General features: G+C 48.2%; 1 protein-coding gene and 1 pseudogene across 1 annotated transcript; one reads left to right on the forward strand and one right to left on the reverse strand.

Annotated features, from left to right (window-relative positions):
* Window positions 1–7,189: 7,189 nt before the first annotated feature.
* GPR135 (G protein-coupled receptor 135) lies at window positions 7,190–10,517 on the reverse strand. Its single transcript, XM_051834444.2, has one exon. It carries the CDS (start codon window positions 10,299–10,301, stop codon window positions 8,838–8,840), a length of 1,464 nt encoding a protein of 487 aa, XP_051690404.2. The 5' UTR covers window positions 10,302–10,517; the 3' UTR covers window positions 7,190–8,837.
* Window positions 10,518–32,851: 22,334 nt separating this feature from the next.
* Window positions 32,852–57,995, forward strand: LOC100357298 (protein MAK16 homolog; annotated as a pseudogene).
* The last annotated feature ends 11,585 nt before the right edge of the window (window positions 57,996–69,580 follow it).

Consider the following 69,580-nt stretch of genomic DNA (forward strand, 5'->3'; position numbering starts at 1 on the left):
AGCGATGTGGTATAGCTTGTGGAGGTGTGGGTGAGCTGGAAGTACCTGCAAGCCACAATGAAATGTTATCCCTTTACCTGTCATTCAAAATGCCCCCTTTCCCAAGATGCCTCTGTTCATCTGGGACCTGGGGTAGGAGGGCGTGAAAATACGAAAATTAAGCTCCAAGTGGAATTTATGTAGGTATCATTAAATTCCCAGGTGGCTTCACACATGTAGATGAACTACCCCCTACTTAGTAAAAGAAGCCAGAGATAGGAAGAACACTGTCTCTCCATCTACTGTGGCCAGAGGTGCTATTTGATTCCTCTCTCTCTCTCTCTCTCTCTCTCTCTCTCTCTCTCTTTCCCCTCAACACTCTGGCCCACTCATGATGGGTATCTTTCCACATGGAGCAAACTACACTCAGACATGTATGTGTGTTCACTTTCTCACCTTTTGAATAAATCCTGTTCACACTTTGTGTGCATTACACATATCTTAACTTGCAATGCTTATCTTTGTGTAAGACAAGGACCTGGAAAAAGATTAGAATATACCCATGCCCACAATACCAGGTCTGCCTCGGTTTCCTAGTCTGAACTTTTCAGATGCACAATCTATACATAAATTATAAGAGTGACCTACAAAGCTACAGTGCATTTTAAATGCACTTAAAATACCAAACTATAGTTGTTATTTTAGAAATACTCTTTTCCAGGATATTTAGAATACTAAGCAGAGTGAAAGGTATCCTATTCAATATAAATCTATGTTTTAAGATTTGTTTTATTTGTTTGAAAGGCAGAGTGACAGAGAAAGAGAAAGAGAGATCTTCCATCTGCTAGTTCACTCCTCAAATATCCACAATTGATGGGACTGGGCTAAGCCAAAGCCAGGAGTTTGAAACTCCATCCAGGTCTCCCACATGGGTAAGCAAGCTCCCAAGCACTTGGGCATCTTCTGCTGCTTTTCTGGGCACATTAGCAGGGAGCTGGATCAGTAGTGGAGTAGCTAGAATTCGAGCCAGAGCTCCAACATGGGATGTTGGTATTGCAGGTGGCAGCTTAACCCACTGTGCCATACCTGGCCCCTTTCTTATAATTTTTGACACTGTTAAGGGCATAAGTTGCTCCACAGTCTGATCCAATTGTATGGGTTGTTTCTAAGGGTAGAATTTGTTTGCTCTGACCTCAAGAGAGCTCTTCCCGGCTGTCTTCTCCTCGGCTTCTCTCTGGTAAACTAGCTGCCCCATCATTCAGCTTATATATCTCCTTGAAGTTACCCAACCTCCTCTGAGCCGCGTCACCAAAACCCCATTGTCTCTGAGAATGACCTTGGACTTGAATTTTGCCACACTCTGTTTCAAAAAGAGTTAGTTCCTTTGGGGAGAGTTTCCCAGCTCTTGGTTTAAAAGCCTGCCTCCAGCCCTCAGCAAACCCTCTGCACCACAGCTCTGAGGCTGGGGGGACAGGGACAATGGCCCGATTGCTTTAGAGTGACACCTGGCTTCTGTAGCGGGGTGCTGCTCCTCTCTGACATGTGGGCCTCAGTCCTAGGAAGGAACTGGGTCAGGATAATTAGGGCCCCGGCATTCCCAGCATGCCCCGCCCGAGGCAGCATCTGCCCTGTGAGTGGGAGCTAAGGGAAGCAGAGAATCAGCAGCTTCTTTTTTAAAAAGATTTATTTATTTGAAAGTCAAAGTTACAGAGAGAGAGAAGGAGAGAGAGAAAGACAGAGAGAGGTCTTCCATCCAATGGCCCACTCCCCAATTGGCCATAAAGGCCGGAACTGCACCGATCCGAAGCTAGGAGCCAGGAGCTTCTTCCTGGTCTCCCCACAGGTGCAGGGGCCCAAGTCCTTGGGCCATCCTCTACTGCCCTCCCAGCCCACAGCAGAGAGCAGGATCGGAAGTGGAGCAGCCGGGTCTTGAACAGGTGCCCATATGGGATGCTGGCACTGCAAGGGATCGTTAAAGCCGAGTTCTCTTAGACCGGAGTGAGGGACAGTTATGCAGCAAGCATGGATGCAAGGCCAGAGCCACACTGATGGGGGCCTCGGCGGATAGCAGTGTAGACAGATGACACCTGAGGCCTCCTGCTAACCAACGCATTGGCATTCACTTGGCCCCTGGGACCTAGACATCATCAGCTGTCAGAGTTGGGGATCGGGAAAATACTGAGTTGTCCATCAATGGATTTCTTGCACCACTAAAACTGCGGGCTGGGATTTAGAGCCGTTGCACACGTACAAGCTTGGCTGAAGGCAGAACTGAGCAGAGTGGGAGGAGAGGAAGAGGTTTTGTTGTTTTCCGCCAAGTAGGAGATTAGAGCATGTGTCAGTGTTTCTGGGGAGATTTGGGTCTGTGGGAGAGAGAGCTAGGGGTACCAGGGAACATGAGATTCCTGAGTCCGGAGAGGGGATGAGTTTCTCTATTGTAACTGGAAAGGCAGAGCTGAACACTGGCATAAATCCAACTGGTGTAATTTGTTAGGCTTGGTGGTCGAAATGAGGCTATATACATCCGATGGCTCTTATTCTCACAGAGAAGGAGGTGTCAAAGCCATCTTCTTAGAGGCTAAGACTGGTTAAAAGTGTGAGTGCAGAGTGTGTGATGGGTCCCAGAAGCAGACAAGAGTGAGTTGACAAGGGAAAAGGCTCGGATTGCTAAGCAGTGTAGAAGAGTAGGGGCAGGCTGAGAACTCTAGGGGAAGAGCTACTGATGGGTCTGAATGTATATATATGTATATATGTGTATATATTTTTTCCCTCTAGTTGTGCTCAGCTTCCCTGGAGCAGAAAGGGAGAAGAGTAACTGGGGTCATCCGGATTTAGGATTGTTTCAAGGAACAACTGCTCAAACTCTGTTGCTGTATGGAAAAATAACCTCTCACACTGCTCTCCAAATCAAACAAATCCTTTCTTTTTAATCCTATGGTCTCCAGTCCCCCTCACCACCACCACCACATAGCTGACGTTATCTTCCATGGCTCTTTTCCTTGCTTCCCAGTGTCTTTTACAATGATAGAGGCAGTGCCGTGTAGTGGCTGAGTAGACTCTGGGCACCCAGTCTTCCCAGTACTGTGGGGAGCAACTCGGACTAGACTAAGTTACTGGAATTAAGACTTATTCTATGCATCTGCTCTCCCACAATATGGCGCTGGGAGAGGAGGAAACAGCTTCTACACAGCTGCCTCCAGTTCAACCAATAAACTGTAGGACCTGCTCCTGATTGGAGGAGAGCAGCGTACTCGGCGTGTGGGTAGCAGAGTTGGGATTGGTGGAAGAGGACTATAAAGGAGGAGAGAGACAACATGCACCAGGAACACCTGAGGAACATCTGAGCAGCCCCCGAGAGAGCCGGCCGGCAGTGTGCCACTCCCCCGCGGAAGTGGGGAAAGTGGCAGGGGGAACCGCCCTTCCACAGAGGTGGAAGGGATGGTAGCCAACCCGGGAAGAACCAGCAGCAAACCCGGGGAGGGCCGAGCAGACAAAAGAACAGCGCAGGGTCTTGTGTCGTTCCTCCACGAAGAGGGGGAGCGACATAATGGTGCCGTGACTCGGATAGGAAACTTAGGAGGGAAGAAGCGGGAAGAAGCGGGAAAATACCGGAGAGTGAGACTAGAAGAGCCTAGGGAAAAGCCGGACGGAAAAGGTGCTGGAAGAAGCTATCGAAAGCCTAGGCATAGACTCGGATACGGACTGTGGGAAAGAAGTTAGGATTGGACGTTAGGGTTGAAAGTGAAAGTGAAACCTAGAAGAAACTTAGACTTGGATACGGACTGTGGGGAGAAGCCAGGAGAAATGAGAGGGGAATATTGTTGGAAGAAAAGTTAGGAAACATACCGGGTAGAGAAAAATGTTAGGGAAAATGAAGCTGCGGGGGCAGGCTGAGGCGGAGACGTAAGCTAGCTTGGGATTCTTCAAGTCAGCCCGGGGAGCAAAAGGCGAAAAGCTAAAACTAGAGGCAGACGCGTAAGCCAGGTTGGAATCCGTCAGATTAGCCCGGGGAGCAAAAGACGGGAAGCCAAACCGAAAGGCGCAGACGTGAGCTAGGTTGAATTCGCCAGGTTAGCCTGGGGAACTTAGACTGAATACCGGTGGTGGAAACGTAAGCTAGGCTGTGTGATTCGCGGAAGCTGCCGCGTGCAGAGAGAGCGCGCAGGGCACGAACGGGGACAGCGTACGGGGCGCTAATAGATAGGGAACGCGGGGCTAGTGCGAAGGCCGTGGTGCGGGCGCAAAGGGCGCGGAGACCGCAGAGCGCGCGGAGCCGGGAAGCTGCCGCAGGGCGAGGCGCCGAGAAGCAGCCTCGGGGCGGGCACCGGGAAGCCGCAGGGATAAGAGAAACAGAAGTTTAGAAGTAAAATGAGAGAAATAGGAATGCTGGCAGATAGAAGTAAAATAGGAGAAATAGGAATGCCCGGAGATAGAGAAATAGAGAAAAATAAGGCCTCCCCACAACATGGCAATGAGAGAGCTTGGATTCGGTCTGCCTGATTAGTAAGACGATAAGCACCTGTGGGCGGCTAGCAGCTTACCCGCTACAGGTCACCGAAGACAGGCACGTTATCAACACCAATAAGTCTCCCCACAAGACAGCAATGAGAAGGCTTGGATTCGGTTTGCCTGATTGGTAGGGCTTGTAAGCACCTGCAGGCAGTTCTAGCAGAGCAGAGCATGCGCTGCAGGGCACCGAACACAGGCACGCATCAGCGCCTAAAAACCTCCTCACAGCATGGCGAAGAGAGGACCCGGATTTGGTTTGCCTGATTGGTAGGGCTTGTAAGCACCTGTGGGCAACTCCAGCAAGCAGAGCAGAGTGTGTGCCATGGGGCACCGAAGACAGGCATGTATCAACGCCAAAAAATAAAAAGAAAGGGGGATCTGTGGGGAGCAACTCGGACTAGACTGTTACTGGAATTAAGACTTATTCTATGCATCTGCTCTCCCACAATATGGCGCTGGGAGAGGAGGAAACAGCTTCTACTCAGCTGCCTCCAGTTCAACCAATAAACAGCAGGACCTGCTCCTGATTGGAGGAGAGCAGCGTACTCGGTGTGTGGGTAGCAGAGTTGGGATTGGTGGAAGAGGACTATAAAGGAGGAGAGAGACAACATGCACCAGGAACATCTATCTGAAGGAACACCTGTGCAGCCCCTGAGAGAGCCGGCCGGCGGTGTGCCACTCCCCCACGGAAGTGGGGAAAGTGGCAGGGGGAACCACCCTTCCACGGAGGTGGAAGGGACGGTAGCCAACCTGGGAAGAACCAGCAGCAAACCCGGGGAGGGCCGAGCAGACGAAAGAACAGCGCAGGGTTCTGTGTTGTTCCTCCACGCAGAGGGGGAGCGACACGGTACAAATCCACATTTAGCACTAGTTAGCTGTGTGACCTCAGCCCAACCTCTGCACCTCAGTTTTTCCGTTTGTAAAATAAAGAGAGTAATGAAAATAGGATGCCCTCGCTAGGGCTGCTATGGGGGTCAGCTAGTGTGAACACTGCACAGAGTACTAGTGGTTGCTCCTATAAAATACTCGCACTGAGTAGGCTTTGCAAATTACAGGATACTTAGCCCATCCCAACATTTCAGGTCCTCTCTTTCCCCTTTTCTCACAAAGTCACTATTGCTGCACATTTATGGTAAGCATGAGGGAAAGTCTAAGACTTGAATTATTAGGGAATCATTCTTTACTTTTTATTTGAGACACATTTTTGTCTCAAGTATTTTCATAGGACCAGATTGGCCGCTGACCTTGTCTGTGTATCTTTCATTTCCAAATTTATCTCCCACCTCTTCCGAAATGCTGCACGTCTTCTTCACAGATAGCAATTCTGGCGATGCAGCACAAGCTCCTCCGTTGGGTGATAGGCCCCCTGCAGGCAGGTACCGGCATTTTCACCGGTCACTAGCATTAACGCCCTGGACGCTGCCCATACATGAAGTAGGCAACAAAAATGGCAGAAGAAGAAAAAAAGGGGGGGGGGGAGTAGGAGCAGAAACCGCAACTTCTTGACTTGCGACTCATAGACTATGTGAGGCCATCCTACTGCAGCACAATTCTTAGCTCTTCCACTGGATGATTGCATAGCTTCTAGCTAAAACGCAATCCTGTAAGCAGTGCTTCCCTTGTTATTCCTCTCCTCCTCCTGCTCATCCCAACAAGGCTCTTAGAGCCATTCCCACCGCACAAGCCGCGCCTGTCCTGAAACTTCCTGCATCTGAAGAGGTAGGATAGGATTCCTTTCATTCCTGGACACTTTCACAGCATCACCTTGTCACTCCCAAACTCACGTCTCGCCAGGCAGGTTTAACCACAATAGTCAGGGCTGGACCCAGCCAGAGCCAGGCGCCAGGAACTCCATCTGGGTGACACATGGGTGACAGGACTCAAGGACTTGCTCCACCACCTGCTGTGGCCCAGGGTGCATCTTAGCAGGAAGCTTGATCAGAAGCAGAGGCAGGACTTGATCCCAGGTGCTCCACAGGGGAAACTGGTGTCAGCTGAACACGCTACACCACAGCACCCGCCCGTCTCCTCCTGCCCTTTATTCACAAGTGCAGAATTTCTGTCTTTTGATACTTTTCATAATTGGAAGATCCAAATAGCTCCCTAAATCCTATAAGTGGCATCCCATTTTCTCACAATGCCAAAAAATACACCCTTCTTCGTTTTAGACCTTTAACAGGAAAATATTGCAGATCTCTCTTAAGTGTTAGGTCAGCTGCATTAAGTCTATATGTTTCATAACAATGATTGCTAGACAGGACAGATTATCTCATAGACTTGGTACTATACTGAGAGTGGCAAAAAATTATTGTTATAAGTTTCTGATTGTTGGGGTCGGCACCGTGGTGCAGTAGGTTAATCCTCTGCCTGCGGCATCCCATATGAGTGCCAGTTCTAGTCCCGGCTGCTCCTCTTCCGATCCAGCTCTGTGCTATGGCCTGGGAAGGCAGTAGAGGATGGCCCAAGTCCTTGGGCCCCTGCACCTGCATGGAAGACCTGGAAGAAGCTCCTGGCTCCTGGCTTTGGATCGGTGCAGCTCCAGCCATTGCGGCCATTTGGGAAGTGAACCAATGGAAGGAAGACCTTTCTCTCTGCCTCTCCCTTTGTCTGTAACTCTACCTCTCAAATAAATAAATACAATCTTTAAAAGAAATGTTTCTGATTGTGATGATGCTCTGAGAAGCAGGAAAAATAAAACTTCTTTTGCTCTAACATGAATCATTGTATTTCCATCTTTGATTACAAAATAATGACATATACCCACCTGTCACACAAAGACTTAAATATTAATAAACATCTTCAAATACTTCACAAGAAAAAACGCTGGCTATTTCACAATGAAATTTTCATATGATAGCTGATGTCTTCATAACTAGCTCCAAAAACTTATTAAGGCTGTGAAACACTGAAAAACAAAAGGATAGGGTGCAGGAGGGAACAGAAAGAGGGAGAATACACAAACCATCTTTTAAGTTCTGAGCAGACGATTCTGTTCATAGTGGCATTTGATATTGGAAATTTCACATACACGAATCTTGAATTGTGCTTTTAAATTACTGTAAAAAACTTTTGTTTTGCAACATTTCTGAAGGTACCTTCAGTTTTCCTGAAGTATCTTTCTGGCATTATGCCTGTGTTTTCTGATACCCTATTACATGTAATAACATCACACCAATTCCCCTTTTCTGATAAAGACCACATTGTTTCAGACTTGTCTATAAAGCAAAACCCATCTATTTTCTTTTCTAACAACATATCCATTCTTCCAAATGCAGGAAAGTATGATTCTCTCGGAAAGTTCAGGAGTTACCCAAGAACATGGTCTCTTTTCAAAATATATTTAGAACTCCGCTTCGGAATCACCCGAAAGTTAGAAGTTAGAAGCCTCAGGGGAGCCAGCCGCACTGTTACTTCACGGAGTGCTCTCTGTCTTTTAACACTAAAAGTGGCATCACTCACCTTATTCAATCAACTCAGCTTTAAATGAACATTTTTGGCTGTACCCAACAATAAAACTTACCTCAAAAGGCAGAGGTTTTTTTTTTCCTGCTTTGAATATCACTTTTTCAAAATGCAAAAGCATTCTGACTGGCGTCCCCGAAATCGTCAGAAATAAAAAGTAGCAGCTTAGAGTAACATTAAAGCCTGGAAGCTTCCAGAAGCAGGTAATTGTGGGGGCGGGGAGGGTGGAAAGGCTGCGAATACTTTAAAAAAAAAAAAGCCACATTTCTTTATGCCCACATTTGTATTTGCCCTGCGGATGACTGAATCGTACATAGTAACAGACCACCTTCTCAAAAATCCTAAAAACGGCTTTAAATAGGATTTGAATTTAAAATTTCCCACAAGTATCAGGGGAGTGTGTGGGGGAGACATACATCGGTGTGTGTAAGGGCCTAAGCACCCAAAGCACGTGTCAGAGGTGCGAGTTCTCAATCTGACGTCTGGTTGAATGCTGGTGATTAAGAGGGGGCTTCAACGGCTCTGGGCGTCTCTGTTCTCGCCTGAAACCCTAGGTAAGGTTGCATTCCGCGACTCCTTGTTTGTTTCACAGTGTGATTCCTGCAACAGAAACTTTTCAGTGGTGGTGAATTTTATTTTTGTCATTTTTGGCACTTCGAGCGCACAAGCTTCGTTGTGTGGTTTAAGATGGTTTTAATTTTTGCATTTTACATTCCTTTGGGCACTTTTTAAGAAACGGGCGCCGTCTTCTCCGTCGCTGCGGGGACGCGGTAACCCTCTGCCTCTGTCTCTTTAGTTTTAAAGGCTTTTCTCATGGACGGCCACGATTCTCCCGGGGATCCCGCGTCATGTATCGGAGCGGGTGGCACTTGTCCACCCCGGCCTTGCTAGAAGCTGGTATCCCCGGCTTCCGGCTTCGGCGCTTTGGCCACTGCTGTCACAGGCTCTGGGAGTCCCTCCCGGCAGAAAAGCACAACTGGGTTTTTCCGGGCCCACAGGGCCACGTCCGCTCCAGCCCCGCTGGCCGGGTTGGAAGGGGTCCTTCTGCTGCAAGCCCCCAGCCGCTTGCCGCAGCGGTTCCGGAGGCGCTGGAGGCTCCTGGCCGGCGGCCCGGGGCCCTGGCTGGGCAGCAAAGCGTCCAGGTTCCTAGTCCGGTAGCCCTCCTCGCGGCTGCGCCCCAGCAGCATGGCAATGTTGGGGTTGCGGACGGCATAGATGACAGGGTTGATGGCCCCGTTGGCCCAGGTCAGCCAGACGGCCACCACGTTGAGCAGCGAGGGCGCTTGCGAGGCCTGGGCCTGGCGGGCCGCGGCCAGCAGCACCAGGAAGCAGTAGGGTCCCCAGCAGCAGATGACAAAGACGATCATGAGCAGCACGGTGGTGGCCGTGCGCACCTCGCTGCAGAAGCGCAGCACGCGCGCGTAGGTGGTCACGGGCCGCACGCGCACGTCCGACAGGCGCACGGTCCTGCAGATGTGGTAGTGGCAGAAGCACATGAGCAGGAAGGGCAGCAGGTAGCAGGCCACCACCAGCCCCACGCTGTAGGCCGCGCCCAGCTGCGCGGGGTCCGGGGAGGTGCGGTAGAGGCAGCCGTGGAAGCTCTGCGCCGCCGCCGCCGCCGCCGGCTCCCGGGGCGTCCCGAGCAGCTCCCAGGGCAGCGAGAAGCCCAGCGCCGCCAGCCAGGCGCCCGCCAGCAGCTGCAGCGCGCGGCGCCGGCCGATCTTGTCCCGCGGCGGGCGCACGATGGCGCAGTAGCGGTCCAGCGAGATGAGCGCCACGCTGAACGTGGACACCATGCCGAAGCAGGAGCTGAAGAAGCGGCTGGCGGCGCAGAAGCCGCGCCACTGGCCCCCGGGCGGCGTGAAGAGGTCCAGGAAGGCGGCGGGCAGGCACAGCAGCGCCGTGAGCAGATCCGACAGCGACAGCGACAGGATGAAGGCGTTGGTGACGGTGCGCAGCGGCCGGTGTTTCACGATCACCCCCATCACGGCGCAGTTGCCCAGGCTAGACAGCAGGAAGATGAGCAGCAGCACCAGCGCCTGCACCGCCACCGCCGCGCCGTGCGGCCTCCCCGCCGCCCCCGCCGCCCGCGCCGGGCCCGCAGCCCCGGGCCCGCCGCGCCCGCCGCCACCCGCGGCGCCGGCGCTGCCGCCCCCGCTCCCCTCGCTCTGGTTCCCCAGCGCCGCGGCCGCCGCGGTCGCCACGGTGCTGAAGGCGAGCGCGGCCGCCGTCGCCGCGGAGGGCGTCCCGCCAGGAGAGCCGGCCGCGGAGGGGGCGCCGGGCGGCGGGCTGCCAGCCCAGGCCATGCTCGCTGGTGGGCGGGCCGGCGGCGGCGGCGGCTGCTCCTCCATGGGGCTCCGTGGCGTCCGCGGGTCTGTTCATCCCGCCGCCCCGGGGCAGGCGGCTGCGCGGCCGGAGGGGGAGCCGGGCGAGGCCGGAGCGGTGGTGGGAGCCTGGGACCCGGCGAAGCCCTGGGCGCGCGCGGGTTCGCGGCGTTGCCGAGGGAACCGCGTGTTTACGCAGCGCGCGCGCGGGGCGGGACGCCGGCCCGGTACCCTCCGGAAAGCCGGCACGGCCTGCCGTGTTCCCGCCGGGTCACCTCCCCACCCCCTCTCCCAACCCCAGAGAGTCAGGGCTGGGGGGAACGCAGGGCCCCGGGCAACCCCCTCCAGGAACCGCTGCCTGGCCAGATGTCCAGGGTCGACGAGGTTCACTGTCACTCTGGGCCAGGGGCGGCGGTCCTACAGCAAGGCCCCTGCTAGGAGCGCTCCGCTTTCTGTGGGTGTTCTAGAACCTGAAGTGGAAGTCCACATCCCGAAACCTTAGACTTGAGGGGCAGCAGAATTGGCATGAGAGGTGGTAGGGGTTCTCCAAGTCCACACTTTGAGAACCACTGGTGGACTGCCTTGACTGAGCCCCAGCATTAGCGAGAAGGAGCACCTGAGTGCAGCTGTGTGTCTGGTCTCAGGCACAGGAGGAGCCTGGAGAGGGGAGCGGGCTGTTGGCCTGAGGGCGTTCTGCACCTGCTCTAGGGAATGTGACCGGTTTTGAGCCTAAGGTGCTGTGTGCGCGTGCACCAGGCAGTCGCCACTGCGCCGCCCCCAGATACCTGGTGGGGAGACAGGGAACGTGGGCACGACAGCCCAAGGAAATCGCATCTCGGGTTCCCGGCGTGGCTTCCAAGGGCAAAAGTGTAATTAGACCCTGCAGTAAACCCAGGGCCGTGGGCTAAAGCAACGTGGGCCTCTACCCAGCAGCAGGAGCAGCCCCAGGGGGCCTCTCGGGCCCTAACGCAGAGCTGGGGACCTGAGACTCCGTGGAAAGCCCCCCTCAACCCCCGCGTCCCTTGTGCTGATTTCTGAGGCACGGTCAAGTTTGATAAACAGGGCTCTAAAGAATGCCTGATGACGTTGATGCCTTAAGTCCCAGTGAAATCTTGTACTGGAAATCAAAAGCCTGAAGGGAAGAGAGTTAAAGGTGGTGAACCGACTCGGAGTTCCTGAGCCTCGACGTCACTGACACTTGAGGGCATGAGGCTCTCGTTGCGAGGTTGTTCTGTGCACCCGTGGGATGCTGCCAGAATCCCTAACCTCTACCCGAGAGATGCCAGTGGCACCTCTCCCAGCAGTGACACTGAGACTGTCTCCAGACATTGCCAAATGTCCCCTTCAGATTCAATCCCAGCTGAGAACCACTCCAGATAAAATTATTGATTAATTATCAAAATAGTGATAATTATCAAAAATATTAATTAATTTATTTAGCAAATTACAATCTTCTAACATTGTGCTTAGCTTAGGAAACAAGATCTCAGTCCAAAGAGGCTTACAGCAGTCTTTTTTTTTTTTTTAAGATTTATTTATTTGTTTGAAAGTCAGAGTTATTCAGAGAGGAGAGGCAGAGAGAGACAGAGAGATCTTTTATCCACTGGTTCACTCTCCAAATGGCCACAACGGCCAGAGCTGTGCAGATCCAAAGCCAGGAGCCAGGAGCTTCCTCCAGGTCTCCCACGTGGGTGCAGGGGCGCAAGAACCTGGGCCATCTTCTACTGCTTTCCCAGGCCACAGCAGAGAGCTGGATCGGAAGTGGAGCAGCCGGGACTCGAACCGGTGAAGCTTACAGTCTTAGGCAAGGACAAGGTGATGAGTTGTTAATGAAATTCTATGGTGGTGACTAACTTCCTAGGGCCACTGATGAAAACTTTGCAGGAAGGACATCTCGAGTTCCTTCCTGCCTTTCGCTGCCTCAGCATCTCTCTTCTGCTAGATCCTCCCTTTCCACCTGCCTTTTGATGCTGGAGCCCATCAAGGCCCAGCCTTTCATTCCTCAGGACTTCCTCCCACATCTCACACCCAGGGCTTTGAGGACTGAATATTCTTAACTCCAAATTATATCTCTGGCCCGACGCATATATCCCTGGTACTTGGCATATCCCCTTTGATGTGCAAAAGCACCTCAAGCTCCACATGACCCAAATGGAACTCCCCGTCTCCTTTGCTTCCCTGGAAACCTTGACCTCAGCATCCTGTATCTCAGAACATGGCACCCTCATCCATTCAGCTTCCCATCGAAGCACTGGGGATGCGCTCTTGGTAAATGCCTCTTCTTCACTGACAGCCCACCTGTCCAATCGTGGCCACACCTGCTGAATGTCTTTGCGTGAATAAATATCTTTATTTATTCCACTGCCCCATCTACTGTCTGAGTCTCACCTCTTCTCCTCCTGCTGTCACCTCCTAACAGATGTCACTACTCCACATAGTAGGCAGGATGTTCTTTATTAAAATATTTAAAAATATGGTCATTGCCATTCACTTACTTACCCTTCCCATGGCTGTTCCTATTTAGTTTGGAATGAGGACCCCACACCTTAGTATTTCCTACAAGGCATGGCAAGGTTTGACCTCAGCGTCCACTCTAGTCTCATATGGGACTATTTTGCTTCTTTTTCACTCCACTGTAGTCACATTGGCCTTTTGTGAGTCCTATAAACATCTAATCTTAGGGCGTCAACACTTGGTGCCACTAAGAAAGCTCTAGTTCCTGCCCCTGTCCCCGTTCCTAGTTCCACAGGAAGGTTGGTCCCTCAGGGGAAGTCTTCCATGGCTGACCCTCTACCCTTGGCCCCACAGTGCGCACATTGGATCATGTTTGCCCGTTAGTGTCAGGTTTTCCACTGCTAGCATATAGCCACTGTCTATGAAGTATTACCTGTCTCCCACTGTTCAGCTTTTTATTGCATGGCCAGCCCTTAATGAGGGAGCCTGGCACTAGAAGCAGGCTACCCTAATGCACCCCACAGCTCCTTGCCAGCAAGTACACACCCAACACTCAACAAGACAGGATGGAAGCCCATTCTAACAAATATTTGCCAATGGACAGGATTTAGGTTTTTACAAAAAAACAAGTTGGAAAAAGCTCCATTAAGACGGCCCCTGCCTTGACAGTAGCTAATGTGGAACCACCACACTTGCTGTTTGGAGGTGATGTGTTGAAGACGTAAATACCCCTAGACTGCAAGACCTCAGTGGCTTGGTCTCTCTTTCTACCCATCCCTCCTTTTGCTTGGAGCTTCTATGTCTATTGCTCAAATAAAACTTCCCTTCTTGTCACTGTGGCGTCCAGTCTCATAAATTGTCGTCGACACCAGGACACCAACCAGGGCTCATCTCCCCAGCTCTGCCACAATATTAGCACTCGAGCAAACTACTAGATACACAAGCTGCTGATACATGAAAGATGTGATTTGCATGACTGTAGGAGGCGAGTGTGGAAGTTGGGAGACCAGTTAAGAAAAGGCACTGAATAGAGCCCAGGAGAAAAGATTCTAAGGAGGCTGTGTATGGATTAGGGCTCTTAGGATATAAGCAACACAAACACGACACTGGCTCATGTAACCAAAAAGGACTTACTGGAAGGGTAGGGGAAGTTCGGAGTTCAAAAGGGCAGCCTGTAGTGCCAGCATCCCACATAGATGCCGGTTCAAGTCCCGGCTGCTCCACTTCCAATGCAGCTCTCTGCTGTGGCCTGGGACAGCAGTAGAAAATGGCCCAAGTCCTTGGGCCCTTGCACCTGTGTGGGAGACCTGGAAGAAGCTCTTGGCTCCTGGCTTCAGATCTGCACAGCTCTGGCCATTGCAGCCAATTGGGGAGTGAACCAATGGATGGAAGACCTCTCTCTCTCTCTCTCTCTCTCTCTCTCTCTCTCTCTCTGCCTCTCCTCTGTGTAACTCTGACTTTCAAATACATAAATAAATCTTTTTTTTTTTTTTTAAAAAAAAGAGCAGTCTAGTAGCCAGCCCCAAACAAAAGGAAAGGCAGCCGTGTGGTAGAGAGAGCAGAAATTTTGGAGGGTGGTCTCAGGCACCATCGCTATGTCAGCGTCAATCATTTCTCAGATAGTAGGTCCTGGAGGAGAGATCTGTCCAGCACACAGGTTTCCTGGCAGACCCCGCGTGACTGCACGGTGGGGCTGGACAGTTTCCCAGAGAGGAGAGTGTTGTAGATAAGAGAGGAGGAATGGTGTTGGCCAAGTCCGTAGACTTCCTGCCATGAGAGCAGGTAGTCGTGAACCTCTGGCTCCTGACTCCGTGGATGCTGATGCCCCTCATCAAGTCAGAGAAGTTGGGGAGAGGGCGCGCTCCAGGTGAGGGGTGAGTGCAGCTGTCCCCTAAGCAGTGACTCCCACACTGTGGCCCGGGACCTTAGGATTTAGGGATTTGAGAGGTGTCACCCTCTACAAGAGAAAAAACCATGGACGTGAACGTGACAGCTTTGGGACAGGGTACTGAGTAAGTCAGGAAGAACCCTGGATGGCATGCTAGGAGTAGTAAAAGTTAAGCAGCAGATAAGAGTGGAAGCTGGGCAGATGAGTGAGATAGGTAACTGACCTACTGAGAGATCAGGGTAAGTGTTCTGGTTTTTTTTTGTTTGTTTGTTTGTTTGTTTGTTTGTTTTGAAAGGAGAGTGAGTTAATTGTTCCAAGTTTCTTCTTGGGAAAGTTGCTTGTGTTCTTGAAGGCAATTTTTATCTTCTACCTCCAGGCAGGGAGCTGATGGACTTTTTGTGTGTGAAGTTTCTTCAAAAGTTCATAGATTCCTAGCTATTAGCATTACTAAACACTTAATCCTATCTATATGATCACTTTAATACTTGAAGTGCTATTTTTACCACCCAGCTTAAGGGGATTTGGCATCAAAAGTGGAATTAAATGACAAAGTTTTTTTTTTTAAAGATTTATTTATTTGTTTGAAAGTCAGAGTTACACACAAAAAAAGGAGAGACAGATAAAGAGAGAGGTCTTCCATCTGCTGGTTCACTCTCCAGTTGGCTGCAATGGCCAGAGCTGTGCAGATTCGAAGCCAGGAGCCAGGAGCTTCTTCCAGGTCTCCCACGTGGGTGCAGGGGCCCAAGGACTTGGGCTATCTTCTACTGCTTTCCCAGGCCATAGCAGAGAGCTGGATTGGAAGTGGAACAGCCAGGACTCAAACTGGTGGCGGCTTTACCCGCTATAACACAGCACCGGCCCCAGAAGTTTTTTTCAAATTTGAAATGTATGTATATAAAGTGTTTATGGAAAATGTGTAGCATGAAAAAGCTTCACATGGATTTCAACAATGTTTTGCCCCAAAACAAACTTATTAGTTCTTTTTTTTTTTAAGATTTTATTTATTGGAGACAGTGAGAGGGAGACAGAGAGAAAGGTCTTCCTTCCGTCGGTTCACTCCCCAAATGGCCTCAATGACTGGAGCTGTGCCAACCCGAAGCCAGGAGTCAGGTGCTTCCTCCTGGTCTCCCACGCGGGTGCAGGTGCCCAAGCACTTGGGCCATCCTCCACCGCCTTCCCAGGCCACAGCAGAGAGCTGGATTGAAAGAGGGGCAGCCAGAACTAGAACCGGCGCCCATATGGGATACCGGTGCTGCAGGCTGAAGAACAACTACTGTGCCAGGGTGCCAGCCCCAACTTATTAGTGTTTCAAGTGCTGTCATGTTACAGAGCTAAGAGGTGAAGTTGCCCAGCAGGGGAGACTCTCCTGTAGAGCCTGGCCCAAACAGGCAGTTGCAATGGAGTGCAGCATTAGCATCACCTGGGCGCTTGTTGGAACCGCCCACCCCAATCTGACGAATGGAAATCTGCAATTTTAGACCCCCAGGTGATCACGTATGAGGAACAGGGTCCTGAGGAATGGAATTTGTGGCTTTTAAGAGTTGAAAGGCAGAGGGACCCAATGTTATAGCAAATGACTGAAAAACATTTTAACTGTTTTGTGTAATAGGAACATCAAAACATTAACCTTATAACCTTCCTATAATCACCAAATGAATAAGCTCTGTACAGACTTCCTGGGTGACATGATCAGTTACAACAATTAATTACTTTGATTTCTGTGTGCTTGGAAATAAAGTGCTATATCTGCCTCACACAAGAAGCTACTGAGTTCTTGTTAAACAAAACATTATTTTAATGGTCCGATTTCTGATAAGTGGTACTGACCAATTTTTTTAAATTTAGATATTTATTCATTTTATTTGAAAGGCAGAGAGAGAAAGATCTTCCATCCACTGGTTCATTCCTCAAATGTCCGCAACAGCCAGGGCTGGGCCAGGATTAGAACAGGAGTCTAGAACTGCAGTCTTTCATGGTGGAGGAACCCAAGTGCCTGCGCCATCACCTGCTGCTCCCAGGATGTGCACTGGTAAGAGCTGGACCTGAATGACACAGGATGCCATCCTTCCTAGTGGTAAACTCAGCCATGTGCCCAACGTCTGCCCCTCAAATATTATTTTTGATGGGCTCACAGCTAAGTATTAACTAGTGAGGGTGCCAACAGTGAGCATTTCTTCCATGTGTTAAGTCTACCTCTCATGCAGCTGATGACAGCATAAGACTTACTCTTAAAATATAAATGGTTCATTGGCCAATTTCTACTGTGAACCTATATTTCAATCATGCAAGAAACAATCCTTTTTGTGAACACTGTGGAGTCCCAGCAAACGTCTGACCAGTGGCTGGTCTTCTCAGCATCTGTCGGTGACACTCCAGGACCCGCAGGTGTGGGGCTGAGCATCCCAGCGGTTCAGGAAGCCCACTGCACCCCATGCTTCCAGGGTATTTGTGCTAAGTGTTGAGTACTGATCTGTTTCCTTACAGTACTGCTTACAGAAAGGGCACTGTTTTTCTCAGAACCTGGAAGTTGCGAACACTGAACTTGTAAAGTTCAATGTACAATTCAAAGAGCCTTGAAGATGAGATATTACAGTAATTACCATAGAGTAATATTTTAAAAGTAACTAAGGTTTTATTTGATATATTAACCAGAAAAGTATTCTGAATTGCTGGCATTTTGCATGCTGGATATAAATAATCTTTATCCTGCTGTATGCTTGCAAATAGGAGAATAATGACAATATATCTAGCCAAGGTCTACTATTTTAGAAAGAATGAAAGTTAATGTTTATGTCATTTAGTTACTGGTTTCACATACAAAAGTTCTTTAATAATTTTGTGGAAAATGGAATAAAAAAGATTGGTATAATCTTTTTTTTGATTTGTACAAAAATTTCAAAAGAATGCATAGTTTTTCATAATATGCATTTTAATGAACTGTTTGAAGACTCCTCATATGCTGGCTTCCAGAACTTGTATTTTAACTCCATTTTCCACAAATTTTTCGAAGTACCCTTGTAATTTAGAGAATATGTTACTTACAGATGGCAATTACTTGTAAAGAAAGCCCTTAAATGTCACGGGAGAAGTCACTTGAGAAGAAAGCCATCCCTTAGTGGGTCATCTTCTGTTATGAGGCCTGCGGTCCCCGTGCAGTGGGCATGTCCCAACACTTCCACTATAACAGCTTTAAAGTCACCACCCGTGGCTTGCTGAAGAATGGACAGTGAAAGGAGCCTATTATCAAAATGTTGCATCCACACGTGTCTGCTCTAAAAGTTGTACTTTTGATTTCATCATGTTAAAGAAAACCCAGGAGTTAATCCTATGGGCAAAGGCAGGTTGGAAGGAGAAGGACCCGGCCAGACTTATGCTTTAGTGGGGGCAGACTGGAGAGAAGTGCAGGAGACCAAAAACCCGCTGCGAGATCACCTTAATTCCTCAGTTGAAGGCAGTCATTAGGGTAGTTTTCATGTGTGGGCAGTAAGGAACTGGAGTAAGTTACACAACTACAGAGTTTTCTAGTATGGAAGTTCCTCTAACTGATGCCGTTACCCAAGCTAAGGAATGAGAGAGGAGGAAGACAGAGTGTTTTAGGAAGGCAGAACATCTAATGCGTTGAGTTTGAGATACTTCTGGGCCATTTAGAGATGAATAAAGCCAACAGCTGGGAATAAGACCGTTAGATTCGGAGAGAGAGAGGGGTGGGCGGGGTGGGTGGGGTGGGCATCCCATATTCAGGTCCAGATCTGGGAGTGGGCAGCAGGTGTTGGAGAACTGGAAGTCTAGGAAGTGAACAAAACTGCCCAAAGGCAAACATTGTAGCTGGGAAGGAAGCTAAGGATGAAATGTTAGAGACGGTGAGATACACAGATGCGGAGAGAACGCTGGGCTGGGATGGAGACTGAGGCAGCCCGAAGAGCCAGACAGAGGGAAGCAGGCATGGTGAGGGTGCAAGGGCTCTTCAAAGAGTTCACGGAAAGAGTATCTCATGGAAAAGTCATGCATGGACTTCAAAAATTTCTTACACCAAAACAAACATATTTTATCTAATTCCATTTTCCATAAAGTTTCTGAAGGCCTTCATATTCTGGCAAACATAATTCATAATTATAGAATCAATAACTGCAAGTTATTATCTCATTTTTAAAGAATAACTGAAGGTAATGTCAAATTTGACATTTTCATGAAATCCTTATTAGAAAGCTGCTATAACACAAAGCCTCATGGGGTTTCTGCTTTGGCTGACAGCAATACTGTAGTTCAATACAGTGTTGGTCTAAGAGACTCATGTTCCTGGCCTGGCTCTGCTGCCCACTAGCTAACCTCTGCCACCTTACCTGACCCCTCTGATTCTCCATTAAAAATGCTACTAGCGGCCGGCGCTGCGGCTCACTAGGCTAATCCTCTGCCCAGCGGCGCCAGCACACTGGGTTCTAGTCCTGGTCGGGGCGCCGGATTCTGTCCCGGTTGCCCCTCTTCCAGGCCAGCTCTCTGCTGTGGCCCGGGAGTGCAGTGGAGGATGGCCCAAGTGCTTGGGCCCTGCACCTGCATGGGAGACCAGGAGAAGCACCTGGCTCCTGCCTTTGGATCAGCGTGGTGGGCCAGCCACAGCACACTGGCTGCGGTGGCCAATGGAGGGTGAACCAATGGCAAAGGAAGACCTTTCTCTCTGTCTCTCTCTCTCACTGTCCACTCTGCCTGTAAAAGAAAAAAATGCTACTAGCAGCGTTGATGTAGGATTGTTCTAAGGAGTATGAGATTCAATGTGTATAAAGCACTTAGCTTGGAAACTGACACTCAATGAAGTACATAAAAATGTAGATTATTATTTTATCTTCAATCTCAGGTTTTGCAGAACCATGTGCCCCAAGTTTTTTTTTTATACAGTATATAATGGTTTGGTATATTGTAAGATTATATGATATGGGGATCCCTAACTCAAAGAAAATTCAATATTCAGAGAAAGTAAACCTTAAGGAGCCAGCATGGTGGTGTAGGGGGTAAAGCCACCACCTTCAATGCCAACATCCCATATGGGCACTGATTAGAGTCCTGGCTGCTCCAGTTCCGATCCAGCTCTCTGCTCTGGCCAGAAGATGGCCCAAGTCCCTGGGCCCCTGCACCTACGTGGGAGACCCAGAAGAGACTCCTGGCTCCTGGCTTTGGATTGTCTCAGCTCCAGCCATTATGGCCATTTAAGAAGTGAGCCAGCAGATGGAAGACCTCTCTCTCTCTCTCTCTCTCACTCTCTCTTTCTGCCTCTTCTTCTGCCTCTGTGAAACTCTGCCTTTCAAATAAATAAATAAATAAATAAATCTTTTTAAAAAAGCTGTAAAAGGACAGATTGTTGGCAATGTTAAAGTGTAGATTTCTAAGTGTAAATTATTTAATTCCACAGTAGTTTTCATTTACTATGAGTAGATTTATTTACTATTTTATTTGCTATGAGTACATGCATTGGGTAGCTCTGTTGGCACATTTAAAACATGATTCCATTACAAAAGTTCTACCTTCTACAACTGTTCAGAGCTTTCACATCCTACCATGTAAAATGAAATATTCATATAGGATGAAACAAAATTAAAAAAAAAAAAAAAAGCAAAAACCCAAACCCTAATTTAGTGGTTCTCAAACCTTGTGGTCTCAAGAGCACCTTCTACCTTAAGATGTGAGGACTCGTACGAGTTCTTGTTATGAAGGAACTGCAGGGGCGGGCACTTAGCCAACAGTTAAGACGCTCTGTCCCACACCAGAGAGCCTGTTTGATCTGGCTCCTGGTTCCTTCTTCCTGCTAATGCAGACCCAGGGAGGCAGTGGTAATGGCTCGAGTAATTAGGTTCCTGCCCTGCACGTGGACAACCTGGATTGCATTCCTGGTTCCTGGCTTTAGTCCCAGCCTAGCTGGCTGTCACCTGGGGATTGAACCAGTGCATAGGAGTGCTCTCTCTCTCTCTCTGCCTCTCAAATTAAAAAAAAAAAAAAAAAAAAGGCAAGAATCAAAATCAAGAGAAAATATTTTGCATGCTTTGGAAAAATATGTTCTGTATGAAAAGTATATTTTATCCTAGCTTCTTTCAAGGCCATTTCCGTTAGAATCTCTCCTAAGTGTCCTTTCTGTCTGGTTTTCCTTGCCTAATGCAACAGGAACCTCCTAAACACTAACTCTCCAATTTGCGTGTTCAACTCCCCAGTTTGCCCCGGCAAAGAAAAGGCAGGAAGAGCTCGATGAAGTCGAATGCAAATCTAAATGCAGGCGAGTCCGCAGGGCGCAGGGCGCAGGCCGAGCGCGGCTGGGAGACCCGGTCTGGGTCAAGTTCCCCGCCGCTTGCGCTCAGAGCCGGGGAGCTATGCGCTTGGCCTCTCCGCGCCGCCTCTTTCTCCCCAGCCTGCAACGGGCAGAAGGCCCGGTCTCGGCCTAGGGACGCCCTCCTTCTGGGCGCAGAGTTCCCGCTGGGCACCACCACCCAGAGGCACCCCACGGCCTCTCCACCCACTGCAAAGGGCTGCTCCAGTGCGCGGGCCGCCACCGAGGAGCCCAGGCTGGCGGGGCCGGTGCAGAGCTCCGCTGCCACCAGCTCTGCAGTCCAGGAGCCCAAGGCCATCTTGCCGCTCCGGCCAGCCCCAGAGAGGCCGCTGCAGAGGACAGCAGTTGCCACGGGCAACGTGGACGCCGCGGTTCCTCCGGCGCCCCCTGGCGGTGGGCACCTGTGTATACGCCTTGGTTCACCAAAGATTTCATATGGAAATGTGAATGATGGCAACAGTAAAAACAGGTGTTGGGGGTTGGGGTTGTGGGACAGTGGGATAAGCCACCGCCTGAGAAGCCAGCATCCCACGTGAGAGCAATGCTTAGAGTTCTGGCTGCTTGCTTCTGACCCAGCTGCCTGCTGATATGTCCTTGGGTTCTTGCACCCATGTCAGATACCAGGATGGAGCTCCAGGCTCATGGCTTCAGCCTGCCCCAGCCCCAGCCATTGCAGTCACTTGAGAAATGAACCAGTGGACAGATGGTGTCTCTTTCTCTGTCTCTCCCTTTCTTTCTGTCTCCTTAAAAGAAGTCTTTAAGAGACAATTGCTCAATGCCTTTATGTCCCAGGCAACCTTCTGAACACAGAACCTGCTGGCCTCATCCCTAGACCTCGTCCTCATTCTTGAGGTAGGTGCTATTGTCCAATTTGCCAGTGAGGATCCTGAGCTATGCCCTGAAGCATTGTGCCTCAGAGGGACCGTGGTGCATCAGACAGAGTTCTGGAATCCAAACCTCCTTCACAGGGAGTCTGATCCTGGCCTTGGACACCACCTGCAGGCACCCACCCCTCTTCACCCTTTATTTTCTGCATTTGTCTGATTGGTATCCAAATCTGTTCCTGCTCTTCTATGTGGAAAGAGCAAGAAACCTGTAGACTACATTTCCCAAACACCCTCACCAGCTGGTTTACTGCTGTGTAATATTTCATAGTGATACATACCATAATTTCTTTATCCAGTTATCAGTTGATGGACATCTGGACTGATTCTATCTTTAGCTATTGTGAATTGAGCTGCAATAAACATGGAGGTGCAGATCGCTCTCTCATATACTAATTTCATTTCCTTTGGGTAAATTCCCAGGAGTGGGATGCCTGGGTCATATGGTAGGTCTATATTCAGATTTCTGAGTTATCTCCATACTGTCTTCCACAGTGGTTGTACCAGTGTGCATTCCCACCGACAGTGGATCAAGGTACCTTTTCCCCCAAATCCTTGCCAGCATTTGTTGTTTGTTGCTTTCTGTATGAGAGCCATTCTAACTGGGGTGAGGTAAAACTTCACTGGGGTTTTGATTTGCATTTTACTGAATGCTAATGATCCTGAGCATTTTTTCATCTGTGTGTTGCCATTTTAATTTCCTCTTTTGAAAAATGTTTGTTCAAGTCCTTTGCCCATTTCTTAACTGTATTGTTTTTTAAAAATATTTTATTTATTTATTTGAGAGGTAGAGTCACAGACAGAGGGAGAGACAGAGAGAAAGACTTCCTTCCACTGGTTCACTCCCTAAATGATGTCAACAGTCAGAGCTGCGCCAATCTGAAGCCAGGAGCCAGGAGTTTCTTCCAGGTCTCTCACATGGGTGCAAGGGCCCAAGGACTTGGGCCATCAAGGGCCCAAGGACTTGGGCCATCTTCTACTGCTTTCCCAGGCCACAGCAGGGAGCTGGATTGGAAGAGGAGCAGCTGGGATTAGAACTGGCGCCCATATGGAATCCTGGCACTTCAGGCCAGGGCTTTAACCAGCTGCGCCACAGCGCTGGCCCCTCTTTGTTTTGTTGTTGTTGAGATTCTTGAGCTCTTTACAGATTCTGGATATTAACCCTTTATCACTTCATAGTTCACAAATATTTTTCCCCCAGTCTGTCAGTTGTTTCTTCAGTTTGCTGAGTATTTCTTTTGCAGTGCAAAAGCTTCTCAATTTGATGCTATCCCATTTGTCAATTTTGGCTTTGATTGTCTGTGCTTCTGGGATTTTTTTCAAAAAAGTCTTACCTATGCCAGTGTCTTGCAGGGTCTTCCCAATGTTCTCTTAGTAATATGACGGTATTGGGCCATAGATGTAGGTCTTTGATCCCTTTTGAGTGGATCTTTGTGTGAGGTGGAAGGTAGGGGTCTTGCTTCATACTTCTTCTGCATGTGGAACCCAGTTTTCTCAACATCACTTGTTGAAGAGACTGTCCTTGCTCCAGGGACTTATTTTAGCTCCTTTGTCAAAGATAAGTTGATTGTAGATGCGGGGATTAGTTTCTGGAATTCTTATTCTGTTCCATTGGCCTACCCATCGGTTTTTTTGTTTTGTTTTGTTTCGTTTTGTTTTTTGCCAGTACCAGGCCATTTTGATTATAACTATCTTGTATGTCTTGTATGTCTTTAAATCTGGTATTGTGATGCCTCCAGCTTTGTTTTTGTTGTGTAGGACTGCTTTAGCTATTCTGGGTCTCCTTTGTTTCCATATGAATTTCAGCATCGTTTTTTCTAGATGGGAGAAGAGTGTCTTTGGTATTTTGATTGGAATCACATTGAATCTATAAGTTGCTTTAGTAATATGGACATTTTGATGATATGGATTCTTCCAGTTACATGAACATGGAAGATTTTCCCATTTTTTTGTGTGCCTTCTTCTATTTCTTCCTTTGATGTTTTCATCCTAGAGATTTCTGACACCCTTGGTTAAATTTATCCCAAGCTATTTAATTTTTATTGTAGCTGCAAGGAATGGGATTGATCTTAGAACTTCTTTTTGCAGGCTTGTCCTGCCGGGATGGTGGGGCGACGGCGTTCTTCAACAAGAAGCACCGAGACAAGTTTCGGTGAACATGTCCGTTTATTAATGATCAAGGGTAAGCTTTGAAAGGGCAGGCCCCGTCTGTGCACAAAAGTGTAGTCCAGGTTGTAGTTGATGATGACATTGCTTTTGCTGCTATTTTTTTTTGGGGGGGGGGGACAGGCAGAGTGGACAGTGAGAGAGAGAGGCAGAGAGAAAGGTCTTCCTTTTCAGTTGGTTCACCCCCCAGTGGCCGCTGTGGCTGGTGCGCTGCGGCTGGCACACCACGCTGATCCGAAGCCAGGAGCCAGGTACTTCTCCTGGTCTCCCATGGGGTGCAGGGCCCAAGGACCTGGGCCATCCTCCACTGCCCTCCTGGGCCGTATCAGAGAACTGGCCTGGAAGAGGAGCAACCGGGACAGAATCTGGCGCCCCAACCGGGACTAGAACCAGGGGTGCCGGCGCAGCAAGCGGAGGGTTAGCCTAGTGAGCTGTGGTGCCGGCCTCTTGCTGCTACTTCTTTGCATAAACAGTGCTTCCTGGGAAAGCCTAAACGCCTTGGGTGTGTTTCTAGCCCTGGGGTTAGACTGAGCCAAACTCCCTCTCATTGCGTATGCCCAGTTTCTTGGGCTCTGCAATGGCTCAGTACTGGCTATGCTGAGATCCCTCTGGGAAATGAGAGCTCCCAGAATGAGCCTCTGTTTTCTTCATTCCTGGCTGTGTCAGTGCCAAGTACATGGCCACACACAGATGTGCTCTGCGCTTCCTCGGGGTGCCTGCTTTCCTTGATGGCATAACCCCATGCAGTGTGTGCATCCATCTGTTTGCTTCTCTAACCATCTAGCACTACCTAGGGAACATGACCTTGCTGCCATTTCACCACAAATCACCACATGAGGAAGTCACTGTGTTTATAACAGCACCTGATTCAGAGGCTTCCTTTACAAGTTTCTCTCTTGAATATTTGTTTTTACCCATCACCAGCAATTTCTTCGGAGTAAACAGATTTGGAACAAAAACTGGTTGCATCATTTGCTAGTGGTTCTAGACTGGCTTAATTAACTGGTCAACCTCGTGGTCTCCACTCTTCACCTCTCAAATGAGATTGTAGCGTTCTGGGATGCAAACACACTTATCACAGAGCACATGCTAAGTGCAAGTGTGCCCTATCTTTTCATTCTACTAAGTGGGAACTTAAAAGCATTTCTTCTGAAAGAAGATGCCACTGTCCTTTAGGCCATCCTGAGCTGTCTTTAAACTTCTTGTCATTCTTCTCTTAATGAAAATGACTGTAATTAAACCAGCAGTTGCTATCCCAGAGGTGGGAAACTAGCCTCATGCCCACACTATTTCTACTGCATGGCAAGGAAGGCTCTTAGCACAAAAGACAAGGAGGCTGCCACGGCACCAGAGAGAGGCATGGCCCACGTCAGCAGCAGACTCATTGGTAAAGATGCTTGCAGCATGCCCGCTGTGTGCTGGGCATTTTTGTAAGCACCAGGTCTATACAGAGGCCTCTAAGTGGAATCCAGGAGGAAGAGACCGGAACGTGGAGGGGGAAAGAGACTTCTCTTGGTATTCTCTAGGCAAAGCAAGACAGAGGCAATACCAAGAGAGCAAAGAGGAAGGAGGAAGAGGAGAGAGAGAAGAGGGGAGAATCCGCAGATAACAGCTTCCTGACCCTTGGCATCCTCCTCACCTACACCCCTCCCCATGCCAGGGTCCTTGGGCAATTTTGTTCCCTAAATGTTCGCCTTCTGTAATGATGCATCAGTAGGCACTGGGAGTCATCGTGTGCCAAGTGGTCTAACAAGCCCTTTGACTAGACGCTAGATGCTGCCCTTGGTCTCCAGAGAAATGGCCTCGAGGTGGGAAAAGCAGGTTTGAAGCACAGCTTACAACCAGGCACGAGTTCCCGTAAAGAGTAGCACCACAACTACTGCCCGCACCGGTAAGGCACTCCGCATGTGGCAAATGCCCATGCTGCCATGGCATTGTCAGCACTTCCTGCGGCAACTGTTGTAGTTATCATATGTTTAATAAAACTACACCAAAGTGAGAGAGTCAATGACCTTTGGCTTCCCAGCAGCCCAGAGAGACAAAGTCTAGGGCACTGCACATTGTGCCAGAGCTGCCCTGTGGCTGTGCAGCAGGGACGGGGGTTGGGGCTGGAGAGGACTTGGGTGCACTTGGGCACTGCGTGGGGCATCAGGGGAGCCATGGCAGTGTGGCCGTGTGCATGAGGCACAAGGGGAGGACATGCCGGAGCTCAGCCAGAAATGCAGGGCATGACTTCACCGCACAGGGTCTCGGCTTCCTAACAAAGGGGCTGCATTTTCTGTTGCAGTCCACACGCTTGTGGGGATGCTGGTGGAGAACAGACCCAGCTGCTTCCTGCTAGCATCTGCTTTGCAGCTCAGTTCACGTCTGCCTAAGGTGACAATTTTTGGTAGGACAGATATCAGTTATAGAGAGTTGGATTTGCGGTTCCTTCGATAGCTCAGTTGGTAGAGCGGAGAGTAAGATTTTTTCAAGATAATCAAAAATTGAATTGAGCCTGCAACAGCGAATGGCACATTTAGCAAAAATAATCTTATTTTGTTATTGTTATCTTTTTTTAAAAAAAAGATTTATTTATTTATTTGAAAGGCAGAGTAACAGAGAGGCAGAGGCAGAGAGAAAGAGAGAAAGAGAGAGAGACTGAGAGGTCTTCCATCTGCTGATTCACTCCCCAGATGGTTGCAACGGCCAAAGTTGAGCCAATCTGAAGCCAGGAGCCAGGAGCTTCTTCCAGGTCTCCATGCAGGTGCAGGGGCCCAAGTACATCTGCAACTGCTTTCCCAGGCCATAGCAGAGAGCTGGATCAGAAGTGAAGCAGCTGGGACTTGACCGGTGCCCATATGGGATGCCGGCACAGGAGGCGGCAGCTTTACTCGCTACGCCACAGTGCTGGTCTCTATTATTTATTTATTTATTTATTATTTTTTTTGACAGGCAGAGTGGACAGTGAGAGAGAGAGAGAGAGACAGAGAGAAAAGTCTTCCTTTGCCGTTGGTTCACCCCCCAATGGCCGCTGCAGCTGGGGCGCTGCGGCCGGCGCACCACACTGATCCGAAGCCAAGAGCCAGGTGCTTCTCCTGGTCTCTCATGCGGGTGCAGGACCCAAGGACCTGGGCTATCCTCCACTGCACTCCCGGGCCACAGCAGAGAGCTGGACTGGAAGAGGAGCAACCGGGACAGAATCCGGCGCCCTGACTGGGATTAGAATCTGGTGTGCCGGCGCCGCAGGCAGAGGATTAGCCTGTTGAGCCACGGTGCCAACTTCTATTATTTATTTTAAAAATTACTTATTTATTTCTAGTTGTTTGAAAGGCAGAGAGACAGAGAGAGAGAGAGAGAGAGAGAGAGAGAGGAATAGAGGGAGAGAGAGAGAGAGATCAATCATCCATTCACTGGTTCGCTTCCCAAATGCCTGCATCAGCTGGGGTTGGGCCAGATCAAAGCCAGGGACTTGTAAGTCACCTGAATTTCTAGGTCACAGTAGGAGACCCAAGTCCCTGAGCCACCACCTGCTGCCTCCGAGGGTGCGCATTACCTGGGAACTGGAAGCAAAGCAGCCACGTCACTGGGGCTGTGGCATCCCAAGCACTGTCTGAACTGCTGCACCAAGTACCCACCCTGAACCATGGCTTCCTGAACAAAGGAGATAACACTACTGGTAGCATGCTTACTTCCATCCAAGCCAAGGAAGTACATTTTATTAGGTTCCGATTTTGGAATAAATAAATAACATATTTAGACCTGAGATAATGTTGCAGAATTTGATGACCAGCACTGTAGGGAAACTGAGGCACTGGGCCCTCAGAGCAGACGGGGCGTGGTGGCTCTCGGGTGCAGGACGCGGCCTCCTCAATCTGCCAGGATGGACGCCCCTGCTGTCTGTCTCTGCTCCATATTGAGAGTTCTCACCACAAGCAAATCAGAACCTGCAAAACACGCGACAGCAGGCTCTGACTAGGAGCAGTCACGGCCTCACTGGGTGGGGATCTCCAGGGGAGGGTGGGGTGGTGCAATAAAGCAGTGTGGAATGGGAATCGTCTCTGCGGGTACAGAGTTCTTCCTCACGTGATGAAAATATTTTGAGTTAGATGGAAGGGATGGTTGCGCTGCTTTGTGAATGGACTACAAATCACAGGATGGTACACTTTTAGAAAAGATACATTGTCTCAATTTTCACACTATGCAATGAAAAATAAATGAGAGCAAGAGATAACATGTGATACAGATACTACACTCTGTGCTTTATTTGCTTCTTGCAACCTGTGGAGACATTGTCCACCCAAATGAGAGTCTGCTGCAGTCTCAAGAGAACCAGCTACCCCTACCACCACTGGCTTGCATTTGGCAAAGTCAGGCTGGAGGAGTGGACACGCTTTGTTGGTGGATGAGGGAGAAGGACGTGCTGATGAGAGGTTGTAGGGTGCTTGGGGGAGCTGATGGCTAGCTGATCAGAAAGAGGGCATCCTCGGGTAGTGGGAGAGGTGCCTACTTGGAGCTGGCCTGCAGGTCCTACATTGAAGGGAGAAGAGCAGAGCTGCAGGAAGCTCTCAGCAGGGACACGAGGAGGGCGGTGGCTGCAAGGGTGTGGGAGCCTCTGCAGAGAGCGGAGGCCTGGACCCGACCAGATCCCCCCGAAATCTCCTTTGTGGTTTTCAGTCAGTCGTACACCATTCGTGGATAACCTGTTTCAGTGTCTTATTGACAAAAACGACTGCTATTTTAACTTCACCTCATGTAATCAATAACAGTAGTAATAATTAGTGTTAACAGTGACAAAAATAACATAATTTATGTAAATATTCATATTTGTAGAGTCTATATATATATTCTGAATAAATTAATATATTTATGCTACATATTCTTCATTTTCTATGCCTTTGTAAATTTATGTATTTACATATTTTATGTAAATAAATTATAGTACTTATGATACTACTGTTATAACTTTCAGATTCTGTCACACACTTGACCCCTTACTTCTCACCTCCTACCCTGCACCCAATTCACCAGTGTCCACCTTCAGCCCTCCAGCACCCTCCACAGGACAGCAGGGCCAGGGCAAGGCATGAGGGACATCTGGTCGACCTCGTGCAATGGTGTCAGACGTGAACGGCAGAGGGCGCACAACAACTGATGCTAACTTGCACTGCGCAGTTCTGGGTTGCTGGCAGCATGGGTGATTCGCCAGCTGTTCCAGGCAGTTTCTGGGCAGGTGGGCTCTCCAGCATCCTACCAGCCCCGTGTCTCCTACGAGCTCTTGCCACCACCGCACCCCCACACTAGGAGACACTGGCAGCCGCGGGGGTGGGCAGGCTGTGAAAGGGCAACCATGGAAGCCCTGGTGGAAAACATGGCCGAGGGGCCAGTGTTCTGGCAGGTTAGGCCACCGCTTGGCTCGGGCATCTCTTATTCAAGTCCCTGCAGCTCTGCTTCCGATCCGGCAGCCTTTAATGCCTGGGACAAGAGCCATGATGGCAGGGTCTCTGCCCCCGACGGGGGACGCCCCATGGGGTTCAGGGCTCCTGCCATTCTCCCGGCCTTAGCCATTGAGGGAGTGGACCAGTGGGTGGAAGAAGCTCTCTCTCTGTCTCTCCCTTTCTCTCTCCTTCTCTGTCATCTGCCTTTCAAGTAAAAATAAATCTTTAAAAAAAGAAAGCACGGATGAATCTTTAGCCTCTTTTCCAAGTCAGCAGAAGACACAACAGAAACCACTGTCAGATCTGACCACATAGTTTAAATAAAATACACACGCAAAGCTAAAAGATGGGAAAGGGGCACATTTGTCCAAAGGTGTGTGAGGCGACAATGTTTATTTCCACTTTATTCATCATAACAGTGAAGGGGAGGCATTCATTGAGAGGCCAGGTTAGGCAAATCCCAATACATCCACGCAACAGAGTACTAAGAATTCGTGGTTGGTTCTCCACCACAAATAAATGTACATGATGAAATGGTCACTAAAAAAGTAAATTACAGAAGGTCCCTTGGTGTAAAACTAAATATATATGTTTATCCATCTTCTACTGCTTTCCCAGGCCACAGCAGAGAGCTGGACTAGAAGAGGAGCAGCCAGGACTTGAACTGGCGTCCATATGGGATGCTGACGCGGGTGACGCATGCCGGGGCTTTAACCCACTGCGCCACAGCGCCGGCCCAGGAACATTAATCTGACACTGGATGTTGTGTCAGAGCAAGAGCAGTCCAGCGCAGCTGTGTTAATATCACACATTTACGTTGGCCATGAAGCATAAAAATGGTGACGCGTGATCACCCAAAGTGGAATATTGGGCCAGCGTTGGCGACGTGCACAGAGGTGGATCTCGCATCGCCTGTGCGGGTGTTCGGCGAGGAGTAGAGGAAGGAGCGCTCCACACACGCCTCAGCGTGGGGTCTGCAGCCTCGGCTGCTTCGAGAACGACGCGCTGTCTTCCAGAGGTGGACTTTATCTACCTGCTGCCCGGGGAAATGCACCTCTGACCGCTCCCCGCGCACCCAGAAGCTGGCGGACGCGGGCCGGAGAGCAGCGTGGTTGGCAGGCAGCTGTCCGAGTCCCTTCATGCAGAAGCCAGCAGAAGCCAGACTGCCCTGCGCTCTGTGCGTGTGCACCGTGGGGGCGTGGGGCAGAGGACCGGGACAGTCCTGGCCTGGGAGGAAATCCCGGCAAGTGCGCACATCGCCCCACAGACACCCAACGGGGCAGAATCCGAGACCAGTGACCCCAGTGTCCTCGTGACCCTGCGGGAAGGGGGAGCTGACCAGCGGGGAGCCGTGGCCAGTGACAACAGAGCCAACACCCCCACCTTTCCTGAGGCGCTCCGCAGGTGTGACCACTCCCTGGCATAGATATCCCACGGCTCCACAAGTGCTCCTAAGGGACAGCATGGCCGGTGCCGAGCTTCGCCCACGCACGACGAGCCGGTCACCGTCCTTTCGCTCCGTCTCTACCCCCAACACCTGGCCTGGAGCAGAACTCCCACCTGCCTCCTCCTCCTCACTGAAGACAGAAATGCCCCAGAACTGGGGGGCCGAGGAGGAGAGGTCTCGGTCAGCCCCCAGCAGCCAGGCATTCTTGGGAGCACGGCAGAGGGGCCCACTGGCCCAGCACCACCGGTCTGAGTGCTGGCTCCCTGTCTGGCATGCGCCGCCATGGCCAGGTTCTAGTTGAAGCTGAACACGGCAGATGGAAATTTCCCTCCCTAGGCACACTTTGCCGAGGTCACTTTGTCGCTGCTTTGTGCAGAAACCCACCCTGCTGCCCTAGCTATGTGCAGAGAGCCCCTGGCCCTGTCCAGCCCCTGGAGGGCCACCAAATGCCCACTGACACTGCCACCGGCCCCAGGGCTTCTGTGACAAGCGGCAGGCTGGTCAGTACCAGCTGGTGCCCCTAACCCCCGCTACCCCAACCCCTTCCGACGACTTGGCGGGTTTTTGCCAGGATGGGACCCTGCAGAGATGGGCGTATCTGATGTTTGATGACTCCGCCCTGGGCTGGGAAAACCACGCCCCACACTCGGTTCTCCAGAAAGGCCTGAGCCAAGCACTCGGGCCCCGAACCAGCTAAAAATGCCTTCCGCGTCCACAGAACGCCATCAGCACACACGCCTCTCGCTCAGAGACAGCAGCTGAGGCGGGGTTGACCGCAGAATTTGGGTTCCTAGGGCAGGTGGGCGGGATTACGGGGTCGGCAGGGGAAGAATGGGGTTTCTGCCACAGGCTGTCGTCTGTGGGGTGGGGTTGGCACCCTCCCAGGAAGGTTCTGGGCAGATCTGGCTAGCTCGTAGGGGCCGGAGCAGGGAGCTGGCTAGCTCATAGGGGCCGGAGCAGGGCACGAGGTGTTTTGTCTCCCGGAGCTCTTGGCAGGGAACTGCGTGTGCTGGTCCCGTCTCGGCTGGCACGCCCCCTGCTGGTTCGGCCTGCAGTGAGCGGCTGCCCAGCCCGGCCTGGAAACTGGGATAAGAGGCATCCCGCTCTCCTCCAGGTGGGGGTGCCCCTGCCCACCTGGGAATAAACCGGAAGCTGGGTCTTTGTTGCCGCGGGATTTGTTGGAAGTCCCAGCGGTGTCAGAGGGTCTGGCCTCTTGTTTAAAGATCTTCTTCCTGGGCGGAAAAGGAAGAGGAGAAACTCATTTTTACTCTGCTGCCTCCAGGAACAGGGGACTGAATGGGAAGCCTTCTCCGGGAGTTGTATGTTGTCATTAAAAGCAAACTGTTCCATTTCATTTTGCCTCAGTTTACCCACCAATAGAATGGGGCTGATACCACCTGCCTCACTGAAGGCACCAAAGTTCGAGTGAATGACTGGGTCAGGGTGCACCAGGCAACTCACGTGGCCCGCTCAGCTGTTAGGCTAGAGGGCCGCTCCCCCCCCCCCCCCCCATGTCGTGGCCTGGTCGGAGATGCCCGCAGCGGTGGACTGGACATTCTCGCTTCTCCCAGCAGTGCCAGCTCGGGCTTCCGCTGTGAGTCAGCTCTGCACAACCTCACGCTCCCAGTGGCTCCTAGCACAGCGCTGAGTCCTGCCGAGGCCCAGAGTGTCAGACAGCCTCAGGGAGCCGCTTTTACGGCCCCACCTGCCAGGTTACTGCTTGCGTGTCTCGAGGGATGCCCAAGGTGGCTGGAACTTTGTCCTCAGGAACACGTTCTCCTGAAGACCCTGGAGCAGGGGTCTTAGGAGACATACGGCCCTGATGTATCTTCTGTGGAAGGGTGAGGTGTCCAGCAACGCCACAGCCTCCCTGGTCCCAGAGGTGGGGCACGTAGAAGGCTCCCTCCCTACAGCCGGAGCTCAGCGCAGCTCTGGGCGCCAGCTGGCGGGCCCTGGGTGATGCGGCTCCCGCTCAGTAACAGGAATACAGTGCACCCTGCAGCACAGCGCCACCATGAGGGCCGATTCCGGGAGCATGCGAAAGTTCTTTGCAGAAATCTGCGCCCATGCTGGTATAGCGGAGACCGTGCTGCCATTTAAGGAGCGTGTGGGCGTGGCTGTTGTATATTTGACACTTACGTAACATCTGGCAGCCAAGGTGACCGCTCAGACATTGGCCCCAGTGTATATTCCAGACCGCACTATGCTGCCCCAAACCAGAGAGACCACACTCGGTGGCATTATCTTTCTCATATGTAAATCTTTCTCCCAAGGGGACTTTTTAAAAAAGATTTATTTTGAAAGTTGAGTTACAGGGAGAAAGAAGAGAGAGAGAGAGAGAGAGAGAGATCTTGCATCTGCTGGTTCACTCCCCAGATGGCCACGATGGCCAGTGCTGGGCCAGACTAAAGCAAGGAGCCAGGAACTTCATCCGGGTCTCCCACATGGGTGGCAGGGGCCCAAGCACTTGGTCCACCTTCCACTGCCTTTCTTAGGGGAATTAGCAGAAAGCTGGATTGGAAGTGGAGCAGCCAGGACTCAAACCAGCACCCATATGGGATGCTGGCATCGCAGGGCAGCTTTACCTACTACACCACAATGCCAGCCCCCAAGGGTACTTTCCATACTGGATTTTAACCAGACTGTCCCTGAATGGCTTTCTCAAAGTAACAAATGATGCCAGCCACAAAGGAATAGAGAAACAGGTGGCAGTGAGGGCATGGCTGCGATAGGGAAGGGAGGGAGGTTGGGGGTGACGGATGACGAGGCGGCGCTCCCGCATTTGAACAGTTTGGCAAGTTCTGTAGAGTCCTGGAAAACAAAATAAGCATTAAACAACAAGTGCACACATAAAATAGCTTGCCTTTGTTTCAGCATTGTTGCCGAGCTGCCTCTGCTGTTATTCAGGTCCAGAACCATGTGGCCCGTGTCACTGATGATGGAAGCCACCCCCTTCCTGCTGTTAATTTCTTCTGTCCTACACACACTGGCAAGTTTAAATGCAGACAGATTCTGCCAGGGTGCAAGCTCTGAGCAGAGGAGTCCTGTTCCTGGCATCAAGAGGCCCAGCACAAGGACAAGCCCTGTTCTTACAGATGCGCAGGACCTGGCAGGCACCTCTGGAACACGTGAGGGTGACAGGACAGTTCCTGGTGTGGCCACCAGGGAGCGCTATAGAATGATAAAAATGAAATAGGGTAGCCTGATACACCCAAATCCGTTTGTTGAGAAAATATTATGGGACTTATTTTTGAACAGTTTATGAGAGGCTCACTACTTAAAACAAAAGGTGGCATACACAGTGTAGGCTCCTTGATACTTGTAACAGCTAAAATGGTACTAATCGAAACTGCTTTAGAGCTGAGAAAACTGAGCCGCGCAGTGTTGAACAGCAAGGCCATATAGGCTGGGTCCTTAGGGGTTAGAACTCATGGTGCTGTTGTCGTTAAGGATTTAGGAAGTTCCACGTGGCCTCGTTCATAGGGGCAGTATGCATGGTAGCCAAAGCATGGAAACAACCCTAGTATCCATCAAGAGAAGAATGAATAAGCAAAATAATGGCATTTACATATAGTGGAATGCTACGTATCCGTAAAGGAGTAATATTTTGGTACATGCTATTATATAGAGGGCTTTTTAAAACATTATGCTTAGCAAAATAAGCTAGACACACAAGGCTACATAGAATACACATATAAGGTACCTAGAACAAGCAAATTTGTAGAGAAGAAAATAGAAAAGGGGTTACCAGGGGCTAAAGAGGGGAGAAGGGGAGAGTTAATTGGTAATGGTTATAGCATTTGGGGTATATATACTGGTGGTGGTTATGCTACATTATGAATGCATTTAATATCACCACTTGCAAATTATTTTTAAAAATACTACAGTTTGAACAATGAAGTCAGCATAGTTCAGAGCTTTCAGTGCCTGGCAGAGGAAGTATGCATGGCCAATGAGCACAAGACAGCAATCCTGGCTTCTTCCTGGTGTGGGCTGTGGCTGTAGAGTCCTGGCTCTAGCCTGCTTCTCTGAGCTCTCGAGCACTGGCTGTCAGATGCTGTCACCCTGACAGCGTGTCCTTTTCCTACCGGTACATGCACTCCAGTAAGGCCTGGAGGGCTGGAGTTAAGGGCGGACCACTGCTCTTTCCTTTCTACTTTGTACCTGTCGGCGCCACTTGGCTCCTGTTTCCAGAATCTCTCCACCTGTCCCCATCAGCGTAAGAGGGGACAAGTTCTGCCAGCAGGTGGCAAAAGCACACAGCAGTGAAAGTCTGGCTTGTATTTTATATGCAAAAGTAAATCTTTATTTAAATTGAACAAACTAATACATTTTATAGACACTAAGATACCTTCATTATCACTATTTTTGTTCTTACCTCACAAGTACACATTTTGCCTTTGTTGGAACTTGAATTTTCCTGAATATTCTACCAACTAGAAGTTACATAAAACACATAGTCTACTCAATTTATCGGGTATCAATGATAAAATACCTCCCTTTATTCTAATTTTCTCCTTTTTTCCTTCATCATTCATGAGTGCACTGAGGAAGTAAAAGAGTGGCATTGAAGAAAAAACTAAAATTTGCTGAAACTCAGGTTCTATATTTTGTATTAGGACTCCTAGATTTGATGCGATCCCATTTGTCTATTTTTGCTTTGATTGCCTGTGCTCCTGGGGCCTTTTCCAAGAAGCCTTTGCCTGTTCCAATGTCTTGAGTTTCCCCAATGTTCTCCTCCAGTCATCTGATGGTATCATGGTATCATTTAGATCCTTGATCCGTTTTGAGTTGATTTTTGTCTAAGGTGTAAGGCGTGGTGGGGGTCTTGCTTCATACTTTTGCACCTGTAGATCCAATTTTCCCAGCACCATTTGTTGAAGATTGATTTTAACTCCAGGGATTGATTTTAGCTCTTTTGTCAAAGATTAATTGATTGTAGATGCATGGATTAATTTCTGGGGTTTCTAATCTGCTCCGTTGCTCTACACGTATATTTTTATGCTAGTACCAGCTGTCTTGATTATAACTGCCCTGCACTTTGTCTTGAAATCTGGTATTTTGGTGTCCCCAGCTTGATTTTTGTTATTGAAGATTGCTTTGGTGGGGATGGCGCTGCATTGTAACATGTAAAGCCACTGCCTGCGGCACTGGCATCCCATATGAGCACTTGTTTGAGTCCTGTCTGCTCCACTTATGTTCTAGCTCCCTGTAATGCACCTAGGGAAATCAGTGAGGGATGGCCCAAGTCCTTGGACCCCTTTACCCATGTTGGCGACCTGGAAGAAGCTCTTGGCTCCTGGCTTCAGATGAGCCCAGCTCCAGCCATTATGGCCATTTGGGTAGTAAACCAGCAGATGGATGATTCATTCTCTCTCTCTCTCTCTCTCTCTCTCTCTCTCTCTTCAACTCTGCCTTTTAAATACATAAATAAATCCTTTTTTAAAAAAGATTGCTTTAGTTATTTGTGGTCTCTTATGTTTCTATATGAATTGGGTATCACTTGTTTCTGTATCTGAGAATGTCATTAGCATTTTGATTGAAACTGCCTTGAATCAAACTAAGAAGCTTCTGCACTGCAGAGGAATAACTCAGCAAAATGAAGAGGCAACTAACAGAATGGGAGAAAATAAAATATTTGTAAACTATGAAACTGGAAAAGGATTCAACAACAACAAAACAATCCAGTTAAGAAATGGGCAAAAGACAGAATAGGCAATTTTCAAAGGATGCAACACAAATGGTCAATAGACACATGAAAAAATGCTCAGGATCACAAGCCATCAGGGAAGTGAAAATAAAAACCACCATGGGATTTCACATCAGTGCAGTTGAATGGCTCTCATCCAGAAATCAACAAACAACACAATCCGGTGAGGATATGGGGAAGGTACCCTAATCTACTGTTGGTAGGAATGTAAACGGGTAAAGCCATTATGGAAGACAGTATGGAGATACCTCAGAGATCTGAGTATAGACCTACCATATGGCCCAGCCATCCCACTCCTGGGAATTTACCCAAATGAAATGAAATCAGCATATGAAAGAGTTATTTGTAACTCCATGTTTATTGAAGCTCAATTCAAAATGGCTAAGATATGGAATCAACCCAGACGTCTGTCAACTGGTGGCTAAATAAAGAAAATGTGATGGGTTGGTGCTGTGGTGTAGTGGGTTAAGTCACCATCTGCAGTCCCAGCATCCCATATAGGCGCTGTTTCAAGTCCCAGATGCTCCACTTCTGATCCAACTCCCTGTTAGTGCACCTGGGAAAGCAGCAAAAGATGGCCCAAGTGCTTGGGCCCCTGCACCAGTGTTTGACACCTGGAAGAGGCTCCTGGCTCCTGGCTTCAGCCTGGCTCTGGCCCAACCCCAGCCATCTGGGGAGTGAACCAGTGGATGGAAGATGTCTTTCTCTCCCTCGCTTTCTCCTTTTCACTCTGTGAAACTCTGACTTGCAAATAAATAAATAAATCTTTTTTAAAAATAAAGAAAATTTGATATATATATCCTATGAAATACGACTCAGACATAAAAAAATGAAATCCTCTCTTTTGCAACAAAATAGATGCAACTGGAAACCATGATGCTTAGTGAAATAAGCTGATCTCAGAAAGATAAATATCAGTGTTTTCTCTGATATGTGGCAGTTAATATAGAATACAAAAAATGTGTAGGAATGAAATGGTCATTTGGGGACATGATCACTATTTTTTTGCCTTTGTTTATTCTCCTGTGGAACTGTGGTATTCCTACTCTTAATATTATGATTAGTGGCGAATTAAGCCTGTGAATATACAGTGGATTAAAATTATGTCTTTGTGAATGAAATCCTCTTTTCCAACAAAATGAATGTAACTGGAAATGATTATACTTAGTGATATAAGCCAGTCCCAAAAAGACAAATACCATATGTTTTCCCTGACCTGTGATAACTAATGAAGTACAAAAAAAGTAATACGTATGATTGAAATTGACATTTTGGAGATTCGATGATTGTTTATAGCCCTTGTCTCCACTGTTGAGGAACGGTGTTCTTTTCTTCTTTCTATGTGTTGAAATTTCTAATCAGTGTGGGGTTAATCTTATGAGGATAAATAAACTGAAAGTAGGTCACTGTAAAAACTAAAAGAAGGAACAAGAAAGGTGGCAGTAGGGCAGGAGCATGGGCAGGAGGGAGGGTAGGGTGGGAAGTATCACTATGCTCTCAAATCTTTTATATAAAAATGCTCACATTAAACATGATGCCTGCAAAAACTGATGAAGAGAGGGGAGAGAGGGAGAGAAATTGGGAGTCAGGGAGCAGGGTAGTAAGCGAAGTGTGCTTGCCTTCTGGGAACGGTACCTAAGGAACGCATAAAAGCTGTTCTCTTTATAGTAATACAATTTTTTTTTAAAAAAAACTCCTTAGTTGGTGTAACTGTGATAATTAATGTAGAAAATACACTGTTTTGATTTTTAAAGATTTATTTATTTATTTGAGATGTAGAGTTACAGAGAGAGAGGGAGAGAGAAGGAGAGAGAGGGAGAGAAAGAGGGGAGAGAGAGAGAGAGAGAGAGAGAGACTGGTTCACTCCCCAGATGGCTGCAATAGCTGGAGCTGAGCTGATCCAAATCCAGGAGCCAGGAGCCTCTTCCAGGTCTCCACATGAGTGCAGGGACCCAAGCACTTCTACTGCTTTCCCAGGCCATAGCAGAGAGCTGGAAAGGAAGAGGAGCAACTGGAAAACGAAACTGTGCGCATATGGGATGCTGACGCTGTAGGCAGAGGCTTGGCTACTATGCCACAGCATCAGTCCTACTTTGTTTCATATTTTAAATGACTATTAAGTCCTGCTAAGTAGTTTTCAGTTTATCAGAGAGGTATTCAAGGGTTGCCCTTCCATTTGCTACATTCTTTCTCCTAAAGCAATCTTTGCAGGTTGAATACACAGTATGAAAATCCACACAATGATGCCATACTAAATAAACAGGAGAAAGAAGACTTGATATGGTATAACTGGTTAAAGTTTAGGCAAACTGGCATTCTTGTATCCCCGCCAAAAAAAAAAAAACGCTGCTCGTTAGCTGTTAGTTTGCTAAGCCCACCTTCCCAGGATGCACCTGTCATATTGGCACTAGAGTGCATGTGAAGATCCCCTTCGATTTGTGTATCTGATTGCGGTAACACCCTCTTGCTTATAAATGAGCAGAAAGGGAAGACAGCACCCTTTCTGCCACAGCCCTCACTTAAAGTGTGATCTCTTTTCTCTCTACACCACATCTGGTCTCAGACGGCCCTCTGCCACACTCCTACTGCCAACCTGACCTCTCCCACTGAAGTATCATTTCCAGTTTTTCTCTTTCTCATTAACAGGCAACTCTCTGGCTTACTCACCTTGGGTTTTTCTCAGTGTAGAACAACCCATGCTCGAGTATGAATATATACTTATTCCCTCACTATTAAATAACCTCCGTTTCTATTTGCACACAATACAGGTCTCCTCTTAGTATTTCTATCTCTGTGGAAAGCAAGAACCTGGATTAAGATTTATATATTCATTGCCCACATCAGGTTAAATTTGCAAAAACAGAATTCATTGCAAGCAGAACAATAAGACACTGATGCCCACAGTGCTGTCAGAGTGCTGGAAACCAGGTCTTTGATGCGAGTTTCCTGGCCTGTATACCTCTGGACTTTGTCCTGGACAGCAGAGGTCCATCTGAGCTCATGTCTGGAATGTGGAGGGACTGTGCTGCATTGGGACGCTGCTAGGCAGAGAAAAGTGGACAGAATCCACTAGGAAGAAAGTCCATTAGCTGCCTGTGAAGTCATGCGTTTGGCGTCCTTAGGCACACACCTGACAGTGTCCAAAGCAACAAAAATTCAGTATGATCCAGGAAGAAGGTCCACAGTGTGGCCAGGCCAGAAAACAGCAAACAGCTCGTAGCACTTTCTGGTTGTTCGGGACTTTTCTCTGGGCTACTGTTTCCCATAGCAACAGCTGTGGAATTTATTTTGAGTTAATGACTAAACAGAATGGGAGAGACTTCCAAATAGGTGGTGTAAAATTGTTTTTAATTTTCTAAATAAAGCACAGCTTGTTAACCAGAGGGTGGCCCCCTCTCCTTCCTGTAGCTCACACGGCTTGCAGAGGAAATTTTCTGACGGCTTGGGCTTCCTCACTGGGGAGAATTCATTGATTGTAACTACAGAGTGAGGTGTGGATCAATGCCTGGCTCTGGGTCCCATGGACAGCGTGGTTCGTGGCAGAGGCACAGTTACAAAAAGTCACACATCAAGAATGCAGTGTCTCCCTCAGGATAGCTGATGGTAAACCTGTCCTTGTGAGTAATGGTGTCCATGGTGAAGAGAATCAAAAGTCAACTGGAGCCATCAGACACGGCGTCCCTGTCCCCACCTCTGCTGTGATGTTAAGGGTGGGTGGAGTCGACTCCTGCGGTCCTCCACGGGTGTCAGTTTGACTCTCCTCAATCCCGCTGGCCCTCCTGCCACTGCTGAGATCTGTTGTGTTAGCCTGAAATGCAGCGTCTACACTGAGGGGAGGATCCAGTGTCTCACTCACAGACTGTACAGGAATGCAGTGTCTACACTGAGGGGAGGATCCAGTGTCAGCTCTCACAGGCTGTACAGGAATGCAGCGTCTACACTAGGGGAGGATCCAGTGTCTCACTCACAGACTGTACAGGAATGCAGTGTCTACACTGAGGGGAGGATCCAGTGTCTGCTCTTACAGGCTGTACAGGAATGCAGCGACTACACTAGGGGAGGATCCAGTGTCTCACTCACAGACTGTATAGGAATGCAGTGTCTACACTGAGGGGAGGATCCAGTGTCTGCTCTCACAGGCTGCACAGGAATGCAACATCTACACTAGAGGAGGATCCAGTGTCTGCATTCACAGGCTACACAGAAATGAGCACCCCCTTTTGCTATGGTGATCCGTTCACCACCTTGGAACTCTGCCAGCAAGAATACCCTCACCACAAGCCGAACCAATGGGGCCACCCTATCTTTGTCTATGTGGCCCTCCAAAACCTGGAGCCAAAATAAATCTTCTTTCTCCATAAATAGCTTGAATTAATTTTTATTGTGGCAATAATGGAAAGGTAAGTAAATGTGCACCTTGCTCCTTCAGTCCTCCCCGGCTGAAGAAGCCCCCACCCCGTCCTGTCTCCCTCCTCTGGTCTCTGAGAGAATCCTTCTCATCAGGCGAGAACTACAAGCCATTCCTTCAGTGGAGAAGATATGAGGAAGAGGCCGACACAGAAAGGGAGGGATACCTTCATGAATAAGTTCCCGTAAGAAAATATCTGCACAATGCCTTCTAGTAAGGAAAAATCTCCTATACTGCTACAAATAAGGATAAAGTGCTACCAATTATTGTTTTAAAAGATTTATTTATTTATTTGAAAGTCAGTGTTACACAGAGAGCAGAGGCAGAGAGAGAGAGAGAGAGAGAGAGAGAGAGAGGTCTTCCATCCTCTGGTTCACTCCCCAATTGACCTCAACGGGCAGAGTTGTGCCGATCTGAAGCCAAGAGCCAGGAGCTTCTTCCAGGTCTCCCATGTGGGTGCAGGGGCCCAAGGACTTGGGCCATCTTCCACTGCTTTCCCAGGCCACAGCAGAGAGCTGGATCGGAAGTGGAGTAGCCAGGTCTCGAACCGGCACCCATATGGGATGCCAGCACTGCAGGCCAGGGAGTTAACCTGCTGTGCCACAGCACTGGCCCCAAAGCTATTAAACTGTAGGTGAAAGTAAGAGTATCCATTGGTGAATATTTTATCCTAGTGAAATGTATTTGTTCCTAAACATAGATAACAAATGAGGTGAGGAGACGGAAGTAAAATCTAGAACAACAAGAAAAATGAGCCCAGGGAAACAAATATCCCAAATTCCAGAACATGAGAGGAAGGAAGCTTGCTGGGGCGGACTTGGATGGGGTCGATTCCCTACCCAGGAACAGCTGTGCAATGGTGTCCAGAGGTAAAAAAAAAATGGTAAACTCAGAGCCACCTGGGAATAGAGGGACGGTTTAGAAGACGTTCATCTGATGGAAAAGATAGAAGCTCCTATGAAAAACACCCCGTGGGTAGGGCTTTCTAGCACCTTGGTGTCTATAGGAGCTGCTTTGCTGGTGAAGCCAGTCTTTGTCAGCACCCTGCCTGAACTCCTCATTCCTGCCCACTTCCCTCGTGGGAAGCCGAGACCTTCAAGACTCAAAGGAGCTGCTCCTCTTTCGATCCAGCTCCCTGCTGATGGCCCGTGAAAGCAATGGAAGATGGCCCAAGTGCTTGGGCCTCTGCACTTGCACAAGAGAGCGAGAAGCTCCTGGCTCCTGGCTCCAGATCGGTGCAGCTCTGGCCATTGCGGGAGTGAACACACAGGACCTGTGTTTGCACTGAAGGTGCTAATGCTGGAGTAATCAAATCAAAGAGTACAATTTATTTATTTTCTTAAAGATTTATTTATTGAAGGGCAGAGTTACAGGGAGGCAGAGGCAGAGAGAGAGAGAGAGGTCTTCCATCCTCTGGTTCACTCCCCAAATGGCTGCAATGGCCGAAGCCATCAGCCATGCTGATCTGAAGCCAGGAGCCCAGAGCTTCTTCTGGGTCTCCCACGCAGGTACAGGGGTCCAAGGGCTTGGGCCATCTTCTACTGCTTTCCCAGGCCACAGCAGAGAGCTGGATCGGAAGTGGAGCAGCCAGGACTCGAACCACCACCCACATGGGCTGCCAGCGCAACAAGTGGTGGCTTTACCTGCTACGCCACAGGGTCCACCCTGTGATTGCTCTTGTGTGTACCAGTACATCTAAGTAAGCAACAAAATGGGCACAAAGTTAAAGTTATTTTGTTGATAAAAAGGTTGGACGTAGACCCCAGCCCTCTTAGTCCCGGGAACCCATAATCATTTCTAATAATCAACGGAGAGCAGCGTGAAACTGATTTAAGAGAAAAGCACAAGGAAAAATAAATTTAAAATTTAACATCCAAATCAATTTTCAAGAGAAAGATGAAAATCTATACATATTAAACATTCATTTTATTTATTTGAAGGGCAGGGTGACACAGAGGGAAAGATACAGAGAGAAGGTCTCCCATCTTTGGTTCACTCCTCAAATGGCCACCATGTCTGGAATGTGGCCAAAGTAAGGAGCTTACAGCTCAGTCAGGGTCTCCCACGTGTGTTTCACAGGCCTACTTGGGCCATCTTCAGCCGCTTTCCCAGGTGCATTAGCAAGGAGCGGGATTGGAAGCAGAGCAGCTGGGCCTCAAACCAGTGCCCCACTACAGGATGGTGGTGTTGCAGGCAGCAACTTAAAACCTACTGCATCACAGCACCAGGAACATAAAATTACAAAGCAAACCAACAACCAATGACAAACCCTGACTAAAAATGATTCCTACAGGGTGTGAAAGATGGCTAATAAAAAGGCTGTTGATAGGGGCCAGTGCTGTGGACTGGCGGCAAAGCCATTGCCTGCTGCACCAGCATCCTATTTGGGTGCTGATTCAAGTCCTGGCTGCTCTACTTCCGATCCAGCTCCCTGCTATGGCCTGGGAAAGCAGTAGAAGATGGCCCAAGTCCTTGGGCCCCTGCACCCATGTGGGAGACTTGGAAGAAGCTCCTGGCTCCTGGCTTCAGATTGTCCCAGCTCCAGCCATTGCAGCCATTTGGGGAGTGAGCCAGTGGATGGAAGATCTCTCTCTCTCTCTCTCTCTCTCTCTGTCTCTGTCTCTGTCTCTCTGTAACTCTACCTCTCAAATAAATAAATAAAATCTTTACAAAAATTAAAATAATTTAGAAACCATAAAATATAATGATTTACACCTCAACTGTTTGATATTCTACCAAGTGGGGGACTTGAGTTAAAAGAAGATAAGAAAGAGCAAGTGCCTTAAGCTGCCAAGCAGGGCCAGAGGATCTGTGCTATGGGATTGGAACTGTGACAGAAATGCCTGCTTGCCTTCAAAATGACGAAAAGCCTACACCCGAAGTCTACACACATGCACAGCTTTCTTCATCTGAGGCTCTGCCTACTGTGGACTCTTAACCCAAAAACGCCAGGCAGTTTGGTGTCTCTGTGGTGGGAGCTTAGCGTGCACCCTGGGCCTGGATGCGACAGATGCATCCTGGGAACGTGGGCATATCAAGTTAATAGTTAAAGATATAGTATTTGTTTTTCAGTAATACAACCTTAACTAGTTATACCATATCAATTGGACCCATGAGAAACCCCGTCCTATCTCTAAGTGGACGGGGATAGCCAATATTTTGCTTCTTGTGTTTGACTATTTCTCTGTTACTTACATTTTAAATAATATTCCTTTGAAATAATAAACCCAGGCTTATGATTGCTTTTTAGGTAACTAGACATTGCAGTAAGATATTGGAATGCAGGACTAATGCTACTTGAACATTTTTTTTAAGATTTATTTTATTGAGGCATGGCAGGTAAAGTGGCCACCTGCAGTGTTGGCATCCCTTATGGGTGCTGGTTCGAGTCCCAGCTGCTCCACTTCTGATCTAGCTCTCTGCTATGGCCTGGAAAAGCAGTTCAAGATAGCCAAAGTCCTTGGGCCTCTGCATCCCCAAGGTTCAGAGGAAGAAGCTCCTGGCTCCTGGCTTTGGATCTGCTCAGTTCCAGCCATTGCGGCCATAAAAGATTCATTTTATTTATTTGAAAGGCAGAGTTACAAGAAGAGGTAGAGAGAGAAAAAGAGGTCTTCCACCTGCTGCTTCACTCCCCAGATGGCCACAATGGCCAGAGCTGAGCAGATCCGAAGCCAGGAGCCAGGAACTTCTGGGTGTCCCATAGGGGTACAGGGGTCTAAGAACTTGGGCCGTCCTCTGCTGCTTTCCCAGGCCACAAGCAGGGAGCTGGATTGGAAGTGGAGCATCCAGGACTTGAACCGGCACCCATATGGGCTGCCGGCACTGCAGGTGTGGCTTTAACCTACTTTGCCACAGTATCAGCCCCTCTGCTTAGACTTTCAAGTGCTAAAAGAAGAAAAGATGTAAATAGAGACTATATATCCTCTGTTAGAACTGAGAATCAAACATTTCTCTTTTTTAATTCATTGTATTTATTTATCTTTATTTTTTAAAAAGATTTATTTATTTATTTGAAAGTCAGAGTTACACAGAGAGAGGAGAGGGAGAGAGAGAGAAAGGTCTTCCATCTTCTACTTCTTTCCCAGACCATTGCAGAGAGCTGGGTTGAAAGTGGAGCAGCTGGGTCTTGAACCAGTGCCTATATGGGATGCCGGTGCTTCAGGCCACTGCGCCACAGCGCCGGCCCATTTATTTATTTTTTTAAAAAACATTTATTCATTTATCTGAGAGGCAGAGTTACAGAGTGGCAGAGGCAGAGAGAGAGAAAAGGGAGAGAGAATCTTCCATCCACTGGTTCACTCCCTAAACGGCTGCAATGGCCAGAGCTTGGCCAATCCAAAGCCAGGAGCCAGGAGCTTCTTCCGGGTCTCCCACGTGGGTGCAGGGGCCCAAGGACTTGGACCATCTTCTACTGCTTTCCCAGGCCATAGCAGAGAGCTAGATGGGAAGGGGAGCAGCTGGGACTTGAACTAGTGCCCATATGGGATGCTGGCACAGCAGGCTTAACCTACTAAGCCACAGCGCCAGCTCCCACAGCATTTCTTCAAGAAAAACAAAATTTTAAAAACCCCGCACAACTTCCTTAATTATTAATGTCCTTAAAATGACACTTTGTTTCCCCCAAAGACAAATTATACTTTAATTCCAATCCTCCTAGAACCTCCGGGTTTCTTTCTCGGAAGTGCGCACTTGGAACAACTGCTTCTGGGTTCTTCCGGTTCTTCTGGGTTCTGTCCCACACTCCCCCGTACCACTGGCCTCTGTTTGCGTCCTCCTCCTCCCACTGGTCCCCTGGAAAGACGCCTATGTCACACCTATAGCGGGAGCCTGGTCGACAGTTTCATTTCCCTCATTAGCATTACACAGAGAATGGACAGACACGGACGTGTCCCACACATGGCACCTTCAAAATAAGGAGTGTGGCAAAACTAAACGAGGGCCTGTCCCCATCGACGAGTTGTGACTCCAAGGCCCATCCCACTTACAAGTGGCGACAGAGAGCACGCATGTCACTCGGACTCCTGTGAATCAGGTCCTTTTCAGGGATGAGGAGTCTCGTTTCCTGCCAAGGGTCATCTGGGTGTTTATAACATCACTCAGGGGCCATGCAAAATTAGCCTGCTATAGATCTCCTGAGCTTCTAGTCTGGTCTGCAGTTGTCTTGGCAGGTCCAGGGCAAACGATTTCACGGGCCTTACACAGCCCAGGGCTGGGCACTCTCCACTCCCGGCCACAGTGAGAGTGATATGGATGCGGCCCCGAACCCTGGGTGAGGAGCACTGACAGGCAGGAACCAGACAGCCCAGTTCTAAAGGAACTCGATGGCTCTTTGTAGAGCTGAGCATTCTGGACCCCAGCTCATCTCCTGTGCAGTTGGTGGAGAACTGTGGAAGACTGGGTGATCATGTTGCAGTTGATTCCCCCTCTTGATGACTACTCGGATGCCTTGCAGGAAAGCCCCTCGGGAATGGAGACGGTTTGAGTCTTCAAAGGCCAGCGCTGTGGCATAGAAGGTTAAGCCTCTGCCTGTGACGTTGGCACCCCATACAGACACCAGTTCTAGGCCCGGCTGTTCCACTTCCCATCCAGCTCCCTGCTAATGCGCCTGGGAAAGCAGCAGCGCGTGGCCCAAGTGCGTGGGCCCCTGCCACCCACGTGGAAGACCTGGAAGAAGCTACTGGATCCTAGCTTTGGGCTGGCCCAGCCCTGGCCATTATAGCCACTTAGGGAGTAAATCAGCAGACGGAAGATTTTTCTCTCCATCTCTCTCTCTCTCTCTCTCTGTATCATTCTCTCCTTCTCTCTATGTCTCTGCCTTTCAAATAAATACAGAAATAGGTTTTTTTGAAAAAAGCATGCTTTGCCATTCTCACCAACATGTTACTAGTTCAGTTGTGGGGCCTTTCACTCACAGCAGAGGGGCTAATCTGAGTAACTGGCAGAAATGGAAGCCATCAGACGGCCTACACCTGTGGGGATCAGCCCACAGGCAGACATTTCCCGCACCCTCAGCTGGCTCTCCCAGCTCTTCTAATGCATCTCGGAAGTGAAGAGCAGCTGGCATGAAAGGGACTTGCTGGAGGATGTGTTCTTCCGCCACTTTAATTTTCTTTTTTCTTTTTTTTTTTTTTGACATACACACAGCTTAAACTTCTGTAAGAAGCATAAGGATTTTTGTGACGTATTCATCACCTTCTACCTTGCTATTAATAAACATCATGACAAATTTGACTATCTGCTACTAAAATAAAGATTAAAATAAACAGAAACCCACCAGAAAAACCCATGGTAACTAAGGCCAACGAAGACATAATTGCCACACTTATGGGAAGTAAAGGGTTAAGGGAGCGATAAGTCACTGGTTTACCATCACCATGGAAACCAAGAGTGACAGGTGAGGGGTACTTGGGATGGGTCCCAGCGGTTGGAACTGCTTCGACCATGTGAGACTCCCTGAAGAGCAGGAAACAAAGATAAAAGAAATTGGAAAATAGATAACGCAATAAAGGAGCTGTTTGACTTGCCTGGAAAAAAACTGAACACCAGAGGCTGAAGTTGTCCCAATATTAGCCCTCCCCTTCCTGACAGGGACACCTGGCCATGATGGCGCACCTCCCCTCGGGACAAAGGAATCACACAGAGCAAAGAACCGGCCCTGAAAGACCTCCACCTGAGATGGAAGACAAGCTACTTGTTCTCCACAGAATCCTTGACATCCCAGCTTCCCCACACATACCAACCAGGGGGAGTCCACTGGACCCCCAGCCATCCTGCTCCCCGTCATCACTCGCCCTTATAAGCCACCAGCAAGCACCAATTGGTTCACTAGCTCTGTAGTTTTGCCTTTTCCAGAATGACGTAGAGATGGAATCAGACAGTATGTAGCCTCTGCCAGTCTGGCGTCTTTGATTTAGTAATTCATATTTAAAGTCATTCTGTGTCTTTGATTAAATTGTCCGTTCCTGTCTAGCAGTGAATGGTGTTCCTTTGTGTGGTTGTACCATGTTTTGATTAATCATTCATCTCTTTTTTAAAGAATTATTTATTTGAAAGGCAGAGTTACAGAGAGAGAAAGGCAAGACAGAGAGAGATCTGCTGGTTCACTCCCCAAGTAGTCACAACAGCCAGGGCTGGTCCTGCCTGAAGCCAGGAGCCAGGAGCTTCCTCCGGGTCTCCCATGTGGGTGCAGGGGCCCAAGGACTTGGGCCACCTTCTACTGCTTTCCCAGGCAAAAGCAGAGAGCTGGATCAGAACTGGAACAGCTAGGAAGTGAACCAGCACCCATAAAGGATGCTGGCACTGCAGGTACCCGCTTAACCCAATACCCTACAATGTTGTGCCTAGAGCTGCTGAAGATAATTGAATGCAGATTTTGTTTGCACATAAACTAACTTCTTTCTCCTTCTTTCTTTCTTTCTTTCTCTCTTTCTCTCTTTCTCTTTCTTTCTTTTCTTCTTTCTCTTTCCCTCTCTCCCTCTCTCTCTTCCTTCCTTCCTTCCTTCCTTCCTTCCTTGACAGGCAGAGTTAGACAGTGAGAGAGAGACAGAGAGAAAGGTCTTCCTTCCATTGGTTCACCCACAAAATGGCCGCTATGGCCAGTGCGCTGCGGCCGGTGCACCATGCTGATCCGAAGCCAGGAGCCAGGTGCTTCTCCTGGTCTCCCATGCGGGTGCAGGGCCCAAGGACTTGGGCCACCCTCCACTGCCCTCCCAGGCCACAGCAGAGAGCTGGACTGGAAGAGGAGCAACCGGGACAGAATCTGGTGCCCCGACCGGGACTAGAACCCAGGGTGCTGGCGCCACAGGCGGAGGATTAACCTGGTGAGCTGCTGTGCCGGCCTGCACATAAATTTTCAGAGTAATTATTTAAGTACTTAGGAGCACAGTCATTGGATTCTACAATAGAACTATGTTTAGCTTTCAGACAAAAGCACCCTTGGTACTACCAGTGGCTTGTACCATCATGTCTTGCACAGCAGTGAATACGTTCCTGTTGTTGTTAATCCCCCACAGTACTTGTTACTGTCATTTTTAGATTTGCATTATTCTAATAGGTGTGAAATATTATCTTTGTTAGAGTTCTCCAAAAAAATAAAAAAGGAAAAAAGAAAACTACTGGAGTGCTGGAGGGCAGTTCAAACAAAAGTTTGTGGAAAATGAAATAAAAAGAAAAGTTTGGGGCTAGCATCGTTGGCCGGCGCCGCGGCTCACTAGGCTAATCCTCTGCCTAGCGGCACCGGCACACTGGGTTCTAGTCCCAGTTGGGGCTCCGGATTCTGTCCTGGTTGCCCCTCTTCCAGGCCAGCTCTCTGCTGTGGCCAGGGAGTGCAGTGGAGGATGCCCAAATGCTTGGGCCCTGCACCCCATGGGAGACCAGGAGAAGCACCTGGCTCCTGGCTTCGGATCAGCGTGGTGCGCCGGCCGCGGCGGCCATTGGAGGGTGAACCAACGGCAAAGGAAGACCTTTCTCTCTGTCTCTCTCTCTCACTGTCCACTCTGCCTGTCAAAAAAAAAAAAAAAAAAAAAAGACTCGAAGGCCCAAGAACCAGGATGGCAGGAGAGGATGGACCCCTCACCTGAAGAAGATTGAGGGAAAAATTGTCCTTTCTCTCCCTATTTGTTCTACCTGATCTTCCGTGAATTAGTGATGCCCACCCATGTTGATGAAGACATGTCGTCTTAGTGTATTGACTGAAATGCTTTTCTCAAAGCACCCTCAATAGCACCTTCAGTAGCTGTCTGGCCTCCCCAAGCTATCTCACTTTTGTCTTCAATTTTCAATTGCCTAATGACAAATGCTGTTGAGTTTCATTCTGCTCTACTTTTTTTTTTTTTTAAAAATATTTATTTACTTAAAAGGCAGAGTGACTGAGAGTGAGAGACAGAGGAAGAGAGATCTTCCATCTGTTGGTTCTCTCCTCAGATGCCCACAACAGCTGGGGTTAGGCCAGGCCAAAGCCAAGAGCTAGGAACTTCATCTGGATCTCTCGTGCATGTGGAAGGAACTCCATCGTCTGCTGTCTCTCAGACACATGTGCAGCTGGATCGGAAGTGAAGAGTAGCCGGGACTCAAGCCGACAGTTTGAGCCACAAGCGGCAGCTTCACCTGCTATGCCATAGCACCTGGCCCCTTGTGTGTTGTCTGAGTTCTTTGGTGAGATGTCTGCTCATATGGCTATACATTTTTATTGGATTGTTTTCTGCTCACTGAGTCTTAGAGTTTTGTTGTGTATTTTGGATAAGGCCTTTTTCAGATACAAGTTTTCAAAAATATTTTCTTCCAGTCTATTACTTGTTTTCATTCTCTTAACAGGATCTTTGAGACATTTTGCATTGTTAAGGTTTATTTTATCATTTATTTGAAAGAGCTACAGAGAAGACACAGAAGTCTTCCATCCGCTGGTTCACTCCCCAGATGGTCTCAATGGCCAGAGCTGAGCCAGATTGAAGCCAGGAGCCAGGAGCTTCCTCCAGGTCTCCCATGTGGGTGTCAGGGGCCCAAACACTGGGCCATCTTCCTCTGCCTTTCCCAGGTCATTATCAGGGAGTTGGATAGAAAGTGGAGCAGCCAGGACATGAACTGGTGTCCATATGGAATGCTGGCATAGTAGGCAGCAGCTTTACCTGCTAGGCCACAATACTGGCCGGCATTTTACATTTTAATGAAGTGTACATTATCCATTGTACTTTTCATGGGTGGTAATTTAAAAAATTTTATTTATTTATTAGTTATTTGTTTGAAAGGAATAGAGACAGATCTTCCATCTCTAGTTCACTCCCCAGCTGGCTGCAACAGCCAAGTCTGGGCCAGACCAGTGCCAGAAGCCAGAAACCTTATCCTGGTCTCCCACATGGATGAAAGGCCCTACTCAAACCCGCACTCCCCTGGGGGGTGTGGGCATTCCAGTGTGGGGTGTCGGCATTGCGAGCAGTAGCTTAACCCACTGAACCACAGCACCAGCCCCTCAGGGACTGGCTTTGGGGTTGTATGTAAAATCTCATCCCCAAACACACGGTCAGAGGGATTTTCTTCTGGAATTTTTACAGCTTTGCACTTTTAAATCTGAGAACAATTTCGATACGTTTTTGTGTAAGCCGTGAAGTTTATTTTCTACATTCACCTTGTTACATGTGGCCACTCGCTGGTTTCATCACCATTAGTGAACAAAGATATCTTTTCTCTGTTCAACAGATTCCGTTCCTTTGACAAAATCAGCTGACCGTATTTACGTTGGTCTATTTCGGTACTTTCTATTCTGTTTCATTTTTCTATGTAGCCATTCCTTTACCAATATTGCATTTTCCTTGTAATGTAAGCCCTGGAATCCAGGTGTGTAAGTTCTTCAACTTCATTACTCGTTAGTATTATGAACAAGGAATATCTCTGCACTTCTTTAAATTTTGATTTATTTCATTCAACTTGGTTTCTGTGCTTTCTAGAATGCCTATCTGTTCGTATTTTGTTGGGTTTAGACTCAAGTGCTTCAGTTTGGAGGGCACTATTCTAATCAAGGCTTGGGGTAGCAGGCTTCACTCAGGTTCGCATTTGCATCACAGGGTCTGTGCACTGAATTTCCCTGACTCAGAGGAGCGGTTGTAAGCGGGGGGGGGGGGGGGGGGGGGGGGGGGGGGGCACCCACTCCGAAGCAGCGCGCTGGGGGCATCCAGCACCGTGCCCTGGAGGCCAGCAGGCAAACTGCAACAGAACCGACCTTCCCCGGCTTGCTCGCTCCTCCACGGTGGAGACAGCGCTCCCTCTCCCACTGGATGTTTTGAGGGGGTCCTGTCTACACAGGGGAAAAATCTTCCTTCACCCTTTTGGATGGCTAAAGAGGAAGCTTTGTTACAGCTCTCGGAGATGTTTTCTTACATAGCGAGTACAGCTCATTTGCTGGGCTGTTCTCACACGCTGTATTTACTTTTCCAGCAAACAGCTTTGGAACTTTTTTTTAAGGTATCCGCTCAGTGAGGCCATGACCGCTCCTAGTCAGAGCCTCCTGTCACGTGTTTCGCAGGTTCTGATTTGCTTGTGGTGAGAACTCTCAATATGGAGCAGAGACAGACAGCAGGGGCGTCCATCCTGGCAGATTGGGGAGGCCGCGTCCTGCACCCGAGAGCCACCACGCCCCGTCTGCTCTGAGGGCCCAGTGCCTCAGTTTCCCTACAGTGCTGGTCATCAAATTCTGCAACATTATCTCAGGTCTAAATATGTTATTTATTTATTCCAAAATCGGAACCTAATAAAATGTACTTCCTTGGCTTGGATGGAAGTAAGCATGCTACCAGTGGTGTTATCTCCTTTGTTCAGGAAGCCACGGTTCAGGGTGGGTACTTGGTGCGGCAGTTCAGACAGTGCTTGGGATGCCACAGCCCCAGTGACGTGGCTGTTTTGCTTCCAGTTCCCAGGTAATGTGCACCCTCGGAGGCAGCAGGTGGTGGCTCAGGGACTTGGGTCTCCTACTGTGACCTGGAAATCAGGTGACTTACAAGTTCCTGGCTTTGATCTGGCCCAACCCCAGCTGATGCAGGCATTTGGGAAGAGAACCAGTGAATGGATGATCTCTCTCTCTGTCTCTATGTCTCTGTCTCTCTGCCTTTCAAACAAATATAAATAATTATTTTTAAAACAAATAATAAAGAATCTTTTGGGTTTTTTTCTTTTCCTTTCTTTTTTTTTTTTTTTTTTGAGAGGCAGAGTTAGACAGTGAGAGAGAGAGACAGAGAGAAAAGTCTTCCTTCCGTTGGTTCACCCCCCAAATGGCTGCTATGGCTGGTACGCTGCGCTGATCCGAAGCCAGGAGCCAGGCGCTTCCTCCTGGTCTCCCATGTGGGTGCAGGGCCCAAGCACTTGGGCCATCTTCCACTGCCTTCCCGGGCCACAGCAGAGAGCTGGACTGGAAGAGGAGCAACTGGGACAGAATCCGGCGCCCCAACTGGGACTAGAACCCGGGGTGGCGGCGCCACAGGCGGAGGATTAACCAAGTGAGCCAGGGCGCCGGCCTGGGTTTTTTTTCTACACAAATAATGCACAGATACATTTTTAATTAGCTACATGGGTAGGTATGTTGATATTATAAATGTAAATATGAGTTGAGCTAAACTTGGACACATTCTAGTGTTTGGACTTCCAATAATAATGCTTCTAGGAGGTAAAATTTTTAAACATAGAATGTAGCAAATCTAAAAATGCGTCATTTTTGTTTTTCTGGATTCATCTGCAAAGAATCACCTAGGAAACTATAAGCTTCTGTTCCAGAAAATACAATAAAATAGAACCATGAGTTCTGTTCCTATTCCACCAGTCTCTGAACATTTTCTAAAGAAGCAAATATTTGTATTGCTGCTAAAAGATACATATTGAAAAACAATACAGGCCGGCGCCGCGGCTCACTAGGCTAATCCTCCGCCTTGCGGCGCCGGCACACTGGGTTCTAGTCCCGGTCGGGGCGCCGGATTCTGTCCCGGTTGCCCCTCTTCCAGGCCAGCTCTCTGCTGTGGCCTGGGAGTGCAGTGGAGGATGGCCCGAGTACTTGGGCCCTGTACCCCATGGGAGACCAGGAGAAGCACCTGGCTCCTGCCTTCGGATCAGCGCAGTGCGCCGGCCGCAGTGTGCCAGCCGCGGCGGCCATTGGAGGGTGAACCAATGGCAAAGGAAGACCTTTCTGTCTCTCTCTCTCACTGTCCACTCTGCCTGTCAAAAAAAAAAAAAAAAAAAAAAAAAAAAAGAAAAAGAAAAACTAAATATTTCACCAAAAAGCTGTTATAATGGTAAAGCAACTCAGTAAGGACACAAGACCAAAAAATCAACTTAACATTTTTGTAAGCCATCCTGCTGGGCTGGCCTTGTGATCAGCAGGCTGAACCGCTGCCTGCAATGCCAGCATTCCACATGGGCACTGCTTCAAGTCTCAGATGCCCCACTTCTGAGAAAGCACCAGAACATGGCCCAAGTGCTTGGTCGCCTGTGCCCGTGTGGGAGACCTGGATGAAGCTCCTGACTCCTGCTCCAGCCTGGCCCTTCCCCTGCCATTATGGTTATTTGGGGAACGAATCAGAAGATGGACGATCTCTCTGTAATCTGCCTTTCAAATAAATAAATAAATCTTAAAAAAAGTAATGATCCTGCTGAAAGGAAAATCAATAAAGAAATCTCCTTCATAGTAGGTACAAGAGGGGCTGGCGCTGTGGCGCAGTGGGTTAATGCCTTGGCCTGAAGCGCCGGCATCCCATATGGGCGCTGGTTCAAGACCTGGTTGCTCCATTTCCTATCCAGCTCTCTGCTATGGCCTGGATGATGGCCCAAGTCCTTGGGCCCCTGCATCCATGTGGGAGGCCCAGAAGAATCTCCTGGCTCCTGGCTTCGGATCGGCACAGCTCCGGCCATTGCGGCCATCTAGGGAGTGAACCATCGGATGGAAGACCTCTCTCTCTCTCTCTCTCTGTCTTTACTTCTCCTCTGTTTAACTCTTTCAAATAAATAAATAAATCTTTGTTTTTAAAGTAGATATAGGATATTAAACATTTAAGAGCAAATTTAACCAAAGAAGTAGATCTCTACAGTGAAAATTATAAAACATCAATGAAAGAAATAATGACACCAAAAAAAGAAAAAAAATCCCTTGTTCATGTACTGGAAGAGTATATCATTATAATGTCAATATACCCTAAAACAATTTTCAGATTCAGTGTAATCCCTGTAAAACTATTAACACCACTCTTTATAGAATTAGAAAAAAAGTCTTAAAATTCATATAGAATCGCAAAAGATCCAGAATAGCTAAAGTGAGCCTCAGCAAAAGAAAAAGCAACGAAACTGGAGGAATCACAATGTCTGCTTTTTTTTTTATCTTTTATTTAATGAATATAAATTTCCAAAGTACGACTCATGTGTTACAATCACAATGTCTGCTTTTGAAGAGTGCTAAGAGCTCCAGTAATTAAAATAGCATGGTACTGGCATGAAAACCAACACCTAGACCCACACAATGCCATTTGGTTGTTTAAAAATGAAATCCTGTTACGTGCAGAAATGTGGAGATATTGGAGGACATCATGTTTAGTGAAATGAGCCAGATGCAGAAAAACAAATACTACATATTCTCCCTCATATGTGAGAGGTAAAATAAATTCAATATGAACACAGAATGGTTACTAGAGGTTGGTGAGGGGGAGGGTAGAAGAAGACTGAATAGCAGGCACCAATCAGAGTCAGGTCAAAGGCATAAATCCCTGGTGTTAGCACAATGGGAAGACTATAATTCACAGCAGCCTAGTATATATTATAGGAAAAAATAGATAATCTCCATGTATCCGATCATAAAGTATTGTCAAAGGAAGGAAAAACTGTCTACCCTGTTTTGATCAGTACATCTTGTATAAATGTATTAAAGTATTCCAGTATAGTCCATAAATATGTAAACTATTGTTAACAATAATAAATTTTAAAGGGAGTTTGGCAATACAGAAATGGGCCAAACATAACATCAAAAATTCAAAATGTGGAGAGTACATTTTTCAAAATGTAAAATGCATGATTGGGATTTTTTTTAAAAGATTTATCCATTCAACTGAAATGCAGAGTAACAGAGAGAGAAACAGATCCTCTATCTGCTGGTTCACTCCCCAGATGACCCACAACAGCTTGGGACTGGGTCAGGCTGAAGCCAGGAGCCAGGAACTCCCATATGGTTCTCCCACGTGAGTGGCAAGGACTCAGTACCTGAACCATCAACCTCTGCTGCTCAGGCACATTGCATGGGAAGCAGAATATCTGGGACTCGAACTGGCACTGTGACATGGGACGCAGGGGCTCAATCCACTGTGCCACAAAGCCTACCCCAGGTTTCTTGACTTTTTATTTTTGTCCTTATCTCTTTCTCTATCTTTATAATCAATGTTAAGTTTTTATCATTTCAAGAGAGTTATTATAGTCAAAAGAAGTTTTTGTGAAACTCATAGTAACCAAAGAGTGAAATCTCTAAAAAAATACTAAAAATAATAAGCAAAGAACCAAAGGACATAGCTAGAGGAAATAAGTAAGACCATTTAGGGGTCAGCGCTGTAGCGTAGTGGGTAAAGCCGCTGCCTGCAGTGCCGGCATCCCATGTGGTCACCAGTTCGGTTCAAGTACCAGCTGCTCCACTTCTGATCCAGCTCTCTGCTATGGCCTGGGGAGACAGTGAAAGATGGCCCAAGTCCTTGGATCCCTGCACCTGTGTGGGAGACCTGGAAGAAGCTCCTGGCTCCTGGCTTCAGATCGGCGCTGCTCTGGCCATTGCAACCTCTCTCTCTCTCTCTCTCTCTCTGCCTCTGCTTCTTTGTAATTCTGCCTTTCAAATGAATAAATAAATACATTGAAAAAAAGTAACCACATGAAGATTATTAACAGAGTCAGAAAGAAATACAGAAAATACAAAAATACCAATAAGCATGAAATGGCAGTGGGAAGATCTTCCTATAAACAAGTGCCTTAGCTCTCAGTTGACTGCAGGTGGGCATCCCAGGTCTGGCCAGGCACCGCACACTGAGCAGCCAACACCGTGCAGCTGGACGATGTTATCCAAGATACACTAGGAAACAGGCGATTTTGTTCCTTCAGAATAAGAACCAAGACACAGGCTTTTTGCCAAAATGAATACAGCATGACGGGACCATGCAACTGTTACCGGAGAAACTGCAGGGTTCTTGTCTTCGCGCAAGAAAGAATTCAGAGTAGTGGGAGGTAAAATAGCAAGGTTTATTAGGGAAGGGACATCCGTAAGGATGGATGGGCACCTCTCCAGACAGAGCCTGAGAGGGTGCCCAGTCGCTTGAATTGGGGGGGGGGCGAAGTTACATGGTTGAGTAGAGAGATTACACCTGGCCAGACCAGGCGGGCAACTCAGCATAGAGGCAGAGGGCTAAGCGTGCTGCCCAGTTGAGGCCGGGGGTTTTTAAGGAGATGGGTCTTTGTCTTCACACATCTCCTCCTGAAACAAAGGATTTTATGGCTGTAAATATTAAGAAGCTCCTATCTGAGCTTTCTCTTGAAGGTACCAGACAGGAGGAAGCCTAGCTGGCGCCATCCTGGGTTCAGAGGAAGGGTGAGCAGGACCCCCTGGAGAATGGGGATCCAGAGCAGGGTGTTTGAAGTGCAGATACTGGGCTGCACCTGGGAGACTGTGGAAGATTTGTCAGCAGAAGGGGCTGGGACCCCCACCTGGCAGGTTATCAGGTAGAAGGGGGCAGGGCAGGATGCAAACACTGGGCTGCCCCTGAAGCATTATCAGGATGACTTTGAGATGTAGATATATATGCTGGATGTAGAAGTCTTCTCCGGAGGCCTTTGTCACACACACAGAAGCTCATACCTAACTTCCTACCTAACACAACCAGTCACCTTGCTCCCTAGCAAATAGCCAGTATGCTATTCTCAAAGAGAGAAAGGACAGTGCTACTTGCATATGAAGGAGCGAGAAGGAACAGCTTTTCCAAGGTGAATGTGGGGCTCAGTAAGAACTACAAGAAAGCATTGGGGCAAATAAGGCAAGAATCTCGTTTAGTGGTCCCTTTCATCTGACGTAAGTGTAAGCAGAGATTCACCAAGATAACCCAGTGCCTAAGTCAAGTTAGAAAACTTACACTAAGACGACAAAGGGAACTTGCTTCTTTGAGTAGGAAGGTGGGTGTAGGGAGAAAAGAGGAGAGAAAAAGGCATCAGTCGCTGCCTGGTTGGACAATGCCATTGAAAAGGAATACTGGAAAGACTGCAACAAGATACGTATGGCAGCATCTCCAACCTCCCCATTCATGCCTTCCACAAGGCCCTGGAGCAACAGGAGGCGGAGAGGGAAAAGATGACGAAGATGCGGGGAAAAGAGAATTTGTGGAAGATAAGGGGATGGATGAGAGTGATATGAGTCATTTTGAGGATATGGGGCAACTGGATGCCAGCAGTGATGAAGACTGGGATGATAGATCCTCCAGTGAAGAGGAAGACAAGGCCCTGCATGCAAAACACAAAGGCAAAACTCCCCTGAAAGGACCTGTGTGTAGAAAATGAGCCTCCTAGAGATAGAGCAGAGCAGGAGGCAGAGCCCACAGCCAAGGTCAAAACCACCTGCTGCCCCTCAGGCTGGGCATGCCAAGCTTCCATCTCCAACACACTTCCAGGTTTTCTTCTTTCATACCGGATGTAACACAGTATTTGTGTTTTCAGTTTCTGTCACCACAGGGGCACGACCTCTGGAGTGAGATGAGGGATGCCTTAATTTGCAAGCAGAGTGTTTTTAGGGCATGTGTTGAGTACCAGCGAGGCCCACAAAGCTGGAAAGATCAGTTTCTGAAGCCGGATGCGGTTGTGAGTGGAAATAGTCCTCAACGTCAAATGCTGGATTCCTTGGTGTCTTTTTCTCTTACCATGGCAGGACTTCCATTTTTTTGTCTTATTCCTTTTCCCTAGTCCTCTAGGGGTAAAAAGGAAACAAAAAAGGAAAAAAGAACCTGTGATTTACAATGCTTAGTATAAAAGACTCCACTGGTACCTTGTGAGGGAGGAAGAAATTCCTTCCGTCTTGGGAAATATGGCAAGTTCCCGGTAGGGAGCAAGTTCAGAGCCTCCTCACTTCTCTGGGGCAGTTCACCACCTTGCTGTCTGCACAGCTGTGGAGAATTGTGGCCTGGCGGGCTCTGAAACATGAAACCAAACAGGCTCTGACTTGTTCTCCCACCCCAACCCTTTTCCCTGGAGTTCTTCATTGCTGACATCACACTCAAGAGGGAACGTGTAGCTGCCACCGGGCAACAGGTGCTACTTTCAAACCGTTAGGATGCTCGGAACTGTCCTGCTTCCTCATAAGGAGGCTGTTTCACGCCAGCCGGAGCAAATCAAGCTGGATGCAAGTCTGAGACTTCAACAGCTCGGACGAGATATTTTCAATAAAATATGTATCAGGTTCTAAATTCTCCAATTAAAAGACATGGCGTGACTAAACTGATTAAAAATTGGGACCCAATTCTCTGTTGGTTACCAAAACTCTCACTTCACCTCTAATGACACACAGAATGAGTGTGAAAGGATGGGACGAGATACTCCATGCAAACAGAACCCAAGAGAAAGCAGAGTAGCAATACTTCTTTCAGATAGAAATAGGTTTCAAATCAAAAGCAGTACAAAGAGACCAGGAAGATCATAATACAGTGGTAAAGTATTCAGTCCAGCTAGAAGAAATAACACTTGGAAATACATATAAACCCAATATTGGAGCACCCAAATACAGGGCAAAGCCAAACACTAATAAACCTGCAGGGGGAGCTAGGTTCCAACACAGTGATAACACAGGACTTAACACTTCACTGGCAGAAATGGACAGGCAATCTGGGCAGAAAATCAACAAAGAAATGGCAGGGATAAATTATAGCCTAGATAAACTGGATCTAACACACATCTTTAGAACTTTCCACTCTTTTTGAGAGGATTTTCTATCCGGAATATATATTTGTCTCAAAAGAACATGTAACCATTTTCAGGATAGGTCATATGATAGGTCAAAAACAAGTATCAGCAAATTTGAAAGAATAAAACTTATATATCAAGTACTTTTTCTTATCACAATGCAATAAAACTAGAAGTCTATAATAGAAAAAACTTTGGAAACTACACAAAACACAGAAATTTAAGAACATACTCCTGAACAACCAATGGATCAAAGAAGGAGAAAATTTAAATTTTTCTTGAAAGGAATGAGAGTGGCAACACAATATACCAAAACCTAGGGGATACAGCTAAAACAGTACTAAATCAGAAGTTTAAAACAATCAGGGGCCTGCGGTGTGGTATAGCAGGTTAAAGCCCCAGCCTGCAGCACCGGCACCCCATATGGGCACCGGTTCAAGTCCTGGCAGCTCCACTTCCAATCCAGCTCTCTGCTATAGCCTGGGAAAGCAGCAGAAGATGGCCCAAGTCCTTGGGCCCCTGCACCCATGTGGGAGATCTGGAGGAGGCTCCTGGCTCCTGGCTTCTGACAACTCAGCTCTAGGCATGGCGGCCATCTGGGGAATGAACTTTAAATGGAAGTCTTTCTCTCTCTCTCTCTCTCTCTCTCTCTCTGTCTCCTTTTCAGCCTCTGCTCTCTGTATCTCTGCCTTTCAAATAAATAAATAAATCTCTAGAAGAAAATAAAACAATCAATGATTGCACCAAAAAAAAAAATAATCAGAAAGATCTCAGATAACTTATTTTTGTACCTCAGGAAACTACCAAAAGAACAAATCAAATAAAAAAAATTGGTAGAAAGAAAGAATAAAACTCAGCACACAAATGAGTTATATAGAGACTAAGAAATATAAAAAAATCAGTAATATGAAGAGTTTATTTTTTGAAAAAATAAAGCTGATGAGCCTTTAGCTAGACTAACCAAGAAAAAATATGTAGAAGGGGCCAGGGTCGTGGGTTAAGCCTCCACCCGCAGTACCGGCATCCCATATGGGTGCTGGTTCAAGTCCTGGCTGCTCCGCTTCTGATCCAGCTCTCTGCTAATGTGCTTGGTAAAGCAGTGGCTTGGACCTCTGCAACCTTGTGCAGAGCTCTGGGCTCCTGAGTTTGGCCTGGCCCAGCCCCCAGCCGTGGTGGCCAGTCGGGGGTGAACCAGCATCCAGAAGAGAGCTCTGTCTCCCTCTCCCTGTGTAACTCTGACTTTCAAATAAATAAATAAATCCTAACAAAATAACAAGGGGGGGCCAGCACTGTGGTGCAGCGGGTTAACGCCCTGGTCTGAAGCGCTGGCATCCCATATGGGCACCTGTTTGAGACCCGGCTGCTCCACTTCCAATCCAGCTCCCTGCTATGGTTTGAGAAAGCAGTGGAGGATGGCCCAAGTCCTTGGGCCTCTGCACCCACATGGGAGACCTGGAAGAAGCTCCTGGCTTCTGGCTTCAGGCTTCAGATTGGCACAGCTCCGGCCATTGCAGCCAATTGGGGAGTGAACCATCAGATGGAAGACCTCTCTCTCTCTCTCTCTCTCTCTCTCTCTCTGCCTCTCCTCTCTCTGTGTAACTCTGACTTTCAAATAAGTAAATAAATCTTTAAAAAAATAACAAGTGGTGGGCGCTGCGGAATAGCAGGTGAAGCCACCCCCCTGCAGTGCTGGCATCCCATATGGGCACCAGTTCGAGTCCCGGCTGCTCCACTTCTGATCCAGCTCTCTGCTATGGCTCCTGGCTCCTGACTTCAGATCAGCTCAGCTCTGGCCTTTGTGGCCATCTGGGGAGTGAGCCAGCAGATGGAAGACTTCTCTCTCTGCCTCTGCCTCTCTGTAACTCTTTCAAGTAAAAAAAAAATAAATAAAATCTAAAAAAAAAAAATACATTGAATCAGAAATAATAATGGAGACATTATGACTGACACAACAGAAATACAAAAAATTTTTAGAATTTGTTATGAACAAATGCATGGTGGCAAATTCAATAGCCTACAGGAAATGGACAAATTCCTGGATATATTCATGTTATCAAAACTTAAGCATAAGAAATAAAATACCTAAACAGAGTGAGGCTGAATCAATAATAATAATTTTAAAAACTCTCATCAAGGAAAAGTCCAAAACAAGATAGCTTCACCGCTCTATTCTGTTAAACATTTAAAGAACAATTAGCATCAATCCTTCTTAAATTATTTCAAAAAATAGAAGAGACAGAAATTCTCCTAAATTCATTACTTGAGACTTTCATTGCCTTATTACCAATACCAGTCAAGGACACAACAACAACAATAACAACAAAATACAGCTACAGGCCCACATTCTTGATGAACATGGATGTAAAAATCCTCAACAAAAGACTAACAAATTGAATCCAACAGCACACTTAAAATGTCATCCACCATGATCATGTGGGATTCATCCCAGGGATACAGTTTTGGTTGACCATACACAAATCAATAAATGTGATATACTACATCAACAAAGTGAAAGACAAAATTCATATCATCTACTCAAAGATGCAGAATAGGGGTTTGATAAAATTCAACATCTTCATGATACAGTCAGTGACCAAATTAAGCATTAGAGGAACATATACTAACATAATAAAAGCCATATGTGACAGGTAACATCCTTTGGGGAAAATCTGAAGGATTTCTCTCTAAGACCTGGAACCAAAGATGAACATTTTCACTTTTGTTCAACATAGCATGGAAAGTCCTAGCTAAAGCAATCACACAAAAGGAAAGATTAAGGGTCTCCAACTTGGAAAGGAGGAAGTCAAATTGTCATTGCAGGTGACACAATCATATTTATAGAAAACCCCCAAGACCCCACCAAAAAGCTGTTAGAACCAGTACATCAGGCCGGCACCGCGGCTCACTAGGCTAATCCTCCGCCTTGCGGCGCCGGCACACTGGGTTCTAGTCCCGGTCGGGGCGCCGGATTCTGTCCCGGTTGCCCCTCTTCCAGGCCAGCTCTCTGCTGTGGCCAGGGAGTGCAGTGGAGGATGGCCCAGGTGCTTGGGCCCTGCACCCCATGGGAGACCAGGAAAAGCACCTGGCTCCTGCCATCGGATCAGCGCGGTGCACCGGCCACAGCGCGCCGGCCGCGGCGGCCATTGGAGGGTGAACCAACGGCAAAGGAAGACCTTTCTCTCTGTCTCTCTCTCTCACTGTCCACTCTGCCTGTCAAAAAAAAAATAAATAAATAAAATAAAATAAAATAAAAAACCAGTACATCCCACAAAGCTGCAGGTACAAAGTCCATGTGTGAAGATCAATGGCACTGGTACACAGCCATAGTGAAAAAGCAATCAAGAAATTAATCCCATTTCCAATAGCTAAAGAAAAAAATACCAGGAATAAGCTTAACCAAAGAGGTGAAAGGCATTTACAGGGAAAGCTATAAATCGTTGGTAAAAGAAATGTAAGAGGACACAAAATGGAAAGAAGTGGTTTAGAGTCAATGCAATCCCCATCAAAGTCCCAGTAACACTTTTCAAAGAATTAGAAAACAAACTAAGATCTGTGTGACACAAGATAAAGAACAAAAGTAAATACCAGAATGAAAAAAAATCACAATTTCAAATATTAAAAAGCTAGAAAATGGCACAAACATAGAACAGCTGAAAAAACATAATGTGCCAGTTAGCTGTCCAATGCACCTGTGTAATGCTGCCCCCATGTATAATGTCATGTGTAACACATATTCTTGGCCATGTTCTTCACATGATAATGATTTTGTAATGTCTCATTCCATAGGGAGAACTGGAAAATAATTCAATCTTTATTGTGGGTGGTCAGGTTTTGTTTGTTTTCTGATTGATAATTTGGAAATCATCCCTATTACAAAACAATGGGTTGGAATAAATGACACTAATTTGAGGGCTCTCGTTCTTTTCTCCCTCTTGGTGTCTCTTCTTTAAGAACAATTGAGGAATAAAAGCAAATGAAAAACATTACCAATAGGCCTTTCCTACTGTGAAAACAGACTGTGAACCTCAGCAGGTGGAGCATCGGTCATTGAAACCAGCAAGTAAAATGGTTTTATGAAAAAGTTAGTACAGTCTCTGGTCTGAAAAAATACAGGGTTCTTTCTACCACACAGCCACCCACAGCTTACCTCCATGGCACAAGCCTGACAGTGTTCCCTGAAAATGTAGCTAACTGTACACAGTAGCTAGGCAAGCTAGGCATTGCAGAAGTGGCAGCATGGAGAGCCAGCTCCTCTCGGAACTCGCTGGCCCACCCTAGGCCCTCCCAATTGCACCCTCTCCTTCTCTGGACCCAGTGAAGTAACTTTGTAAGCTCTTACCCCTAATTACATTCCTAATGCCACCTCCCTTTCCCTAACCCCAACTTTTCCAAAAGGACAATTGAAGTTAAAAGAACACACAGGGGCCACCATTGGGATGCTACAGGTTAAGCCACCACCTGAGAGTGCTAGTTCAAGTCCTGGCTGCCCACTGCCCGTCCAGCTTCCTGCTAATGCACCTGGGAAAGCAGCAGAAGATGGCTGCGACTTGGCGTTCCAGGCTCCTTCCTGGCTTCAACCCGGCCCTGCCTGGGCCACTGCAGTCATCTGGGGAGTAAACAAGCAAATGGAAGTTTTTTTAAAGATTCATTTACTTATTTGAAAGAATTTCACAGTGAGGAGAGGAAGAGAGAGAGAGAGAGAGAGAGAGAGAGAGAGAGAGAGAGGTTTTCCATCCACTAGTTCACTCCCCAGATGGCTGCAACGGCCAGAGCTGCACCGATCTGAAGCCAGGAGCTTCTTCAGGGTCTCCTACGTGGGTGCAGGGCCCAAGGACTTGCACCATCTTCCACTGCTTTCCCAGGCCACAGCAGAGAGCTGGATCAGACCACAGCAGAGAGCTGGATCAGAAGTGCAGCAGCCAGGCCTTGAACCAGTGCACATAGGGGATGCCGGCACTTCAAGCGGTGGCTTTACCCACTACACCACAGTGCCAGCCTCAGATTTCTCTCTCTCTCTCTCTCTCTCTATCTCTCTCTGTAACTCTGCCTCTCAAATAAATAAATCATTTTATAAAAACAATCTCACAGATATGTCATGAGCATTTCATTACAAAGTTCACTTTCCCAGAGGTGTCCCTAGTGTTTATCAAGTTAGTTATGGTGTAGACTACTCCATAGGTGACCTTTTTTTATTTCAACATTTAGGTGTTTATTTTATTGTAGTAGTAAAATGCTGGTTTTCCTTTTATGTTAAAAGATACTAGTTGATTTAGAGCGAAGCTACTAGTCCAGGTATCAGGCAGGCAGACAGAGCCATGAAGGAGCTTGTCTCCATCTGTTTCGTGCTGTAACTGGGTCATTTATAAAAGAAGAAAAGTTAGTGGCTCCTGTCCTGGAGGCTGGAAAGTCCCACAGGGCTGCCCTGGCATGTGGTGAGTGCCTTCTTCCTGCATTACAATATACAAAAGGCATCACACTGGGGCCGGCGCTGTGGCGCAGCGGGTTAAAGCCACCATCTGCAATGCCGGCATCCCATACGGGTGCTGGTTCGAGTCCCCACTGCTCCACTTCTGATCCAGCTCTCTGCTATGGCCTGGGAAAGCAGCAGAATATGTCCAAGTCCTTGGGCCCCTGCACCCAGGTGGGAGACCTGGAATAAGCTCCTGGCTTCAGCTCAGCTCAGCTCCAGCCATTGCAGTCATTTGGGGAATGAACCAGTGGAATGGATGACCTCTCTCTCTTTCTCTCTCTCTCTCTGGCTCTACCTCTCTCTGTAACTCTATCTTTCAAATAAATAAAATAAATCTTTAAAAAGGCATCACATGAAGAGCAAAACCAGAAGAGGCCAAGCTCATCCTCACAAAGGATGCCACTTCCGTGGTAACAAGCCCATCCCATGATAATGGCATCAATACGCCCCGGAAGCACCACTTGATGACCCAATCACTTCTTAGAGACCCCACCTTCCAACACGGACACACGGGGGAACATGCTTCTAACACATGAGCTCTGGGGATACACTCAAACTTCGGCATGGACACAGAGACTGTGGAGGGAGGCTCTCTGCAGAGCACGGTGCACCCCCCCCACACACACACACTCTAACATCCTGGTGGCAGGGACCCCATGCAGCCAGTCTTCCTTTGGTCCCAGCGCTCAGTGCAGGCCTGAGACCCGGCATAGCGAACACTGGTGCAAGGGGACACCATAGAAAATGGAACTAAGAGTGATTCTACTTTGGTGCAAAAATGCTTTTTAAGTCCACACAGTTTTTTCATAATAAGCATTTTCATGATTTTTTGAAGACTCATATGCATGAATATAAAAAAGTTTTTGTGTCAAAATAGACATCTTTTAATTCCACTCTTTCACAAATTTTTTTTCTTTATTTAAATTTTATGTAAGTTACACAAGTTTCATATATTTCATAGATACAGATTTAGGAACATAGTGCTACTTCCCACCCTACCCTCCCTCCGCCCACATTCCAGCCCTTCTTCCTCCTCCCTCTCCTATTCCCACTCTTAATTTTTATGAAGATCTATTTCCAGTTTTATTTAATGACCACAAAGTTAATCTATACTAAGTAAAAGAGTTCGACAAACAATATGAAGAAGAAAACACTGCTCCTCAGCGGAAGAGACAGGGCTGTAAACACGACTCTCAGAATGTCCCTTTCAGGCCAATACCTGACATTTTAGGTACTGCATTATTACCTTGGGCCAGGGAAAACATGGTGTCTTTGGGGGACTGGTCTATTTCACTAAGTATAATGGTTTCCAGTTGCATCCATCTTGTTGCAAAAGACAGGATTTCTGAGTAGTACTCCATAGTGTGTATACACCATAATTTTGTTATCCAGTCAACAGTTGATGGACATCTGGGTTCATTCCATATCTTAGCTATTGTGAATTGAGCTGCTATAAACATGGGGGTACAGATAACTCTTTCCTATGCTGATTTCATTTCCCTTGGCTAACTTCCCGGGAGTGGGATGGCTGGGTCATATGGAAGATCTGTATTCAGATTTCTGAGGTATCTCCATTCTGTCTTCCACCACTTTACATTCTCACCAACAGTGGGTTAGGGTAGCTTTCCCCCCATGTCCTTGCCAGCTCCACAAGTTTTTTGAAGTACACTCATCAGGGAATGTGAGGTCTTTTCCTTGCCTCCCCATCCAATCAGTTCCCCTGGGAAGCCCCAGGGCTTTTCCATGTTTATCCTGGGACCCGATGTCACAGCCACACTCACCTCTGAGGGGATTCCTGTGCCACAGAGGAGGCAACTGACCTCCATTCACAGGCTAGTTCCAGTTCAAGCCTCTGCATAGCCACCAGCCTCTCGGGAAGTTAAAATATAGAGAAAAAAAATAATTCAAGATTACTGTTTAGCAGGATTGGTATGGTTAGACCCCTTACTATGGCCATATAGCTTGTTAGTAGCCTCATTAGTTATTCCTCACATAGTTAGTAATCATACAGCGACCTCAGAAACAGCACTCCCTAGAGTGGGTGCTGTGGCCCGACACTCCATCGAGGGGCCAGCATTGTAGCTTCTGTGCAGGTGCTAACCTCTGCGCCCCAGCTGTCCGCGGCCCTGTCCTTCCATCCCCCAGACCCGAGCACTGTCCAACAACCCACTCTGGGTCCAGGTCACTCTTGGAAACTTTCACTGCTCTTCCAAGAACCTTCCTAGCACGGACACGCTGAACAGAACAGCATGGAGGCCCCTGTCACAAATACTTAGCAACCATGACAAGATCTACGTTTTGATAAAAACAAGCTGGAAAGGCCCCACTGGGACTGCCCCCAGCCTTCGCAGTAGCTGAGTGTGGTAGCGCCTCCTTGGTCCCTCGGACGTAGCGTGGTGGGGACATACGGATACCTCACACAAAGACCCCAGCAGCTTGGTCTTCCTTTGCACCAGCCCCTCCATTTGTTCAGTCTTTTTCTTCGTACTTAAATAAAACTTCACTTCTTCTACTCTCACCATTGGGTCTGGTCTCATAAATCGTCATCAACACAAGGACACAACCCAGGATTCACTCCACCAGTTTTCCTGCAATATTATTGGGGCAAGCCCAGGATGTCCCTTCCGAGCGGTTAAGAGACCACCAATGGCTGTCACTCCTACTTACTCTCTCCTGTCTCCTCCATGTTCCTTTCTGGAACGACGCCGTGGGTGTGTGTGACTGGAGGTATCCTGGAGGAGGACTGACGGTCTGTGGCCGAGGCTACTCCTCGGTGTGATCCGAAACCCCCAGAATTCCAGACAGCGACCGCCCTATGGAGTGCCCGTGAAGAGGAAATAAGGCCACATCCAGAGACAAAGGAAGGAAAGCGAGGCTCCCAGCCCAACCTTGAAAAGTGGCTGCTTACAATTATCTGGTGGAGCAGCTGCCCACGGTCATCCTGTCTTGGGGGGAAGGGGAGATGCCCTAAGCTCTGCCTTCTGTAACTCCAGTCATAAATCTGTCCCATAAATCGGCCCCAGGAATCTCTTTGGTAAACATCCCAGACCCACTGACCGTTGGAAGTGCAGTCCCAAGTCACATAGCCCAGTTCCCCCTAAGTGGTCCTAGTGCACGCAGGCTGCGGTTTAAACTCGCCTGTGCTGTAACGGCTAAGGCACGATGCTGAAGAATCTGCAGATATTCTAAGAAACTTAGCTTCGGGGCTTGGCCTTGAGAAATGATTCCCACTGAGCCGCTGGGTTAACGAGCTGCTCTCCTTCCTCCACTGCCTCTGGGGCCTGTTTGAACGAAGGGAGTTTCCCACCCCAGGGTTCTGTAACACCCTTGGCTTTCTGACTTGACAGCTGAGATTCCTGGGCTGCCCTCGAGTACCGAGTACCGGGGGCTTTCCCTGAGGAGGCTCCCTCGGACCTTTGGAAGACTACACTCCCCAAGTGCCTCTGTTTCCCTGCGTGTGCTCCTGTGCACATTAATTTCCCTCCCAGAGTCCGGCACAGGGTCCTTAGGTCTGTCTATTCGATCAGGCGACTTTTGCCCCTACTGTTGCAATTTTCCCGGGGCTTTCTAGGCAAGAGTCCAGGCCCAATAGCTTCAGTGGGGAATGTATTTGGATTAATCCATATGACGAAGTCTTAGACTTCTTGGGACACCTCCTGACCTGACTCCTGGTTGCTGGGGCTGGTTTAACTGACAGTCCCGTGATTAGACACTTCCAGTGTTGGCTTTTGGTCCAAGGTGTAAGGTTACCATCTTTAGGCAGGGTCTCCAGTTTTTCTCCCCCTAGCCTGCTTCTTCCTGTTCTCTTACAGGAGTCTCTCTCTTTTTTTTTAAGATTTATTTTATTTATTTGAAAGAAAGAGTTACAGAGAGAGGTAGAGACAGAGAGAGAGGTCTTCCATTTGCTGGCTCACTCTCCGGTTGGCCGTAATAGCCAGAGCTGCACCAATCTGAATCCAGGAGCCAGGAGCTTCTTCCAGGTCTCCCATGTGGGTGCAGGGCCCAAGGAATTGGGCCATCTTCTACTGCTTTCACAGGCCACAGCAGAGAACTGGATCAAAAGTGGAGCAACCAGGACTAGAACTGGTACCCATGTAGGATGCCAGCGCCTCAGACCAGGGCTTTAACCCCCTGTGCCACAGCGCCAGCCCCACAGGAGTCTCCTTGTACATCTTTGCCTTGACCCTTAAGTTTAACAATCCTCAGGGATCTATGGGAGCCTCTCCATGATAATTTTCTCCCCTTTGCATTTGAACCCCCAAAAGAGCCCCTTTCAGACCTTGGTTCTTGGGTGGCTTGAGTGGATTCTGGCATTGGCCCAGTGGAATCTCCAGAGGCACGTGGCTACCAACTGCCTGCAACATTTACAAGTGGGACCATCCTCAGAGTGACAAGGGCCACATCCGTCCAGGGGACTCAAGTCTGGACAGGCTCCGGTTTTCATGGAGTTTCCCCTCTGGGAAACCTCAGGAGAGTGAAGTCTCACTGGCCCTTTTTACATATATATAAACTTATTTTAAAGGCAGAGTTGGGGAGGGCAAGGAAGAAAGAGAGAGAGAGAAATCGGTCCTCCATCTGCTGGTTCACTGTCCAAATGGCTGCAACTGCCAAGCCTCGGCCAGGTCGAAGCCAGGAGCCAGGAGCCTCCTCTGGGTCTCCCACATGGGAACAGGGGCCCATGCAATTAAAATAAAGACAACACAAAGCACATGAAACTTCCTTG

This window comes from Oryctolagus cuniculus, chromosome 2, assembly GCF_964237555.1.
Source record: "Oryctolagus cuniculus chromosome 2, mOryCun1.1, whole genome shotgun sequence".
NCBI classification, from domain to species: Eukaryota; Metazoa; Chordata; class Mammalia; order Lagomorpha; family Leporidae; genus Oryctolagus; species Oryctolagus cuniculus.

Excerpts from the sequence above, each read along its gene's own strand:
- GPR135 (XM_051834444.2), bottom strand. The coding sequence starts at position 10,301 with ATGGAGGAGCAGCCGCCGCCGCCGCCGGCCCGCCCACCAGCGAGCATG.